Source organism: Callithrix jacchus, chromosome 5, assembly GCF_049354715.1.
Source record: "Callithrix jacchus isolate 240 chromosome 5, calJac240_pri, whole genome shotgun sequence".
Taxonomy (NCBI): Eukaryota; Metazoa; Chordata; class Mammalia; order Primates; family Cebidae; genus Callithrix; species Callithrix jacchus.
In genome coordinates this window covers 52,246,485-52,317,148 of record NC_133506.1, presented here as the reverse complement: position 1 = coordinate 52,317,148, position 70,664 = coordinate 52,246,485, and the positions used below count along the sequence as shown (strand labels likewise).

The following is a 70,664-nucleotide window of genomic DNA, read 5'->3' as shown; positions in this document are numbered from 1 at the left end:
AAATTGGTGAGGACATGTTACCGACCCAAATGCCAGAGGGCTGATGCAGCATCTCTACGCTAGGACACGGGGCTTCATGGAAACTGCCGACAAAGCCTCAGCTCCTACTCTCTGCCCTTGTGGTCCTGATGCAGAGATGAATGGGAAATAAAGCATTTGCACTCAAGCCTCAGCTGATTCCTGCAGCAGCTCCACCCAAAGTAGCTTTCTGTTTTCGGCGACATCTGTCATATTCACACCATGCCTGTCACAGGAGCAATTGCTGCATCCGTTCACTGAGAGACCTGACATCTCATTTTCATGCCCAGGGTTTGTAGGATTGGTAGCACTGCCTGTCTACCTAGTCTATCCCCAGGCTTGTCCACATCTTTTAAGAACTGTCTTAAAGCCCGGTGTGGTGGCTTACACCTGTAATCCCAGCACTTCAGGAGGCCGAGGCAGGTAGATCACCTGACATCAGGAGTTAGAGACCAGTCTGGCCAACATGGTGAAACCCCATCTCTACTAAAAACACAAAAATTAGCCAGGCATGGTGGTGTGCACCTGTAATCCCAGCTACTCTGGAGGCTGAGGCAGGAGAATCAATTGAACACTGGAGGTGGAGGTTGCAGTGAGCCGAGATCATGTCACTGCACCCCAGCCTGAGAGACTGAGACTCTCTCTCAAAAAAAAAAGAAAAAGAATCAAGGCTGGGCGCGGTGGCTCACGCCTATAATCCCAGCACTTTGGGAGTCTGAGGCAGGGGGATCACGAGGTCAAGAGATCGAGACCATCCTGGTCAACAAGGTGAAACCCTGTCTCTACTAAAAATACAAAAATTAGCTGGACATGGTGGTGAATGCCTGTAGTCCCAACTACTCGGGAGGCTGAGGCAGGAGAATTGCTTGAACCCAGAAGGCAGAGGTTGCAGTGAGCCGAGATCGTGCCATTGCACTCCAGTCTGGGTAACAACAGTGAAACTCTGTCTCAAAAAAAAAAAAAAAAAAAAAAATCAAACACGTAAAATACAATTATAATAGTGTGAAGTGCTGCAGAGGGAGCTGTTGCAATGAGAGCCAAGCCGGCAGGGCTAGGCTCCTGGTAGAGGAAACAGCAGGTGCAGAGAGACCAGAGTAGCTGGAGCAAAGAGAATAACGGGAAGCCCAGGGCTGAGTGGAGCCAGAGAGGTCTGCAGGAGCCAGGGCACCAGCAGCTGTGAAGGTGCTCAGGGTGACATGTAAGGCAGTGGTCCTTAGCTGGGGAGGGGAGAGGAGTGGGAGAAAGGTACTCCCCACCCCAGGTGCCATTTGGCAATGTTTTCAAACATTTTTGGTTGTCCCAACACAGTGGGGGGAACAGGCAGGAGAAGGGCAGGAGGTGGTGCTCCTGGCATGGAGTGGGCAGAGGCCAGGGATGCTGCTGAACAGGCAGTGGTGCACAGGCAGGCCTCCCACAATAGTTACTCAGCTGCAAATGTCACCAGCACTGAGGCTGAGAAAGCTGGTTCTCAGGGAATAAGGCTCTGTGGGGAGATAAGGAGAGCATAGACAGTGATATGACAGAGCCTCGTTTTGAAAATTCCTTCTAGCAAGGTGGAGGTTGTGGTGAGCCGAGATCGAGCCATTGCACTTCAGCCTGGGCAACAAGAGAGAAACTCTGTCTCAAAAAGTAAAATAGCCAGGCACGGCTCATGCCTGTAATCCCAGCACTTTGGGAGGCCAAGGCAGGCGGATCACCTGAGGTCAGGAGTTCAAGACCAGCCTGACACACATGGCGAAACCCCATCTCTACTAAAAATTCAAAATTAGCCAGATATGGTGGCACATGCCTGTAATCCCAGCTACTCAGGAGGCTGAGGCAGGAGAATCACTTGAAACCGGGAGCCAGAGGTTTCGGTGAGCCGAGATTGTGCCATTGCACTCCAGCCTGGGCAACAAGTGCAAAACTCCATCAGAAGGAAGGAAGGAAGGAAGGAAGGAAGGAAGGAAGGAAGGAAGGAAGGAAGGAAGGAAGGAAGGAAAAAAGGAAGGAAGGAAGGAAAAAAGGAAGGAAGGAAGGAAGGAAAATTCCCTCTGGCAGCGGTGTAGAAAATGGAAGGGTCTAATCATAATAATTGTTGTGATGATGATGAACGGCCGACTCTTATTGAGCACCTATTGCATGCTAGACACTGTACCGAACACGTTATGAGCACCCGATGCCCATGACATCCTAACTTTACAGATGAATAGAGTGAATGTGGGAGCGCAAGGTAAGTCATTCCCCTGAGATCACTCAGCTGGAGAGCCATGGGCTTGGGGCTGGAATCTGGGCATCTGGGCTTCAGAACCTCACGATGCTTCTTTAGAAAACCAACCTCTTCCAGCCAGGCACAGTGGCTCACGCCTGTGATCCCAGCACTTTGGGAGGCCAAGGCAGGTGGATCACCTGAGGTCAGGAGTTTGAGACCAGCCTGGCCAACATGGCAAAACCCTGTCTCTACTAAAAATACAAAAATTAGCCAGGCATGGTTGTGGGCACCTAGAATCGCAGCTACCGGGATGCCTGAGGCAAAAGAATCGCTTGAGCATGGGAGGCAGAGGCTGCTGTGAGCTGAGATCACGCCACTGCACTCCAGCCTGGGCGACAGAGTGAAATTCCATCTCTTAAAAAAAAAAGAAAAAAAAAGCAGCCTCTTCTACCCAGCAGTGTAGCAGGGCCAAGCTTGCAGTTGGTCAGGCCACAGCTCAGAGACACTTGCTGTATGCTTTTTGTGGGCCAAGGTGGCTGGTTGCTGTTCAGCATCAGGCGTGCCAGTCACAAACTGTTTGGACATTGAACTTCTCCCCTGCAAATGACATGAAGATGACATGACTAATCACACCTGCTACATGGAATTATTCTAGAAAGAAACCAGTTGGAAACCTACTCCTTGGTCAATTAGGGCTGCCCTTTAATCCTGCCCGCGTTGTCAAACATCCTGTATTAACAGCACATTTTCTACAAGCACAAAAGAGAAAAGTCATGTGATGGTGCCCAGAAAGGCCTCCTGGTTTCTGTGACAGGCGGCTTCCAGCCCCACAAGGGATGGGATGTCTCTTCCTGGCCTCCTTTGTTTCATTTCTGCAGAGGGAAAGACAGGGTCCCCAGCACCTCCCAAAGCCTGGAAGTCTCCCTGGATGGCAGCCCAGTGCGAAACACTTCTCTGGAGAGAGGTTAAGATGCTGAGGAACCTACGGGCCTTCTCTGGGATGGTATTAATTCAAAGAAAGGAGGACGAGAATTACTGGGGATGATGACTGCTGTCCCTTACCTCTCCTGTAGACAGCACTTGCATTTATCTTTGAGGAACCACATCTCCTTCACTTTCAGATAGGTACTTTCCTCCTTACCCACCCACTCAAGGGTCATGCGACCTCACGTGGCCAATCAGTACATTTTCTTCCAGGCTAGGGAATCCCTGATTGGTGCATGCACAGCACCTGCCCACTGGTGTTCAATTCTAGGCCCTCAGATAGAATTTTTTGGAGGACGGATATTTCTTTCCACTGAGATTCTGGACTTGGAGGGTCTACATTCGACCAGGAGTCACCTCAAAGAACAGCCAGCCTGAGAGTGACGCCAACAAAGAAAGTAGCACCCAGAAAGGGAAAGGCCACATCTTGGAAAAAAAAATCATGTAAGCCCCTAGATCCATCTGTGCCTGAAGCACATATATTCTTGGACTTTTCACACACACAAGCCAATCATTTCCACTTTTCACTCAATCTATTTTGAACTGGGGTTTCCAACACTTACAATCAAGGAGGTGTATCAGTGATCCCAACTCAGTTCCCCAGGTATCTGCTGTGCGCCTGCTCAGGCTTAATCCCTCTTATGCACTGTGCATCCTTAAAGTGAAGTAGACTACAGAGTCCTTAGCCATGAGGGAACAGTGGAACACAAAAGCCTGCGGGCATGGTGGCTCACACCTATAACCCCAGCACTTTGGGAGCCCGATGCCAGGGGATCACTTGAGGCCAGGAGTTCCAGATTAGCCTGGCCAACATGGCAAAACCCTGTGTCTACTAAAAATACAAAAAAAAAAAAAATTAGCCAGGTGTGGTGGTGGGCACCTGCAATCCCAGCTACTTGGGAGGCTGAGGAACAAGAATTGTTTGAATCCAGGAGACACAAGTTGCAATGATTGAAGACTGCACCATTGTACTCCAGCCCGGGTGAGAGTGAGACTCTGTCTCAAACAAACAAACAAACAAAGCCCTTTCTGTTGCAAGAAAAAAGATCAAAGGCAGAAGAGGAATTGGGCCGGGCACAATGGCTCACACCTGTAATCCCAGCACTTTGGGAGGCCAAGGCAGGTAGATCACGAGGTCAGGAGTTCAAGACCAGCCTGGCCAAGATGGTAAACCCCGTCTCTACTAAAAATACAAAAATTACCAGGCATGGTGGTGAGCACCTGTAATCCCAGCTACTTGGGAGAGTGAGGCAGAGAATTGCTTGAACCCAGAAGGCGGAGGTTGCAGTGAGCCAAGATCACACCACTGCACGCCAGCCTGAGTGACAGAGAGAGACTCCATCTCAAAAAAAAAAAGAAGAAGAAGAGGAATTATCCTAGACTCCTTGAGTTGAAAGTGACAGAAATCTAATTCATATGTGCCTAAGAAACAATGGATCTTTATAGCCTCCTTTAATAACAATGTCAGCTTCAGGAATGGCTGAATCCAGGTGCTTAAAGATGTCTTCAGGAATCTGCTCCCTCTATCCCTCTCTGTCTCACACACACATTCTCCTGATCCTGTGTGTACTCTCACTGTCTTGGCCTTGCTCACACTCTCTTGCGCTTTCTCTCTCTCTCTCTCCATCCTTCCATATATATATTTTATTGATTCTTGAGTACCCTCATGCATCACACAACACCGTTTCGGTCAACAACAAACCACATATGCAATGGTGGTCCCATATGATTATAATGGAGCTGAAAAATTCCTACTGACTAATGATGTCGTAGCTGTTGTAATGTCATGGTGCGATGCATTGCTCACGTGCTCACAGTGATGCTGGGGTAAAGAAACTTACAGCACTGCCAGCCATTTGTTTGTTTGAGACAGAGTCTCACACTGTTGCCCAGACTGAGTTATGTTTAGTTACACAAATAACTTTGTGTTAAAATTGCCTGTAGTAATGTGCTATACAAGTTTGCAGCCTGGGAGCCACAGGCTGTGCCATTAAGCCTGAGTGTGTAATAGGCTATATCATCTAGGTTTGTGTAAGTACAGTCTATAATGTTCACACAAGAAAATCACTGAAAAGGCCGGGTGTGGTGGCTCACATCTGGAATCCCAGCACTTTGGGAGGCTGAGGTGGGTGGATCACCCAAGGTCAGGAGTTTGAGACCAGCCTGGCTAACATGGTGAAACCTCATCTCTACAAAAATACAAAAATTGGTCCAGTATTGTGGGGCACACTCCTGTAGCCTCAGCTACTTGAGAGGCTGAGGTGGGAAAATCACTTGAATCTGGAGGCTAGAGGTTTGCAGTGAGCCAAGATCGTACCATTCAGACAAAGCAAGACTCTCTCTCAAAAAAAAAAATCACTTAATGATGCATTTCTCGGAATGTATCCCCATCGTTAAATGCATGAGTGTACATGTTTTTCACATATTCAGATCTCTGAAATTAGAATGTGACTTACAGCCAAAGACATGGTTTAACTGGTAGCCTTTTTTGCTTTCTTAACTGTACAAATCAGCATGCTCCAGAGAAACAGAACCAATAGAACACATATAAAAATGTAAGAGGAGATTTATTCTAGGAATAATTCTCAGAATTATGGAAGCCCAGAAGTCCCACAATCTGCCATCTGCCAGCAAGAGAGCCAGGAAAGCCTGTGGCGCCATTCAGTTCAAAAACCTGAGAACCAGGAGCTCTGATGTCCAAGGTCAGGAGAAGATGGGTGTCCCAGCTGCAGAAGACAGAACTCCCTCTCCCTCAACCTTTCTGTTCTATCTGGGGCCTCGACTGATGGGAAGATGCCTGGTCACACTGGTGAGGGCAGATCTCCTTCAGTCTGCTGACTCAAGTGCTAAGTTATTCTGGAAACACCCTCACGGACATTCCCAGAACTAATGTTTTACTGGCTATCTGGGCATCCCTTGGCCCAGTCAAGTTAACACATGAAATTAAGCATCACAGTTGCATCTAAAATAAGTAATCATATCTTACAATCAAAGGGACTTATATTTATTTCTCCAGCTGGCTGCTTCTCTCTCTCACACTTCCCCCCACCTCCTGCTTCTCTGGGTAGTGAAGGGAAAGGGAACATGGCCAGAGACAATGTTAATATTTCGGGGAGAGCTTATCTCCCCAGTGTCTGCCTATAATATGGCAAGGGAGAATTCTGATTGGCCCACACAGGCCATGTGACAATGACCACAGACTTGGGGAGGAGAGCGGCAGATTACCAGGCTGAGCCCACACTCCCACCTCACAGCCCCCAGTCTAAGCTTCCACAATTCATGGCCCTAGCAGAACCACTCAGAGCACAGGAGGGCCACTGAAGGGCTACGGGCAGGGAAAGGAGCTGGACAAACACCATCAACAAACATCTTCAGCCAAACCACCCTGATGATCCTGATAACTATTCAATGCTAATGGAAGTTGACAGCAGGAAAACATGAGTGAAATCAAAGGGATGGAAATAGAAAGCACCCTCGATGCCCGCTGATCAACGCCAATGCCATCAACTCTTCGGTGCATTTCAGTTTTCTGTGACCGCTCCTAAATGAAAAGCTAAGCTTGTTTTGCTTGCTCGCTCTCCAGATGAGCCCTACTTCCAAAGGAGCCCATTTACATTGGCTTGGGCTCTTCAGCCTAGCACGTGGCCTTCGCCCAGCCTGGCAGACTGAGACAAGAGGCAGACAGACGGCTCTGCCAGCCTGACCCGAACGCATGTGGCCTCCAGCCCAGGCTCCTTCTTGGCAGCCCCAGTCCTCAGCCCTCCACAATGTACTCATGGCGGGGAGGGGAGCAAGGGCCTCAGGTGCACCGCAGACAGCTCCACTCCTTGCCTTTGTCTTGCTTGGGTGGTTGTGAGTGGGTGCATTACTAGGGAACACATGCTTGTGTGTGCACCCCTGCAGGGGCATGCATGTGTGAGGGAGCGCATGCAAACATGTGAGCTTACGTGGGTGCAGGGCTGAACTCATGCCTGACCAGGGTTCCGGCTCATCCAGGGTTCCAGCTCACCCAGGGTTCCAGGTTCCTATTCTGCAATCGGCTGCCACACCCACCCCACCTGTAAAAACTGATGATATCTTTTTCCTTTCAAAACTTTCACCTCCCATCGCATGATCTCCACTCAGTCTCCCAACACCGAGGAGATAGCCTAGGAGAAAGTGGCACAGGTGTCATTATTCGTGTTTACAAGATAAAGAAATTAAGCCCCAGAGAGCTACGTGTAAAGCCTACGGTCTTACCATTCTGCTGTCACACAACCAGTCACTGCTGGAACCCACCACTCTCTCCTGCCTCCTGGGCCTGTGATCTTTTCACCAGAAAGGGAGTTCTCAGACTCATTCTTATTATGAAGCAACACATTCACTGATTCTTTCAACTAAACAAACACTTCCTGGGTACTTTCTGGGGCTCAAGACCGGGGCCAGGTGCTTCACATCCAATATCCTGAATCCTTCCAACAGCCCATGACTCCATTTTGCATAAAGGAAGCTCAGAGAGGTTAGGCCATGTGCTCCAGGTCACACAGCTGCTGTATCGGATGCTGTGTTTGCAGATCCCCCCTCCCAGACCAGGACGCTCCATTCCTGTGGCTGTTGGGAGTGAGATCTGGCAGCTCACAGCTGAGTAACTCCCCAGGAACTGCCCTCGGCCTCAGAGGGTTGCCTCATCTGATCTGGTGGCCCCTGCCCTGAGGGACAGCTTGCGTCCAATGACTGGTAGATAAGTCTTTGCCTTGCTTCATTGGGAACATGTCTCAAGGGCCTACCCAGCTCAGAGCTCCTATGGAGGGGGGATGAGACCTCAGCATGGTGGCCCAGCTGCTTACCCTCCCTCACAGGTGCAGCGTCTGAGAAAATGCCCCACCAAACTTCCTGCACATCTCTGATTCAAAGTTTATTTCCCAAGGACGCAAATGCAGACAGGTAGCAGGTGCAGGGCTGGGCACCCCGAGTATGGGCCTGAGGGTCTCCAGTGTCCTGGACTCCCCTACCCCTCTCTGTCATCCCACCCAGATGCCCACCTGAGGCCTGACCTCTCACCTAGTGTCCCAGCTAGTGGCCGTCTCCTGCCTCCTCCACAAGGGCTGGGAACAGCCTGACTGTTAGAGGAAGCTGTGGGCTGTCTTGGAATGTGGAGTTGCCTAAAATTCTGGCAGAAGAAGCCACTCATTTTCTTGGAATCTTGACTCACCAGTTTAATTTAACCCCCTGGGGGCGGTGCGGAAACTGCCTCTCTCTCCCTCCTCCCTCCTCCCTCCCCAGCCCCACCTTGAGCCCCTCCCTGAGCTCTCCAGGCACCAGCTGTGTCTCCAGGACTCCCCAGCTGGGTCCTGACATGTGCTATTCCCTCTGCCTGGAATTCTCTTCCATGCACTCAAGACAGGCAGCCGCAGCCTCATCCTCCAGGTCTCGGCTCAGGTGTCCCGACCTCCTCCCAAGAAACCTTCCTGATCCTCCCAGACAAGGTCAGCAGCACTGGGGCTTCTGCTCGCCTGACGTTCAATGACATTTCACCCAAAATCCCCGCAGGGCCTGTCTCCCATGGTGGACGTCCAACTCCATAAAGCCAGGGCTCTTGTCTCTTCACTGTGGTGCCCTCATGCCTAGCTCTGCAGCTAGTAGGTGCTCAATAAACACTTCCTGCCTTCATGAATGCAGGACACCAACCTCTCTGGCCTTCTTTGACATTTGGGAGCTGCTCATGGAAAAGAGGTGTTGGGGAGGGGGGAACCCTCCCAAGAAGTCAAGCATTTGCTTTGGAAAGAGTCTGCCTGAGGTTTTGTGCAGCCTGGAGCAAGTCCTTCAACCACAGCAGCTCCATTTCCTCATCTGTAAAAGGAAAAGTGGGACCCAGACCCCAGAGGGCTGTGCAGAGACTAAACCAGGTAAGAAGCCCAGCCCAAGTCTTTGATTCAAGTTCAGTTTTTTGTCTGTTTGTCTGGTTTTTTTTTTTTTTTTTTTTTTTTTGAGCTGGGGTCTCACTATTTTGCCCAGGATGGAATACAGTGATTATTCACAGGCGCGATCCCGCCACTGATCAGCACAGGAGTTCTGACCTGCACTGTTTCCAACTTGGGACGATTTACCTGCTCCCGGGAGGTCACCATATTTGATGGTAAATTCAGTGTAGACACCAGATCAGCATAGCACACTTCAGCCCAGAACTCTTGGCTTCAAATGATCCTCCTGCCTCAGCCTCCCACGTAGCTGGGATTACAGGCATGCATCACCACACCCAGCTCAAATTTCATTTTAAAGTAAATCTTAAAACTATTTTTAAAATGTAACAAAAATTAAAACCCATGCATCCCCTCCCCCAGATTTAAAGCTGAAGATCACCAACGTGTTACCTGACAGAGAAAGAATGAATGGTATGGGGGTACCTGTTGAGACACTGCCTCTGGCCAAATTTGGCTTTGTTTCATTTCCCATGGTAGAACGACCTAAGACACTCTTTTATTTTCTTAGAGACAGGGTCTCACTATATTGCCCAGGTTGCTGTGGTTATTCACAGGCACGATGGCAGTGCACTGCAGCCTTGGACTCCTAGGCTTAAGCGATCCTCCTGCCTCAGCCTCCCAGTAGCTGGGGTTACAGGCATGCACCATGGTACCCAGCTGTCAGCCTAAGGCACTGTTAAAACTGCCAGTGCTGGCCAGGTGCAGTGGTTCACACCTGTAATCCCAGCACTTTGGGAGGCCGAGGCAGGCAGATCACTTGAGGTCAGGACTTTGAGACCAGCCTGGCCAACGTGGTGAAACCCCAACTAAAATACAAAAATGAGCCAGGCATGGTAGCCTGTAATCCCACCTACTTGGGAGGCTGAGGCAGGAGAATTGCTTGAACTCAGGAGGCGAAGGTTACAGTGAGCCGAAATCGCACCACCGCACTCCAGCCTGGGCAACACAGCGAGACTCAGTCTCAAAAAAAAAAAATTGCCAGTGCTCTGTCTCACAGGGCAATTAAAGCTGAGTCTCTTGGGAGTGAGACATTGGAACTACTTTACATTCCCAAGGTTGGAGGTCAGCAAACATTTAATTAATCTATCATCTATAATCTACCTATTACATCTATCGAGGTGGGTGTCTTGCTGCATTGCCCAGGCTGTTCTCAAACTCCTGGGCTCAAGTTACTCTTCTGCCTCAGCCTCCCAAAGTGCTGAGAGTACAGGCATACTCTCTGTAAAGGACCAGACACTAAATATCCCAGGAGTGAACCGTCCCGTCTCCAGTGCGGCTCATCGGCTCACCCCACGCTGCATGAAAGCAGCCATAGACAGAAGGTAAATGAGTGCCCACAGCCGTGTTCCAATAAGACTTTATTTACAAAAACAGACTGCAGCTGGATCTTGTAGTTTGCCAATCCCGGCCCTAGGTGAGTTCAGGCTGAGAACTACTATTCTAAGGCAAGCTTAAAAAAAAAAAATACCCGTTACTCCTTGTGTGACTCAGATTCCCTCCCTTGTTTCCATCATTAAAAGAAATTCGGAAATAAATGAGATGCTAAGGTTTGAGCAAGTCATGTCTCAATAGAGTGATAACATGTCTCAGTTTGCATGGAACGGTCCCTGTTTATACCTGTTTTTCCCGCATAATTAATAAAAGGGCCCCATTTCTCTCTCAAGAACTCTTGGTGACGATGATAAATAGTTGATCCTGCTATCTTCAAAACCCCTATTTCAATGTTTGTGCTACCAAAATGACCTTATCTTAATTTTTGATCAATTAAATGAAATTATCAATAATAGCAATAGGAACTTATAAAATAAATCAATATGAATTACTTTTTTTTTTTTTTTTTTTTGAGTTGGAGTTTCTCTCTGTTGCCAGGCTGGAGTACAGTGGTGCAATCTCGGCTCACTGCAACTTCCCCCTCCAGGGTTCAAGCAATTCTCCTGCCTCAGCCTCCCAAGTAGCTGGGACTACAGGCTCATGCCACCACACCCAGCTGATTTTTATATTTTTAGTAGAGACAGGGTTTCACCATGTTGGCCAGGATGGTCTCGATCTCTTGACCTCGTGATCTGCCCGCCTCAGCCTCCCAAAGTGCTGGGATTACAGGCAGAAGCCACCGCACCTGACTAATCAATATAAATTACTAAAAAATCAGAAAAGACCTCAGTCGTGCAGGCAGAGAGGAAATGCTCGATGAAAGTGAGGCAAGTGGCCGGGCGTGGTGGCTCATGCCTGTAATCTAAGCACTTTGGAGGCCAAGGTGGGCGGATCACCTGAGGTCGGGAGTTCAAGACCAGCCTGACCAACATGGTGAAGCCCTGTCTCACAAAAAAATATAAAATAAAATAAAAAAGAAAGTGAGGCAAGTGAGTTGAACAGCTGTTTACACCGGCTCTTCAGGTATTTGAAGATGATGGTATTCGAGACTGCTGACCCTCGGGGATTTCTGTTCGTGGAGGAGAGAAGATGCAGCACTGAGGCACGAACCCTGCCTGGCTCAGCAAGGCTGAGAAGAGAGGCCATCAGTGAGGAGCATGAGCCAAGCGTGGGCTCGTGCACCCACTTCAGAAGCAGAGCCAACTGGCTCCATCCTCTGCCAGCTGAGAGGGCAGTCGGGACCCAGGCCAGCTTTTGGATGGAGCCTCCAGACAGGACCCTGGCTCCTGGGGCACGAGGAGGCTGCAGCTGCCAGGGTCACTTGGCAGAGACCCTGGGCCAACTGCTGCCCCGGGGAGGCCTCTTCCTCCAAGCTGCTCAAGATCAGCACAGCGGAGTCCAGGCAGGCACAGCCTGGTTGAGAGTTATTATGTCATGATACAGAAGAACACTTCAGTTGGTAGAGAAGGAGACACCTTTGCAACACTTAAACACCTAGGGGTTCTCTGAGCAGAGAGAAGACTGTATTCCAAAAGCCAGAGACAGGAAGGAGGAGGACTCCGCCGGTGGAGAACTGAGGAGCCAGCAGGAGGCTGGGGTCGGCCTCTGAGGCTGGTCTCTTGTGTGTCTCTGGAGCTCTCCTCAGCTCTCTGCATTCTCCCTGTATCCTCTGAGCTCCTTTTTCCCTTTTTTTTTTTTTTTTTTCTGTAGAGATGGGCTTTCACTATGTTGCCAGGCTGGTCTTGAACTCTTGACCTCATGATCCGCCTGCCTTGGCCTCCCAAAGTGCTGGGATTACAGGCATGAGCCACTGCACCTGGCCTTTTTTTTTTTTTTTTTTTTGAAGGGAGTCTCACTTCATCTTTTAAAGTGGAGTAAAATATCACAATCATAGCGACTGTAGCCTCAAACTCCTGGGCTCAAGCAATCAGCCTCAGCATCCCGAGGAGCAAGGATTATAGGCACACACCATCACACCAGCTTATTTTTTTGTTTTTTGAGATGGAGTCTCGAACTGTCACTTGGTCTGGAGTGCAATGGCGTGATCTCAGCTCGCTGCAACCTCTGCCTCCTAGGTTCACGCAATTCTCCTTACTCAGCCTCCCAAGTAGCTGGGATCACAGGTGTCCACCACCACACCCGGCTAATTTTTTGTATTTTTAGTTGAAATGGGGTTTCCCTATGTTGGCCAGGCTGGTCTAGAACTCCTGGCTTCAAGTGATCCTCCCACCTCAGCCTCTCCAAGTGCTGGGATTACAGACATTAGCCACTATAGGCAGCAGATTCTCTGGAAGGGGTTTGAAGCAAGATGGACCTCTGGGCCCCCACTGGCCCAACCTGAGCTTGTTTTTCCATTGGGTGATCTTGGTTATTTGTTCGAATTTAAAGGTGAGACTCTCAAATGCTAATTGGAAGCTCTGGCAGGGGCCTCAGGGTAGGAGCTGAAGGGATCAAAGCATTTCACTGCAAATGGAATGAGGGGTGGTCCCCAGCACTTTTTTCTTGGGTCTCCTAGTTTCTTCTGAATAGCATTGCTAGATTTTACTAATAAAAATTTGTAATTTGTGGGACATATTTATACCAAAAAAAGTATCTGTTGCTTATCTGAAATCCCGTGTAACCATGCATTCTGGATTTTATCCAGCAACCCTACCTGAAAAGAATCCTCCAGCCTCTGGCCCCGGGCCGCCAGCATTCTGGAAGCTGAGCCGGGAAGATGCCAGCATTTTGCTGCTTTATAAGCAGACACTGCCCTGTTTTCAGTGTATGACCTGCAGCCACAGTCAGGCTGGAATCTCCAAATCCGGGTCACCCTGGTTCCAGCCTTCAGAGGAAACCCTAGTTGGTCTTTTCCCAGGATGGAAAAAGGTAAATAAATGCCTAGCTGCCCAAAGTGAGGGGGAAGATCTGGGAGTCTCACTGCCCCTTTGAAAGGCCTTTAGGCTGGACAAGATGGCTAACGCCTGTAATTCCAGCACTTTGGGAGGCCAAGGCAAGCAGATTACTTGAGGTCAGGAGTTTGAGACCAGCCTGGCCAACATGGTAAAATTCTGTCTCTACTAAAAATTACAAAAATTAGCTGGGCATGGTGGCACACGCCTGTAATCCCAGCTACTCAAGAGGCTGCAGCAGGAGAATCTCTTGAATCAGAGAGGCAGAGGTTGCAGTGAGCTGAGATCACGCCACTGCACTCCAGCCTGGGTGACAGAATGAAACCCGGTCTCAAAAAATAAATAAATAAATAAATAAATAGGCCGGATATGGTGGCTCACACCTGTAATCTCAGCACTTTGGGAGGCCAAAGCGGGTGGATCACCTGAGGTCAGGAATTCAAGACCAGCCTGGCCAACATGGTGAAACCCCGTCTTTAAAAAAAAAAAAAAGAAGAAGAAAAGAAAAAGAAAAAAATTTAATTATAAATAAATAAATAAACCTGTTGTCATCTGTCTATCGGCTTTCCTGCCTCCAAACCTTCTGACATCTCTGATGAGCTGTCCTCTGCCCTTCCGGTACCTGCCCTGGTGAATGTACGTGTTTTCATTGCTTTCCTGCCTCGTTAGTTGCAATGCCCAGGCAGGTTTAATCTACCTTGTTGAACCAGAGGTTCCTGCCTATCTCCATCCAGGGACTTCACTTCATCCCTCTCTACTGCTTCTGCTCCAGTCACACACAAGCCGTGAGCTCACAGGACAAGCCAGCTGAGCCCTGGTCCCATAGTCAACTGACCCAGTGTCTCCACATTCAGATTCCAGATTTCCAAAACAGAGGCTCATCTCGGTGTCCCCTGGATCAGGATTCTGCACCTGAGCCAGGAAGCCGTGGAGAGGCAGCGTCACCTGGCAATAAGAGCCCCCACCTACAGAAAGGAGGGTAGGTCTCAGAGAAGAAAGTATGGGCTGGGCAGACACCCTGAAAGATGTCTAATCCAAAGTCAGGAATTTTTGGAACATTGTTGACTGTGAAGAGGTCCCTCAAACATCTCTCTCCAACTCTCCACACTTTGGCCCTATTCTCACCTCCTCCCACGCCCATCAGTGTCTTGTCAATTCCCGTTGCACATAGAGAAACATAACTGAATCGCTACTTTCTACACCTATCTAATCACCAGCTCTGCCACTCCTGCCTCCCAAGCACAAATGGTTTTCAGTGTCCACGTCATGACCTTGCCTGGGCCACCGTCACCTCCTCACTGCAATAGTCTCCTAACTGGTTTTCCTTCGCTGATCTTGTTTTCCCACAATCCAGTCTAAAAAGGCAGCCTGAGTAGTGTTCTTAAAACACAGGTCTGATCATTTGCTTCATATCCCTTCCTCAGCTCCCTGCTGCCTATAGGAAATTGAACCAGCTCCTCAACTGGCCTTCAACATCATCATCTTCCCCCCATGGCGCCCGCTCCTAGCACTCCACCTTCAGAAGACAGAATTATTCAAAATCTCCCCAACCTTCCACCGACACACAGTTTCCCACTCTGCTTATAAAATCCACTCTACTGAGACATCCTCTTCCTCCACATCATCCCTTAAAACTCATCGCCAGGCCGATCATGGTAACTCACACCTGTAATCTCAGTGCTTTGGGAGGCTGAGGCAGGTGGATCATTTGAGGTTAGGAGCTCAAGACCAGCCTGGCCAACATGGTGAAATTCCATCTCTACTAAAAATACAAAAATTCGGCCGGTGTGGTGGCTCACACCTGTAATCCCAGCACTTTGGGAAGGTGAGGCAGGCAGATCACCTGTGGTCAGTATTTCAAGACCAGCCTGGCCAACATGGTGAAACCCATCTCTACTAAAAACACAAAAATGAGCTGGGCAAGGTGGTACACGCCTGTCATCCCAGCTACTCTGGAGGCTGAAACAAGAGAATTGCTTAAACTCGTTGAACCAGGGAGGCAAAGGTTACAGTGAGGTTGCAGAGGTTACAGTCACACCACTGCACTCCAGCCTGGGTGACAGAGCAAGACTCTGTCAAAAAAAAAAAAAAGAGCGATGAACAGAAACACAAACAGGCAGCTCACCAAAATAAAAACAAATGCATGAAAAAATTCTCAACCTCATAATCAGTGTTCATGTAAACAAGGAGAGATGCCATTTCTACCCATCAGATTCACAAATATCAAAAAGGTTTGATAACGCAGCATTTATAAAGAGATGAGGAAAGGTCATATTCATGAGATTTGTTGCAATAAAAATCAATACAATTTCTCAGGAGGACAATTTGGCAATAATTGTAATCGTTTTAAATGCATATGCCCTTTATTCCAGAACTCCTACTACCATAAGATATGCATGTTTATGTAACAGAAGGGACATCTATTCTTCCACACACGCAGAAAGATGAGTGAAGGGTAGGTTCTTCGTGGCATAGTTTGTATGAGCAAAAGAAAAATAATGTTTATGTTAAACAGTCAATAAATTATGCTCTATACGCACAGTAGAATAGCACGTGGCCGTGGAAGTAACAGAGCTATAACTGCTATTGTTTTAAGGAAAGAAAACAGGCAAACTGCAAAGAGGTGTGCAAAGTATGCGCCCTTTTGTAGAAAAAAAGGTCTGTATTATGCGCTTACATTTGTGCCACTTTCTGGAAGGAAAGCGTTAACAGTTAACAGTGGCTGCCTCCAGGGCAGGGATGGGGTCAGAAGGACAACAAAGCTTACTTGCCAGCAATTATTTCTCTATCTCTTTAGATATAACTGTTGGAATATTTTTACCATGCTAAGTTTTTTTAATCTAGAGATTTTTAAAAGTAAAAATAACTGGCGGGGTACAGTGGCTCACACCTGTAGTTTCAGCACTTTGGGAGGCCAAGGAGGGCGGATCACGAGGTCAAGAGATCGAGACCATCCTGGTCAACAAGGTGAAACCCCATCTCTACTAAAAATACAAAAATTAGCTGGGCATGGTGGTGCGTGCCTGTAATCCCAGCTACTCGGGAGGCTGAGGCAGGAGAAAAGCTTGAACCCAGGAGGCATGGTGGTGTGTGCCTGTAATCCCGGCTACTCGGGAGACTGAGGCAGGAGAATCGCTTGAACTCACCATTGCAGTGAGCCAAAACCGCGCCAATGCACTCCAGCCTAGGCAGCAAGAGCAGAAACATCATCTCAAAAAAAAAATGAAATAACAAAATTAAAAATAACAATTCAGGCTGGGCGCAGTGGCTTCCACCTGTAATCCCAGCACTTTGGGAGGCCAAGGCGGACAGATCACCTGAAGTCAGGAGTTCCAGACCAGCTTGACCAACATGGAGAAACCTCATCTCTACTAAAAACACAAAATTAGTCCTGTGTGGTGGTGCATGCCTGTCATCCCAGCTACTCAAGAGGCTGTGGCAGGGGAATCGCTTGAACCCAGGAGGCAGAGGTGGAGATAAGCTGAGATTGTGCCATTGCACTTCAGCCTGGGCAAAGAGCGAAACTCCACCTCAGTAAATAAATAAATAACAATCTAGAGTGGAGTCCCCAGCTCCAACTGATATATCCCTGAAAGGCAGAAACACATTCTGACTCTCTATGGGCCACCTGTCCCATTCCATGAGGAGCAAGAGTTTCTGCACAAATGACCCTTGCCCTAGCCAAAAGTCCTCCCTCGACACCTACGCGCTCTCTCAGTGCCCTGGTCTCTGCATGCCTCGGGAACTTGGAGCCAGGAGCTGAAATGTCACCTCCAATGGCTGGCACCAAGTGCATCTCAGCCCGCCACCAGGAGTTCTCTCGCAGTTCCTACCTGGTTCCCTTCCCCGCCTCCTCCCCATTTCTTGCTGGGGACTGAAGCCAGCCCTGGAGTGGGGTGTGAGCTGACCCAGAGGTCCCGCTGCTCTTCTGCCGCTTCGACACAATGCGTATTTGGAATAGAAACATAGCTTGATTTGACAAACACCTACCAAGGATAGTTCACGTCTCCAAATGTTTCTTGGGCACCCACAACACATCAGGCTCTGCTCTAAGCACTGCAGTGAAATGCCTCCACACTCAGGAGCAACTGGCTTCGGGTGGTGAGTTTGGTCTCATGGGTTTAGGGGGACAGGAGAATTAAGTGAGAAAATGCATGTAGGGGCTTAGCGCCATGCCTATACACAGTGAGCCCCCAGCAAAGCGACTGCAGTCACCACCATCACCACCAACCTCCTCCTCTTCCTCCCCTGGCATCCTCCTCTCCTCCAGGCAGGAAATGTATCAGCCCTTTCCCAGGGCCCATGGTCACAGCTGAGGGCAGGGAACAGCTCCATGTCCTGAAGAACACCTGACATGCTGTTGAGTCCCATGCATCGGAAAACCTGAGCAGGGACATTTTTGACTTTTTTTTTTTTTTTTTTTTTGAGACGGAGTCTTGCTCTGTCACCCAGGCTGGAGTGCAGTGGCACAATCTCGGCTCACTGCAACCTCTGCCTCCCAGGTTCAAGCAATTCTCCTGCCTCAGCCTCCTGAGTAGCTGGGATTACAGGCATGGGCCACCACACCCAGCTAATTTTTGTAATTTTAGTAGACACGGGGTGTCACCATGTTAGCCAAGCTGGTCTCGAACTCCTGACCTCAGGTGATCCACCCGCCTCAGCCTCCTAAAGTGCTGGAATTACAGGTGTGAGCCACCGCACCTGGCCCATGAATATTTTAAGTAGTATTCCAATGGCTATTTTAACTTTTATTCCAACAGTCCTATATTTCTTTTAAGGCGAGTTAGAAATAAAGTGCAACCAGCACACCTAAACTGTCATTTCATGGACATTATTAATATGGACAGGGCAAGTACATGTGAGCTTTAGTACTCTTCTCAACCACAGATGAGACATCCCTTCTGGTGTAAGTTTGATGTAGTTTAAATGCCTAGCCTGAGCAACATAGTCAGACCCCATCTCCACAAAAGATTTTCTAAAATTAGCCAGGTGTGGTATCACACTTCTGTGGTCCCAGCTAGTCTGGAGGATGAGGCGGGAGAATAACTTGAACCCAGGAGGTAGAAGTTACAGTAAGAGATCACACCACTGCGCTCCAGCCTGGATGACCAAGCAAGACCCTGTCTCAATGGCTTTCTGAGAACTCTTCCCTCCTAACAAAGGGCCCAGTGCCCCGGGGTGGAGGGAGCACCATCTTTTGCCTGACTCAGCCCTCATGAGACACCCAACTCTGCTGCTTACTGGCCAGTGCCCCTGGTGATGGCTGTGAAGCCCTGGCCTCCATCCTGCAATGGAGAAGCTTTCAGGGTTACTAGGGAGCCCTCCCACCGAGCGCACACAGAGAGGGAAAGCAGACGCCTCTCCTTGCCCATGGTTAACGGTGCACAGTGTCGGTCCTGCACCTGCACCTCCAGCCGCCTCGTTCTCAGAAGCCTGACCTGGGGCCCCAGATGTCTATGATGGGAAGGAGACGCTGTACAAAAGGAAGACATGCTCCCAAAACTCAGGACATGCACGTTCCCCCGATGCCTTGGAGGAAGCAGGTCTGGGTGAGCCTTGGCTCTGCCCTCAGGCGGGTACCTCAGACTGACCAGCAGCCGGGCTCCTGGTACATCCTGTCAGGAGGCACACGCTGCCTGGGTCCCTTTTCTCCGACCTTAGCACCGCTCACGGTCATAGCATTGGCCAGGTGTCTCCACTGTAAAGTCCTACTGTGCTTCAAAGTAGGAAGGTACTTTGAGACCACGAAACCATCCCGTTGCTCTCCAACTTCACATCGCTCTATTAGTTTCCTTTTTAAAACTTATTTATTTTTAATTTTTGTTGAGCAACAGAGTCTCATTATGTGGCCCAGGCTACTCTCAAACTCCTGGACTCATGTGATCCACCTGCCTCAGCCTTCCAAATCACTGGGATCACAGGCGTGAGCCACCGCTTCCGGCCACAGCCACTCTGTTCATTTTCTTTGGCTGCCCTAGCAAATTAGCACAAGCTGGGTGATTTAAAACAACAAGAAATTTATTCTTGCACAGCTCTGGCAGTCAGAATCTAAAATCAAGGTTTCATCTGCTGAAACCTTCAGCAGAGCTGTGCTCCCCTCCAAAGGCTCGAGGGGAAAATCAGCTCCTCGCCTCTCCCAGCTCCCAGTGGCCTCAGGTGTTCATGGTTTGTGGCTGTATCGTGCCCATGTCTTCCTCTGTGGTCCCATGATGCTCCTCATCATGTGTCTGTCTCTTCTGTCTCTTACAAGGGCTCATGTCAGCCGGGAATGGTGGATCCCAGTAACTTGGGAGGCCGAGACGGGAGGATCACTTGAGCCAAGGAGTTTGAGACCAGTCTGGTCAATATAGCAAGACCCCATCTCTACAAAAAAAATGTTTTAAATTAGGCATGATGGTGTGTGTCACTGGTCTCAGCTACTCAGGAGGCTGAGGCAAGGGGATCACGGGAGCCCAGGAGTTCAAAGCTGGCAGCTGCTGTGAGCTCTGATCATGCCACTGCACTCCAGACTGGGCAACAGAGTGAGAGGCTGTCTCTAAATAGTAAAAATCACATGCGTCAGACCAAGTGTAGTGGCTCACACTTGTAATCCCAGCACTTTGGGAAGCTGAGGCGGGCAGATGGCTTGAGCTCGGGAGTTCAAGACCAGCCAGGGCAACATGGCAAAACCCCCCTCTATTAAAAATATAAAAAATTACCCAGGCATGGTGGTATGTGCCTATAGTCCCACCTACTCAGGAGGCTGAGGTGGGAGGATTGCTTGAGCCCAGGAGGCGTAGGTTGCAGCAAGCTGAGATTGCACCATTGAACTCCAGTCTGGGCAACAGAGCAAGACCCCATCTCAAAAAGAAAAAAGAATAGTTGTCATTGGATTTAAGGCCAGCAGTTATCCAGGATGATCTTATCTCAAAATCCCTAACTTAAACACATTTACAAAGATCATTTTTCCAAATAGGGCCTGTTTTCGCAAGAGCCTTATTAAGTCATGGACATTTATGTCCATTCGACCCCTGAGGCCCACTAATTGTGGCATTCCTTGATAATTTCTGCCAGAACTCATCGTTATGATGATTTGCAGAGTGCCAAAGATTGCTTTTAATTCCATCTCACCTTCCCAGCTGCTCATTACCATCTACTGTCCCTTCTTACATTTTTAAATTGATTTACACCAGTGGGCTTTCTTTTTCTTTTTTATTTCTTGACTTGCCATCTCACTATGTTGCCCCTCTTGGGCTCAGTAATCTTCCCGCATCAGCCACCCAAAGTGCTATAGGCAAGAGCTACCACACCCAGCCCTTCTCTCTCTCTCTTTCTCTTTGTCTTCCTTTCTTCCTTCTTCCTTTATTTTTCTTTCCCTTTCTCTCTCTCTTTCTCTTTATTTGAGACCGGATCTCAGATGGGCACAGTGAGCGAAATCCCATCTCTACTAAAAATACAAAACATTAACCAGCATGGTGACTGCAGTCCCAGCTACTGGGGAAGCTGAGGCACGAGAATCACTTGAACCTGGCTCAGGGACAGAGGTTGCATATTGAGCCAAGATTGCACCACTGCACTCCAGCCTGGGCAACAGAGCAAGACTCAGTCTCAAAAAAAAAAAGAAGGGCCGGGCGTGGTGGCTCACGCCTATAATCCCAGCACTTTGGGAGACTGAGGCAGGTTGATCACGAGGTTGGGAGTTCAAGACCAGTCTGACCAACATGGTGAAACTCTGTCTCTACTAAAAATACAAAAATTAGTCAGGTGTTGTGGTGCACACCTGTAATGCCAGCTACTCAGAAGACTGAGGCAGGAGAACCGCTTGAACCCAGGAGGCAGAGGTTGCAATGAGTAAGCCAAGATTGAGCCACTGCACTCCACCCTGGGCAACAGCGCAAGACTCCATCTCCAAAATAAAAAACTCTTGGTGAATGACAGACTGCAAATAAACAGAGCTGAGCCCCCAGCCCTGATAGATGACCAAGTGCTAGACACGGGTGCTTGTGAGGTAGGGACACAATCATCCTCAGGGACCCAATATTCCTGAAACCTCATCTCTGAATTTCACCTCCAGGTAGATGGAATTTATTGAGCATCTACTGTGTACCTTCGAGCTACCACCTCCATCCCCGACCCTGTCCACTCCTCACTGATTCATCAAATGGGCTCTTACCTGGTCTCTACCCACCCTCTGCCTGAAGCAGTGATCTGAAAACAAAACCCCACAACTCCCCAGTAGCTTCCCAGGGTTCTTGGAACTAAGTCCAAACCTCACACCTCAGCCTGCACAAGGCTGCCCAACCAAGGCCCGCCTGCTGTCCAGCCTCATCCCCACCACTGGCTCATTGTGCTGCCAGCCCAGTGGCCCAGGCCTTCCGTCGGCTTCTGACACAGGCCAGGGTCCGTTCCCATCATACCTTTGCATATGCTGTTCCCTCTGCCAGGAATGCTTTTCCAACACCCTTCCTGTGGCAGGTCTGTGTCATCCTTCAAGTGCCTGCTCTAACGATGCCTCTTCCAGGCAGCCCAGAAGGCCTGGTCAATAGTACCCATCCCCCACCAGCATTCTATTTCCTTCCCAGAACTGTTGGGGTGCCTTAAATCTCTAGGCAGGGTTTTCATTTCTTATGCGAATGAATCTGCCCCACCCGGATGGCCCAAGGAGTTTCCAGCTTTTCCCAGCAGAGGCTGAAGGATGAGACCCTCCAGTCCCAGCCTGGGATGCACACAGTTCATCCACAGCAGGAGGGCTTCCTGAGCAGGGAGGCTTGGCAGTCGGTATTCCAACAGAAGTGACGTGAGGAGGGGCTGGCTGGGATCCCAGCTGCCACCTACCATTTGATGATCCCGTCTGGGAAAGGAGAGCATGATGGTGCTTTCTGGGGAGGAGTCCCTGGCAAGGATTCATGGCAGTAGGGCCAAAGGCAAAGGGCCACAAAGGGCACCACTAATGTTCCACTGCTAGTGGCCACCGTTACCTCTGGACCAGGTCTATTCTGTTCATCACCACGTGCTATCAATGAGCCAGCACATAGTAAAGGATCAATAAATACCTTACACATGAAGGGCTGGTAAGGTGGAGGACGCAGAAACTTACTAAAAGGTGATTTCACACCTCCAGGATCAGTCAGGCTGCCCCTGTGTGCTTTGTCGTGAGTGGAGCAAGCGTGAAGCCTCGTCACAGGGCACACTGGCAAGTGGGAGGGAGGGGCTGATGTGGGCAAAAAACGTTTCACCTGGCTGGGCGCAGTGGCTCACCCCTGTAATCCCAGCACTTTGGGAGGCTGAGGCAGGTGGATCACTTAAGATCAGCCTGACTAACATGATGTATGCACAGCTGGCTTCCCCTTGGATGTCTAACAGGCAGCTTAGATTTAATTTATCCAGAGTGGGGCATGTTCTCTTCTTTCATAAACAGCCCTTTTGTTGTTGTTGTTTGCTTTTCGAGTTTTGTCTTTAAGACAGACTCTCTCTGTTGCCCAGGCTGGAGTGTAGTGGCTCAATCACTGCTCACTGCAGCCTCGACTTCCTGGGCTCAAGTGATCATCCCACCTGAGCCTCCCAAGTAGCTGAGAGTACAGGCGCACACCACCATACCTGGCTAACTTCTATATTATTTGTAGAGCCTATGTTGCCTAGGCTGGTCTTGAACTCCTGGGCTCAAACTCCAGCCTCAGCTTCCCAAAGTCCTAGGATTATAGGTGTGAGCCACCATGCTCAGTCTTAAAAAGCCCTTCTGGCTGGGTGTGGTGGCTTATGCCTGTAATCCAAGCACTTTGGAGGCCAAGGTGGGTGGATCACATGAGGTCAGAAGTTCAAGACCAGCCTGACCAACATGATGAAACCCCCCTTTTTAAAAAAAAAAGCCCTTCTGATACCCAGTCAGCCTGCCAGATGCCTGGAGCAAAAACCTTGAAGCCAACCTGGACCCTTCTTGTTCTCTCATTCCTATTTATCAGCAAATCCTCTTGGCTTTACCTACAAAATATATCCCAACTATGACCAGATTTCAGCTTCTCCTCTACTCTTGCATTAGCACAAGTGCATTCATTTCCTGGGGTTGCTGCAACAAATTATCACAAAATTGATGGCTTAATACAACAGAACCCTTTCCTCCCAGGCTTTTGGAGGTGAGGGGTCTGAAATAAAGGTGTGCACAGGGCCGCCTCCCCACTGAAGGCTCCGCGGGAGGACCCCTCCGGGCCTCTTCTGGCTTTTGGTGGTTCCTGGGGTTCTGGGCATCACGGCCACCTCTGTCTCTGTCTTCACATTCCCTCTCTGTGTGGAGCTTTCTGTGGCTTCCCCTTTTTATGAGGATATCAGTTACTTAGGGTGGGATATCAGTTGCTTAGGGTGGGTCCTAAATGAATAATTCCATCTCAAGATCTTCAGTTACATCTGCAAAAACTCTAAGATGAAACAAGGTCACATTCTGAGATCCCAGGTGGACATGAATTTGGGAGAAAAACTACTGAACCCAGCACACCAGCTCACCACATCTTCTTTTTGACGATTTCTCCAGCCTCCAACTGTCCTGAGTTTCTGACCTTGACCCCTACAGTCAGTGTACAAGACAGTGATCCGTAGCCAGTGATCCCGGTGAAAATGTCAGGTATCACCCCTGCTGTGGCAACCCTCATCTGGAGCAAAAAGCAGACAATCTTCCAAGGGCCCGCAAGGTCCCACAGCCCTCCCGTCCCTGCTTTGCAGCCTCAGCTGTCCCAGCTGTTCCTCCGATTTGCTGGGCAGAGCCCCCTCTCCAGCCCATTGCACTTTGCACCCTCTTCCTAGACTTCTGTTTCTTCTACACTTGCTCCCTCCCCTCCCCTCCATGCAACTTTCCAAAGTGCCCAAAATGCCCATTCCTGCCCTTTAATTTTTTCTCCAAAGCACTGCTCACCCCGGGAACACTCAGTGCATTGTACACATCAAGTGAGCTGTCTAGGTCCTCACCAGGATGAACTGCATGAGGGCAAATCTCCTTCTGTGGTGTCCTCAGCACCCTCCCAGAACAGCGTCTGGCACACAACAGAGGTTGCAGTGAGCTGAGACTGCACCACTGCACTCCAGCCTCGGTGACAGAACGAGACTCTGTCTCAAAAAAAATAAAAATAATAAATGTAAATAAATAAGAAAGCCAGTCATGTATCTCCCTGCTTGTAACTCTGCAGCGGCTTCCTATAACACCAAGAGTAGAATTTCAGTCCCTTTCTAGGGCCCGGAAACCTCCAACTCTCCCCAGCCCCATCCCAGCCTACTCGCAGCCTCCAGGCCTTCTGGTCCCTGAACTTGTCCTTGATAGCCCTTCTGTCGCCAGCTCTGCACCAGGGACTCTGCTCAGCCACCAGCCCAGGTGTTGCCTCCTGAAGAGGGCTCCCTGAACACCCATGGAAAGCAGCACCTCAGCCAGGCGCTGGCTCACGCCTGTAATCCCAACATCCCAAAACTCATCAGAACCCGAGGACACCTTGGGAGGCTGAGGCAGGCAGATCACTTGAGCCTAGGAGGTTAAGACCAGCCTCGGCAACCCAGCAAGAGCCCGTCTCAACAAAAAAATTAAAAATTAGGCATGGTGATGCACATGTGTGGTCCCAATTACTCAGGAGGCTGAGGTGCGGGGATCACTGGAGCCTGGGTGGTCAAGGCTGCAGTGAACTATGATTGAGCCACTGCACTGTACTCTTGTCTGGGTAATAGACTCTGTCTCAAAAAAAGAAAGCAAGCAGCTCCTCTAGCAGACCCATTCATGCATACCAGGCACGAACAGGGCCCCAGAATGAGGGTGACACAGTGGGGTTCACCACACTGTGAAATGCAATTTTGCTCTTAGGGGGTCTACCCATAAGGTACTGGCATATACCAAGTGCTCAAGAATGGAGGCTCTTCCATTCAAGGGCACCAGAGCTTATGGCTGGCATCATAGCATGTGGCTGGCATTGAGCTCACTGTTTAAGCACAGCCCCTGGGAGTAGCCAGGTCTACTCTTGAAGCTGACTCTGCCCTACACCAGCTGGGTGAGCTTCAACAACTCACTGATCTCTGGCCAAGCGTCCAGTGCCTCATCTGTAAAATGGGCTGAAATAGGGTTACTGGGGGAATTAGATGACATAATGCAGGTATGTTTTCTGTTCTTCTGTGGATTCTCTTGTAATAGCACTGGTTGTTATTTTTTAGTGTTTTGACCCTATCTTGTTTCTCTATGTTTGAAAGCAGGTTTCTTTTTTTTTTTGAGACGGAGTTTTGCTCTTGTTACCCAGACTGGAGTGCAATGGCACGATCTCGGCTCACCGCAACCTCCGCCTTCTGGGTTCAAGCAATTCTCCTGCCTCAGCCTCCCAAGTAGCTGGGACTACAGGTGCGCACCACCATGCCCAGCTAATTTTTTTTGTATTCTTAGTAGAGACGGGGTTTCACCTTGTTGACCAGGATGGTCTCGATCTCTTGACCTCATGATCCACCCGCCTCGGCCTCCCAAGGTGCTGGGATTATAGGCGTGAGCCACTGCGCCTGGCCGAAAGCAGGTTTCATTTTGACCACACACAGTTAAAACCCTTCAAACTGGACAAAATGATATAAAGTGAGTCGTCCAGTCATGGTGGTTCCTGTGTTTAATCCCAGCACTTTGGGAGGCCAGGGTGGGAGGATTGCTTGAATCCAAGAGTTTGAGACCAGCCTGGGCAACATAGTGGGACCCCATCTCAAAATCTATTAAAAAATTTTTTGATTTAATTTTAAAAAGTAAAAGAGACAAAGTGAAGGTCAGCCTCCCTGGCACCCCTTACCCTCCACCCCCAGTCTCAGTCCCACAGTCCCCTCCCCAGAGGAAGTCTCTTCATGGGTGCTTGTCTAACCTCCTAAAGATATTCTGAGTAGAAACAGGCACGTTACCTGCAGTACTTTTGTCAAAAATAAAGAGAGTGGCCGGGAGCGGTGGCTCACTCCTGTAATCCCAGCACTTTGGGAGGCGGAGGCGGGAGGATTGCCTCTTGCTCAGGAGTTCAAGACCAGCCTGGCCAACATGATGAAACCCTGTCTCTACTAAAAATATAAAAATAACCCAGGCGTGATGGTACTTACCTGTAATCCCAGCAACTCAGGAGGCTGAAGCATGAGAAGCGCTTGAACCCAGGAGGCAGAGGTTGCAGTGAGCTGAGATTGCACTACTGCACTCCAGCCTGGGTGACAGAGTGAGACTGTCTTGAGAAAAAAAAAAATTAACATTTTAAAAAGTAAAAAAATTAAAAAGATATTGTGACACCTGGAATCATTCTGCCATCAGCTAGAATCAATTAGCAGTAACAAATAAAGAAAGCTATAATTAAAGAGGAGTTGAGAAAATTCTGCCTTCCTGAAAATTTTCCTAAATAGTTGATGAATTTTTTTGTCTTGTGGGAGGACATCACTCATGGACATTAGCAGTAGAATAGTGTCTGCTTGCAGGAAATTAGTATTCCTAGGCCAAAGAAGAAAAGAAACAGGAGAGAATGAAGCCCCCCATGTGCAGGTGGGTGCTGTGGGGTAGGGGCAGTTCCCTCCAAGTGGACTAAGAACAGGGATGGAAAGGGCCTCTGGGCCAGGGGTTGTCACACCTTTCGCCTCACAAGGCCCTTCCCTTTCTCCTTCTATTTCCCATTTGGAAAAGTAAAGGGAAGAAATAAAGGAACTCCTGCAAGTTTACAAACATTAGCCAGATGTGGTGGAAGGTGCCTGTAATCCCAGCTACCCGGGAGACTGAGGCAGGAGAATCAATCGCTTAAACCCAGAGGCAGAGGTTGCAGTGAGCCAACATCATACCACTGCATTCTAACCTGGGTGACAGAGCGAGATTACATCTCAAAACAAACAAACAAAAATTAGCTGGGCATGGCAGTGCACAACTGTAATCCCAGCTACTTGGGTGGCTAAGGCAGAAGAATCACTTGAACCTGGGAGGTAGTGGTTGTAATGAGCTGAGATTGTGCCACTGCACTCCAGCCTTGGGTGACAGAGTGAGACTCTGTCTCAACAACAACAAAAAAGCCTCCAGATTTTTTTCTATATTTGTGACAGCATTTCTCAACCTCTGGACCGGTGACATTTGGGGTTGGATAATTCTTTGTGGGGCAATGTCTTCTGCATGGGTGGATGAGTAGCATCTCCCCGTTACACAATAGTTGCAGCCCCCAAGCCCCACACCCCAACACACAATATTATGGCATTGCCAAATGTCATCTAGGGGAAATCCTACCCTCTCTCAGAGCCCTCAGGCTCAAAGGTTGACTTCCTACTGGTTCATGAAATAGGAACCACTGGACCAACCTGTGGATAAACTGCCCCACCCCCAACCCCCACCCTTCTCCCAAGGAGAGATGAAAGAGAAAGAGGTGAATGAGGACTGGGGCCTGTGAACAGAATAATGACACAGTCACTTGCTGCCATTATCGCCATCTTCATTTTAGAAGAAATCCATCGGCCCCACCCAATCTTCCTGCAAAGCATTTGACCCAGGAGGCTGGCTGGCCATTCTGACTGAAGTAACATATATTGGCCAGCTCTCCCTCTGTCATCACCAAGTCCCAGGAGAGCTGATGAGTTCCAGAAGCTACTATATATAGTTTACAACTGCTTGAAAAGTGCTCGAGGTGTCTCCCATCCACCTGGCAGCCAAGTCCCAACAGGTTCATCAGCAAAACACACCAGCATCCCGCTCCCCAACTCCCCTCTGCCACTCCAGCAGTATCACGAGGTCAGGAGTTTAAGACCAGCCTAGCCAACATAGTGAAACCCCGTCTCCTCGGATCACTGCTGCAGCCTCGTAACTGGCCTCCCTGCCTCCACACTAACCTGTTTCTCACACAGCAGCGGGAATTGTCTGTTTAAAAGTCAATGTAGACTTCATTTTTTTCCTTGCTTAAAACCAAACTGCAATTGGAATAAAATCCAAGCTTCATTCGTTGACTCTGAGCACATCATGTCTCCTGGGCTTCCCCACCTCTCATGCTTTGCTGTCACTCTGGCCTTGTCTCTATTCCTGAGCTCCTTCCCACCTGGGCCACTTGGGGCTGACTCACTCCCATTATTCAGGGCTCAAAGAAATGGCCCCTTAGCCTGGCACAGTGGCTTACGCCTGTAATCCCAGCACTTTGGAAGGCCAAGGTGGGTGGATCACCTGAGGTCGGGAGTTCGAGACCAGCCTGACCAACATGGAGAAAGCCCATCTCTGCTAATACAAAATTATCAGGGCCTGGTAGCACATGCCTGTAATTCCAGCTACTCAGGAGGCCGAGGCGGGAGAATCACTTGAACCCAGGAGGCAGAGGTTTCAGTGAGCCGAGATCACACCATTGCACTCCAGCCTGGGCAACAAGAGTGAAACTCCATCTCAAAAAAAGAAAGAAAAGAAAAAAGAAATGCCCCCTCTTTTGAGAAGCCTTCACAGACCACTCTCGCTAAGGGACTCCCTGCCATCTCTTCCACCACTGTCTCTCCATCCCAAGTCCTCATTTTACTTGCATCGTGGTGCTAAGCGTGCTAGAAACTTCCCTCCTGCCTGATGTCTTCAGCTTCAGGTCTGGGGAGCTTCTTGGATGCTTATCTGCTATTCCACTGACCAGCCTAGAAGCCTGGGTGACTTAAAACAAGCCCTCACCAGGTGATTATTAATGAAATACTCAGTGAATGCTCAGGAGGTAAGTCCCAAATTTGAAACCTTAGCACCTACAGGATCCTTCAATTGGGCATCGATTTGCCTTGTAAAAGATTCTGTAAGTTCTAAGAGTTTCCTGTAAAATAATGGCCTCCAACCATGTCATTGCAAGGCTGAGGGAGGGAGGGGGAACTCACAGGCTGAAGCTGACCCCGGTGCATTAGAGTAAACCGCAGCTACTGGTAGAGAGGATGCTGGTGAGGTATCCTAACTCGGGACAGATGCTGAAAAAGGTGGGCAGGGCACTAGCACTAAATAAGAGCAAGGCCAGCTCCCACCCCAATTGCCAGTTTCCTGAGACATTTAAGGCACAAAAATTTCCGACACCCTGCAAATCCTTCTGGCAAGGGAGGGGTTAATCATGCTAGCAGCTGCTATGTGCAGGGCATCCACCAGAGGTTGGCCAGATGCAGCATGCTCTGTGGTCACTACTGTCTCATGTCTTCCCAACATACTTACAGGGCATAACTAAGATCCTCAAGTCGAGGCAATTGGCTCAGAGAGGTGAAAAAAACTTGCCTAAGGTCACACAGCCAGGAAGTGATGGCCAGCTTCGCTGCCTGGAGAGGAAGGTGAGCGCTCAACCTCATCCCTCAAACTCAGCCGCGTCTGACTTGGGAATGGTCAAGATCCTAAGTCCCTTTGCAGCTCTAAGCTTTTGTACTCACACCTAAAATGGGACTAGCATTTCCTATGATGCTCGAATTTCATGTATTCTTGCAATCATTTTATTAATTACTTAGCAACTGCTCTATGCCAAGTAGTGCTTCAGGCCAGGGGTCAGAAAACTTGATCTGCCACCTGTCTGTGGATGAGACTGTGTGAGTTATTTTCACAGCATGCTCTGCCGAGATTCAGATATCCCCCTCTCCCTGCCAAAAATGTTTTTAACCTGTGGTCTCACCATGGGGCAGGTTTTTTATTGTCTCATTAACCAGTAGTAACTTAGAGCAGGGGTTGGCAAACCTCAGCTCACAAGCTGAGAATGGTTTTTACTTTTTTCTTTTTTTTTTTTAAATTCAGTCCCCATAGAGACTGCCAAAAATTGCCAATGCCGACTATATTTCAAGTCGTCATGGCGGGGTATTGGGGGGAAAGTTTTCAGTTAGCAGTAATTGCACCTTCAATAAACCTCATTGGCTATGATACTGCCATGCACAAAGCTATTTTATTCCTTTTTTAAAAGTCAGGGTCTCGCTCTGTCGCTCAGGCTGGAGTACAGTGGTGTGATCATAGCTTACTCCAGCCTCGCACTCCTGAGCACAAGTGAGCCCCCTCCTCAGCCTCCAAAGTAGCTGAGACTATAGGCATGTACCACCATACCCAGCTTATTTTGTTTATTTTTTGTAGATGAGGTCTCACTGTGTTGTCCAGGCTGGTCTTGACCTCCTGGGCTCAAATGATCGTCCTACCTTGGCCTCCCAACGTGCTTGGATTTAAAGGCATAATACAATTTTTAATGGTTGAAAAAACATTGAAAAAGTATTTTGATAGGTGAAAATTATATGAAATTTAATTCTTAGCATCTGTGGAGAAAGTTTTATCAGACACAGCCATGAACATTTTTTTGACATGGTCTAAGGTTGTACTAGACCACCAAGTCTCTAAAAGCCTCAAATATATATATGTTGTGTTCTTTTTGTTTTTTTTTTTGAAACAGAGTCTTGGCCAGGCACAGTGGCTCATGCCTGTAATCCCAGCACTTTGTGAGGCTGAGGTGGGTGGATCACAAGGTCCAGAGATGAAGGCCCTTCTGGCCAACGTGGTAAATCCCCATCTCTACTAAAAATAAAAAATTAGCTGGGTGTGGTGGTGCACACCACAGTCCCAGCTACTTGGGAGGCTGAGGCAGGAGAATTGCTCGAACCCGAAGGCAGAGGTTGCAGTGAGCCAAGATCACTGCAGAGTAAGACTCTGTCTCAGGGGGAAAAACGAAAGTTGATTCTCATCAACCTCAACCTGGCTAGGAATGAGAAGAGGCTGATTCCCAGGATCCAGAACCACATCAAAATCCCCACGGTAACAAGATGAATTTCAGACTGTGGAGAAAGGAAGATGATAATCCAACTACTCCTTTTCAATTTCCCCATCCCCAACCCCAAGCTGCACGTGTGGAAAAAAAAGCAGGAGGTAAAAATGGCAACCACAGAACATTCGACTCCACCATCCTACTCTGAGGTATTTCCCTAGAAGAAAGGAAAGAATGCTGGGTGTGGTGGCTCACGCCTATAATCCCAATCCTTTGGGAGGCTGAGTCAGAAGGATCCCTTGAGACCAGAAGTTCAAGACCAGCTGAGGCAACATAATGAGACCCTTTCTCTATAAAAATAAACATTCCGGCCAGGCGCGGTGGCTTAAGCCTGTAATCCCAGCACTTTGGGAGGCCGAGGCGGGTGGATCACGAGGTCAAGAGATCGAGACCATCCTGGTCAACATGGTGAAACCCCATCTCTACTAAAAATACAAAAAATTAGCTGGGCATAGTGGCACGTGCCTGTAATACCAGCTACTCAGGATGCTGAGGCAGGAGAATTGCCTGAACCCAGGAGGCGGAGGTTGCGGTGAGCCGAGATCGTGCCATTGCACTCCAGTCTGGGTAACGAGAGTGAAACTCCATCTAAATAAATAAATAAATAAAATTTTAAAAATAAAAATTCCAGGCATGGTGGGGCACACCTGTAGTCCCAGCTACTCAGGAGCTGAGGTGGGAAGACTGCTTGAGCCCAGGAGGGAGAGGCTACAGTGAGCCATCATCACATCACTGGATTCCAGCCTGGGTGGCAGAGGGAGGCCCTGTCTCAAAAAGGGGGGGAAAAAAAGGCAGGGTGTAGTGGCTTACCTGTAATCTCAGCACTTGGGAGGCCGAGGCAGGTGGATCATTGAGGTCAGGAGTTCTAGACCAGCCTGGCCAACCTGGTAAAACCCCATCTCTACTAAAAATACAAAAAGTAGCTGGGCATGATGGTGGGCACCTGTAATCCCAGCTACTCAGGAGGTTGAGACAGGAGAATCACTTGGACCTAGGAGGTGGAGGTTGCAGTGAGCCAAGATTGTACCACTACACTCCAGCTTGGGTGACAGAGACACAAAAAAAAAGAAAAAAAGAAAGCAAGCACATGTCTACACAGAGAGGCACACAGGAATTCTCAGCAGCTGTATTTGTAAAAGACAATTGGAGACAACCCAAATGTCTATCAACTGGGGATTAGATAAACAAAGTGTGGCATAGCTGTACAACGGGGCAGTGCTCGCCAATACAAAGAACAAACTTCAGATGCAAGCAACAGCATGGAGAGGCTCCACTGCCCTGTGCTGAGTGAAAGCAGCCAGACAGAATAAAAAGAATGCATACTGCACGCTTCTATTTATGTACATTCTGGAAATGCAAACGAATCTAACGTGGCAGGAAGCAGGTTAGGAGTTGGCTCGGGGTAGAGTTGTGAGGAGGGGTGGAAGGGAAGGCTGATACAAGAACACAAGGGAACCAGGTTTGGGGGCAATGGGTATGTCCATTATGTTAACTGTGCTGATGGTTTCACAGAACACTAAATTGTGGCTGGGCGTGATTGCTCACACCTGTAATCCCAGCACTTGGGGAGGCCAGGGTGGGAGGATCCCTTGAGCTCAAGAGTTTGAGACCAACCTGGGCAAAACAGGGAGATAACACCTCTACAAAAAAAAATCAACTAGCCAGGTGTAGTCTCAGGAGGCTGAAGCAGGAGGATTACTTGAGCCCGAGAGGTCAAGACTGCAGTGAGCTGTGACCACATCACAAAATGCCATTCTGAGTGCTGCAGTGAGACTCCGTCTCAAAACAAGACAAAATGTATACTTTTTTTTTTAAAGACAGAGTCTCGCTCTGTCACCCAGGCTGGCATGCAGTGGTGCGATCTCAGCTCACTGCAACATCCGCCTCTCAGGTTCCAGTGCCTCAGCCTCCTGAGTAGCTGGGATTACAGGCGCTCACCACCACATCCAGCTAATGTTTGTATTATTAGTAGAGACGGGGTTTCACCATCTTGGCCAGGCTGTTCTTGAACTCCTGACCTCGTTATCTACCCACCTCAGCCTTCCAAAGTGCTGAGATTACAGAGGTGAGCCACTGCACCCAGCCTTTTTTGAGACGAAGTCTTGCTCTGTTGCCCAGGCTAGAGTGCAGTGGTGCGATCTTGGGTCACCACAACCCCTGCCTCCTGGATTTAAGCGATTCCCCTTCCTCAGCCTCCTGAGAAGCTGGAATTACAGGCACGCACCACCACACCCGGATAATTTTGTATTTTTAGTAGATACGGGATTTCACCATGTTGGCCAGGCTAGTCTCGAACTATTGACCTCAGGTGATCTACCCGCCTTGGCCTCCCAAAGCGCTGGGATTATAGGCATGAGCTGCTGTGCCTGGCCTCTTTTTTAAATTTTTTATTTTTAGAGATAGTCTTGCTCTGTTGCCCAGGCTAGAGTACAGTGGGGTGATCATAACTCACTGCAGCCTCCAACTCCTGGGCTGAAGTGATCCTTCCACTTCAGCTCCTGAGTAGCTGGGGCTACAGTAGTCATGCCCCATCACACACAACTAATTATTTCTTCTTTTTTTTGAGACATGGTCTTGCTCTGTCGCCCAGACTGGAGTCTAGTGACATGATCTCAGCTCACTGCAATCTCCACCTCCTGGGTTCAAGCAATCCTCCTGCCTCAGTCTCCTGAGTAGCTGGGATTACAGGCGTTCACCACCACACCCAGCTCATTTTTCTATTTTTGGTAGAGATGGGGTTTCCCCATGTTGCTTGGGCTGGTGTTCAACCCTGGGCTCAGGTGACCCCCTCACCTCAGCCCCCCAAGTGCTGGGATAACAGGCGTGAGCCACTGCACTCAGCCTGGCTAATTTTTTAAAAAATATTTTTCTTTTAGCACACTGGTTAGGTGGACAAAGAAAACAAACAAATAAATAAAAATACCTTTTTCTTAGAGACTGGTCTTGTGTAGAAAGAGTGGATGGATGAGCAAGGGACTGACAATGGGCCAACTGGAAGGAAGAATGTCCACGGAGGGTGCAGTTAATAAGCACGACAAATGAAAGCATCTCCTCTGTACTGTCCGTATCATTGTGTCATGTATACAGTGCACATCACATAAATAACATCTCTCAGTGTATGTATATATAGTATATGACATATACAGTACATATCACTATGTATACAATACACATCACTACAGATCAGGTTTACAACATAACCCACTAAAGTGCCACAATGCCTAGCAGATAGTAAACCCTTAATAAATCAAACCTATTATTACTACGTTTCTTGGGGGGTTTTATTAAGAGTCTTGTTCTTTTGCTCAGGCTGGAGGGCAGTGGTGCGATCTCGATTCACTGCAACCTCCACCTTCCGGATTCAAGTGATTCTCCTGCTTCAGCCTCCCAACTAGCTGGGACTGACTACAGGGACCTGCCTCCACACTCGGCTAATTTTTTGTATTTCAGTAGAGACACAGTGTCTACACATTGCCCAGGCTGGTCTTGAACTCCCAAGCTCAGGCAATCTGCTCGCCTCTGCCTCCCAAAGTGCTAGAATTACAGGTGTAAGCCACCGCGCCTGCCATTACCAACTTTTTTAAAGCTCATAAAATGATTTTTAAAAATACATTAAGTAAAAAAGCATAGTGTAGGCCAGACACGGTGTCTCATGCCTTTAATCCCAGCACTTTGGGAGGCTATGAGCTCAGGAGTTCAAGAACAGCCTGGGCAACATCTCTACAAAAAATAAAGCAGTTAGCACCTGCCCAAGTCCCAGCTTCTGAGTCCCAGATTCTCAGGAGGCTGAGGTCCGAGGATCATTTGAGCCTTGTAGGCAGAGGTTGTAGTGAGCAGACTGCACCACTGCATGCCAGTCTGGGCAACAGAGCAAGACCCTGTCTCAAAAAAAAAAAAAAAAGTGTAAAATGAATACAATACGCTACCATTTGTGAAAAAAAAGAAAAGAAAAACATGTTGTTACCTTTCCCTAAAATGTCTCTGAGAAGACTCAAGGAACCAAAAACAGTGGTTGCCTCTGGAGAACAAGCTAGGACATAGGGGCAGTGGCCAGAGGAAGACTTCTCACTGCTTCCTTGTGAGTTTAAAGCCCTGAGAACACATCTACAATTTTTACTTTTTATTTATTTTAGAGACAGGGTCAATCTCTGTCACATAAGCTGGAATGCAGTGGCATGATCATAACCCACTATAACTTCAAACGCCCAGGCTCAAGCCATCCTCCCACCTCAGCCTCCGAAGTAGCTGGCACTATAGGCAAGTACCACCATACCTAGCTAATTTTTTTATTTTTTGTAAAGACGGGGTCTTGTTATGTTGCCCTGGCTGGTCTCAAACTCCTAGGCTCAAGCAAGGAGACTTCAACTCCACCTCAGCCTCCCAAAGTGCTGGGATTACAGGTGTAAGCCGCCATGTCCAGCCAGTAATACCTACAATTTTTTTTCCAAAAAATAAAAACAAAACTGTTGACATGTAGTAAATTCTCTGTCGATGGAAGCTATTATGGTATGATGATAATGATGACGACTTATCACTATTGTTACCTCAAATCCTCATCTTCCCTAAGGAAGCAGGTTCCTTAACGACCACGAGCCACATGGAGTGTGAATCTTGATGTGCAGGACCTAGTCTAACAGCTGATCCCCATGTCACAGTGGCCACAAACATCCCATCACATCAAATACTGAGGGAAAGATTTGTCCCTGGGAGAGAACTATCAAAGACAGCACAGGAAGATGGCAAGAAATAGCTCTCCTTCCTTCCCCCTGCAGCCAGAGGTACCAGGACATGGAATACCCACTTCCTCCTTTTAGCATCTTTCTTTTTTTGTTTTTAGATGGAGTTTCACTTGTCACCCAGGCTGGAGTGCAGTGGCGCAATCTCCACTCACCGCAAACTCAGCCTCCCGGATTCAAGCGATTCTCCTGCCTCAGCCTCCCAAGTAGCCGGGATTACAGGTGTGCACCACCATGCCTGGCTAATTTTCTTATTTTTAGTAGAGATGGGGTTTTAGCATGTTGGCCAGGCATGTCTTGAACTCCTGACCTCAGGTGATCTGTCCGCCTTGGCCTCCCAAAGTGCTGGGATTACCGGCGTGAGCCGCTGAGCCCGGCCTCTTATTATCTTCTCATATGAACGCAAGTCTTACTGGATAAAACCTATGCTACTCCAGTATGACCTAGTCTTAATTACCTTCACCAATCCTATTTCCAAATAAGGTCACACTCTGAGGTACTGGGAATTAGGATTTGAACAAATCTTTTGGGGACACCATTCAACCCACAGCAACTATGGAGTCCCAAGTGCTTTCCAGCCTCAACAAGGGCCAGATGCCAACGTGTCCTCTTCAACTTACCCACGTTCACATTCTCTTTGGGAGGGTCACTCCTGAAGGCCAAGTGCTTCCTGGAATGTTGAGAAGCCACAGTAACACTTCATATGTCTTACACACGTGCACGTGCACACACACACACACACACACACACACACAGATTTGACCTTGTAAACATTCCTTGGACAGGACCCTGGAATTATGCCTTTCAATTCTTTGTTTTCCACACTTTCCTTCTACCCATTTCTCCCATCTAGATGTTATCCAAAAGAAGCCAAGAAATTACAGTGTTTATGTCTGTGCCAAAAATAATTGAGCATTCCATGAAACTATGGGCTCTAATGTAAGAGTTGTTTTTTTAAAAGCCTAAGGTCAAGTTTGTTTCTGCAGAAGATCATGTTCCATGCTACTAGTGCACAGCGACTTTCAAGCTATGATCTGCGTTGCATCAATATGGACCTTGGGCATGATGGCAGTCTGTATTGGCAAATCTGGGAGGGGTTCGGTTTTGATGGCTCCAGGCGTCATCAAGCCTCCCAGGGTGGTGACCTGCAGATTTCAGAAAAGCAAATGAGAACTGTCAACTAGAAGAGAAACCCAAAGTATACTGAGATCTAAAAAAAGGTAAGTCAACAATTACCATTATCAGCTAGGCACAGTGGCTCACACCTGTAATTCCAACACTTCGGGAGGCCAAGGAGGGCAGACCACCTGAGGTCAGGAGTTTGAGACTGGCCTGACCAATATGGTGAAACCCTGTCTCTACTAAAAATACAAAAATTAGCTGGGCATGGCAGCCCATGTCTGTAATCCCAGCTATTTGGGAGGCTGAGGTATGAGAATCACTTGAACCCGGGAGGCGGAGGTTGCAGTGAGCTCAGATTGTGCCATTGCACTCCAGCTTGGGCAACAAAGGTGAAACTTTTTCTTGGAAAGAAAAAAAAAACAAACATTACTACTATCATCCAAGAAGAGCAAGATCTACTCCTGGGATGAGCATATCCAAGCATCGCAGCATTAAAATGCCAAGAGCAAGCCTTCCTTTTATCTCCAACCAAGGGGAAAACTCATACTGCCCATTGAGTTCAACTGGCCAGGGAAGACTTTGTTAAGGGTCCCGGCTACACTCCATCATCACCTGTCAAACTCGAGAAAAAGAATCTCAGGGCTGTCCTTCCCCTTTGTGGCAGTAGCAGCTACTTCCAAGGTCTTTACCTACTTGTTAAGGAAGGCAAATTAGGCTGGGCACAGTGGCTCACGCCTATAATCCCAGCACTTTGGGAGGCTGAGGCGGGTGGATCACAAGGTCAAGAAATCGAGACCATCCTGGTCAACATGGTGAAACCCCGTCTCTACTAAAAATATAAAAATTAGCTGGGCATAGTGGCACACGCCTGTAGTCCCAGCTACTCGGGAGGCTGAGGCAGGAGAATTGCTTGAACCCAGGAGGTGGAGGTTGCGGTGAGCCGAGATCACGCCATTGCACTCCAGTCTGGGTAACAAGAGCGAAACTCCATCTCAAAAAAAAAAAAAAAAAGGAAGGCAAATTAAACTGTCACTTCATGATACCCCCCCTACCAACCTGCAAAGAAAAAAACTGAAAAATACTCAGAAGTCGTCAGAAGTAACAGCAACCTCCTTAGTAACACACAGCAACTAACATTTCCCCAGAAACTTAGATGGGCTCCAGAAACCCAACCACTGCCAAGTCATCAGAAGTTTCTCTTTGTTTCTCACCCACCCATGACCCTACCTTGTTTTGTCTTTTAACATTCAAATATAGGAACCTTAGGTCTCAGAGCTTACCCTGACACTAGACCCCAAGAAATAAAAGAATGACGGCCATTATATGGAATCATTTCAAATGAGAAACAGACCAGTCATCCTTTTTCTAACCCACAACTTAAATTGTGCACACATGGAAGATAAGACAATCAAGAACTGCTATTGAAAACACCCATGCCTGTAATCCCAGCGGATCACAAGGCGGAGAGATTGAGACCATCTTGGCCAACATGGTGAAACCCCATCTTTAAAAAAAAAAAAAAAGAAAGAAAGAAAAGAAAACACCCTTACCAGGTGTGGTGGCTCATTCCTGTAATCTCAGCACTTTTGGGAGGCTGAAGCAGGTAGATCACCTGAGGTCAGGAGTTCAAGACCAGCCTGGCCAACATGGTAAAACCCCATCTCTACTAAAAATACAAAAATTAGCTGGGCATGGCAACTCACACCTGTGGCAGCTGAGGCAGGAAAATCACTTGAACCCAGGAGGCGGAGGTTGCAGTGAGGTGGAGATTGCACCACTCCAGCCTGCGTAACAGAGCAAGACTCCCTATCAAAACAAAACCCAAAAAAAAAAAAAAAAGGAGAAAAAAACACCCTCTCTGCCCCATAGGTGCCCTATCTGCAGGACCCGAGGGCACCTTCCAAGTGCCAGGTATCCAGATAGCCAAGTATCCGGTCAACACATGGGTAATCCTGCCGACAGTCTCTCCCATCAGTGGAATTCTAGGCAGCAAATACCTTCAGACACCTGATGGGGTTTCTTTCAGTGCAACCAGGAAAAAGGAAAAAAAGGGAAGCATTTCTTCTTCTGTCAGAGGGCCAAGACATCAGTGGTACCATGTGCCTTCAGCCAGTGTGCCACAGAAGCACAGGGCAGTGGGAAAGGGAAGGTGGTCCTCGATAACATGGGGCTTGAAACAAAACCCACCCTGGGCCACGAGAAGCGAGGGTGTGCCAACCTAATGCCAAAGAGCACAGAACCCTTCTTTTACAAGTAAGCAAGAGCATCAGGGAAAATCCGCAAGGGAGCTAATGTTAATAGGATCCTCTTGAGGGGAACTGATTTTTGGCCACAGCATCAGCTCAGGTGTTGGGAAGAAAAACTCATCACGGTGCACCAGACCCAAGGAGCTGAGTGCAGTCCCAAGACTCCCAGTGGGGATGAGGAGAAAGAAGAACCATGAAAGTAAGAAGCACTGCTTGTGACTCACTTCAGTCCTTGGTTGACTTTGGAGCATTTCCAGAACGTTGTCTGCGTTGCAACTCAGCACAGCTCCTACAAAAGCCAGACTCTAGTCCAAAAGCAAGTTCAGATACTGATAACACAACAGCCCTTTTTCCTTCAGCCCTTTGCCCCCATAACTTCCTCTGAACACTCAACATTTCAAGCCTTGATTGGGAAATAACCGTCAACCTAAGATCTCTTTTCACTGCTCTAAAGCAAAGCAATTGTGATCTTGTCATGTCAACCAGATAAATCCAACTTAATGGGAATGTTTAGTGGCCAAGGATGAGGTGCCAAGAGCAAAGTATTGGGTTGGCAGAGTTTAAGCTACTTAATAACATCCAATGCCAACGTTAAGTCAGGAATCCCTGGGCATTTGGTAGAGAATTATGAATTAAGGATTATAAAACTGGCATTGAAGCAAGGGGCTTAGCCAGTGGGGAAAATCCTACTGCTCCCACTTCGCTTTGAAGCCAGGCCACACATGGCAAACTATAAACACATCACTTCCTGGAGGAGATGCCAGGCCGCTTCAACTTGAGATCAAGTACCCCAGTGTGCATCATAAACATCCAGCAAGAAAACCTCTGCCAGACTCCTCAGCACAAAGACCCAATCTCCGATTTACCCTGCAGGCAGATGAAACCAAGAGGATGGCTTGGGTGGATGAGCACGCCTTCGTTTCCAAAGAGAATTGAGGTGAATTGAAAACACTGACATGCTACACTTCCACTGCTGGCACTGGACTGAATGCCAAACCCTCCTAAGAAACTCCTGCCCAGAGAACACACATAATCACTTGACTTCCATTCTTGACCCTCATACAGTATGCGGACCACGGTATGCCAGTGTGCCTGTTCTCAACAGAGTAACCTTCCATGAGATACTGTTCCCAAACACTGGCCCTCAAGTCAACAAATTGTCCCTCACACATTTCCCCAATATCTCTGGGATGGGGATGATGATTCTATCTGCAGCTGAGACGCACTGATGACAGCGTGTACGACCTGGCGTAGCTGAACAGTCTCACTCCGAAGAGAAAATGAAATATCAATTTCTTCCCCAACAGCACTCAAAACGTGCCTGCTCAGGCTATTAACTAAGCCACAGTCAAGCCGTAAATCAGCTCTGCCCTAATTCCATTCACCTTAGAGACTTAAAAAAAAAACACAAGCTATAACCAGACTTTCACAGATTCTAATGAGAATACTTTTATTGTACACATATCATACACACAATTATTTGGGGAACATTTACAGGCCGAGTTCAGTTCCGAATCTCGTTTCATCCACACACACCGTACTGCACACTCACCTTAGGAGCAGCCCAACAGGAATGAGACACAAAGTTATTGCTTTCTGATCAGAGAGCTTCAATTAAATACTCTTCCAAGCCAAGAACAGAGCCCAGCATCCTCTTAATTCTCAATACCCTGTATATATATATATATATGAATAAAACCTTACGGTGCTTTAGAGATTACCCCATCACCATTCAAAGTTAATATTAAAATTGGATCCCATGTCTCAAAAAAGTTGTAAGAAGTGCACCAGTATTTACAGACCCCATTAAATTATGCATAAATAAAATCTGTACACTCAACACACTTTTTCTTAAAATACAGAACCTCCACGGGACTTGGGGGGACAGGCAGCAACAAATTGCTTCGTGCCTACCCTTTTCAAGTTTACTGGAAACATCTGAAATAAATATGCAAATAAAGCTTCAGTACCTTAAAGGAACATGTCGTTTCAAAGAGCCTCCCATTTGAAGAGTTAACCTTCAAAGTTTTTTTTTTTTTTTTTAAAGGACAGGGAAGAAAGTCATCAGCAGGGTTGGTTTCTACAAGTTTCCTAAAACCCGAAGGCCCCCTTTGAACACGGGGTTTAGAGTGTGTCAAATACCACCTATTAATTAGTTGCTAAGCAGGTAGACCCTCTGCCTCCTACCAGAGGACTTGATCTCCAAAGAAGCTAGATACACACTTTTCTTTTTTTCAAGGTAAATATTTAGCAGACACAAAAACCAGCCATTACCTTAAAAAAAAGGTATTGTTGATCTGTTGATCTACAGCACATCAATTTGACATTTCAATGGCTAAGTGTGTGGGTCTGTTAGCCCAGGCAATGTATTTAAAAGATTCTAAAACTTGTAGCACCACTTTCAGAGAAGGAAAGAATGGGGTTCAAAAAAAATAAAAGCTTAATGAATAAAGAGCCAGTACTTGTCACCTTCTGATAATAGGTCCAAAGTTAGGAGATAGCTCAGCGCTAGAGAAAGAACTAAGAAATCCAGGAGCAGGGGTGATCGCTGCCGATCCGGAACCAGTGGAGGCCCTTTAAATAGCAGGGTAGGTAACAAACTCTTCCCCCAGGCCAAGAGGGTTCTCAGTCTGTGCTGTGGAGAAGGATTCTTGCAGTCCTGTTCCTTCCCGACTCTCCGAAGCTTTGTTCGTCCCAATTTTATTTCCTGTGCTTCTCCATTTTCTCCAGGGTTTTGTTAGAATCAGCTGGACTCTGGTCTCCCGGGTTCATGTAGGATTTGTCTATGACAACCAGGGCTTCTTTGATGTAGTTCTGCAGGGCAGACACCGCGGCACAGATGGCCTGGCTGCCAAACCCGTGGGTAATCAGGCTGAAATGAGACAAGCAGTTCTGTATGTTCGTCTCCAAGACTGGGGCGGAGGACCTGCTGGTCCCATTGGGTGTCTGGTCTCGGTTGAGAAGTTCCGTGAATTCTTTACACACTTGCCTGTGAAGACAGTCAATTGACTCCATGAGTTCCATCAAGCTCCTTACAGGTCAACGGCATAGAACCAACTACTCGTGAGGAAGACGCCTGGGAGGCAGGCAGAACTGCTTCAACCAAGGAAGGAGACCTGTAATTCTAATAGCCAACTGCTGCACTTAGGCTCTGCGTTAGGCTGTTTTAAAGCACTATCGTATTTAATCCTCACTGCAATTAGAAAACACGATTAACCTGTTAACTGGCCAAGGTCATCAGGACTGGTAAAAGTGGTGGGGTCTGGATTCCAACCTGTGAGCTTAAGGGACAGTTTACCTTGGTACAAGCTGGTTCCAATAAACAAATTCCATGAGGAACCCAGAGAATGAAGCAACCCCCTGAAACTCTCCCTCTTGACACAGCCTGGTGCATTGCGCTTCTTCTACCCCATTTCCTGGCTTGACTAGTTCTGCTCCATTTACCATGATTTTAAAATCAACTCACTGTTGGTTTCTATGAGAAAATCCACAGCTGCATTAAGTCCTTTTTGAGACAGTTAATTTGCCCGCATCTCCTACAAATCCACCCTCATCTTCACATTTTAAAGACAAAAGTCTTGCTATCAGGAGGTAGAAGGCACACAATCTCTCTTTACGGGATGTGACAGAACAAATCGGGCTTTCAACACATTTTTGAAAGATATGCAAACACAATCATGAAAGGGCAGCTCAACTATTTTGAGCTAAAGAACTAAGCAATTCCAAAGTCCTCATGGCTGAGTCATGCACTCTTCTAAATCACACAAAAAGTTAATGTATTTGACTTTGTAAAAGAAGCTTCCTTGCCATTTTCTTTTGCTACGCCCCAATTTATTTCAAGAATATTTCTTTGTTGAGCCATCGGGACTGCGGAGGGGGAATCCTCTGAACCTCAAGGTCTGGAGCATTGAGTCATCATCAAATTCAAGTTCAGATACTTACTGGGCCGCCAGGAGCATGTTCTTCCTAGTCGCCATTTCATTTCGTCCTCCCAGATGAGGCCTGGTTAAATATTCTGCCACTGGTTTACTAGGAAATTCGGCTTCACAGACGTAGGCAAAGTCCCTAGCCAAATGAACGGCTTCCCCTAGAATAATCAGCAAGAGGTTTTTAGGATGGCTGTGATCAATGAGGCCAAACTGGCCTTTTCCTGTCTTTTTTTTTTTTTTTTTTTTTTTTAAAGTCTCGCTCTGTCACCCAGGCTGGAGTGCAGTGGCACAATCTCACTGCAACCTTCACCACCAGGATTCAAGCAATTCTCCTGCCTCAGCCTCCCGAATAGCTGGGATTATAGGCATGCACCACCATGCCCAGCTAATTCTTGTGTTTTTAGTAGATACAGGGTTTTGCCATATTGGCCAGGCCAGTCTTGAACTCCTGGTCTCAAGAGATGACTCACACTAGCAATTACAGGCATGAGCCACTGCACACGCTCCCCTTTACCTCTCTTTCTAGCATTCATTGTCTATCAGTCACATTGCAGGCAAGAATGAAACCATATACAGGGCAGACAACTCATCTCGGAAGCAGAACTTTCTAGGGATTCTCAGTAGGTTCTCCACCCCTAGAACAGAGGGTGGAGAGCACACCATGTGAGCAACAAAGACCCTGAAACTTTTTTTTTTGGAGACGGAGTTTTTGCTCTTGTTACCCAGGCTGAAGTGCTATAGTGTGATCTCGGCTCACCGCAACCTCCGCCTCCTGGGTTCAGGCAATTAATTCTTGTGCCTCAGCCTCCCGAGTAGCTGGGATTACAGGCACGCGCCACTATGCCCAGCTAATTTTTTGTATTTTTAGTAGAGACAGAATTTCATCATGTTGACCTGGATGGTCTCGATCTTTTGACCTCGTGATCCACCAGCCTCGGCCTCCCAAAGTGCTGGGATTACAGGCTTTAGCCACGGCACCCAGCCAAGACCCTGAAACTTTAAACTGCACAGTCAAGTCAGCCCTCTGTATCTGTGCGTTCCGAATCTGTATTCATCCAACCTCAGATTGAAAATATTTGGGGGGGAAAAATGAATGGTAGGGTCTGTACTGAACATATACAGACTTTTGTGATTATTCCCTGAGCGATACAATATAGCAACTATTTACATAGGATTTACACAGTATTAGGCATTAGGAGTAAGTGATGCAGAGATGATTTAAACTACAGCAAAGGACGTACGTAGATTATATGCAAACGTGACATTTTAAACCTCCTCAGGTTTTGCTGTGGGTCCTGCAACCAATGCCCCATGGATGCGGAGATGAGTAAACTTGAAAAATGTTGACCAGTCCACTGCTCAACAGATAATCAAACATATCCACGTTTTCTCTTTATATTAAGTAGCATCGTTTGAGGGAAGTAGGAAAATGTAAGGGCTATAAACATGTTTGACCGAAGCAAACTGGTCACTTCTCTACAAAACAGAGACAACTATCTGACACCTTACTTTCTCCTTACCTTCTTTTTAATAGTGCCCTCTTAAGAGAAGGGGGCGGGATCTCCAGAATGTTTCTTTTAAAAATGACAGAAGGGGTGTGTTTCCTAACTACCAACTTGGAGCACCCTTCCCCTGTCTGAGTCAGTGGAAGAGCAGAGGGAAACAACCAGCGGAGTTTTCTCCCACCTTGGAGGTGCCCTTCCCCGGCTCCAGGGTGCAGGACCGGCAAGCTTTGCAAAAACCCAGATGGTAGAGGGGCCCCCCGGGTTGACTGAAGCAGCCTTGGAGAGCTATTATTCTGGAACACACTTTCTTATTCAATCACCCTGCCTGGCTACCAAGAAACCCCAGCAGAACCATGATTCTCCAGGCAGGCCAGCTGTTCTGACAGGCAGCTCCTTTCTCCTGCCCTGACCCCCAAAGGCACTCGTAAAAGGTAGAGCAGGGACTCTGCCAAGTCTCTTTGAGCATGGCAATCACGCCATCAGAGCAAGGAAATTAAGTCTTCAAAAGAGGGTACTGCTATGGGAAGCCCGCTTCTCCTTGGCCTCGCCTGCCCATACATAGTGAGCGCCCTAAGCCTTTCTCAGTGCCCAACTCTTCCTGGGAGCAGTAACAACATGCTTTGTTTTGTTTTTAAAAATTTATTTTACTTTCCCTTCAGCTCCTTTTAAAGGTTGTATTGCATTCTTGGCTACTGTCCAGGCTGGAGCAAAAGGGCCCCCCATTCAAGAAACTGAAATGCCATGTCCTACTATCTCAGGATTGGGGAGAGGAACTTGTGTATGGGCCAGGGGTTCCATTACTTTTTTCTTTGGATGGGAGTAAAGAAAAGAATTGTGAATCTGGCCAGTCGTATTGTATACAAGAGGTTTTCTTCACTGACCACAATCCCCAGCTACAAAATAACCACAGCCACAAAAACCAGAAGCGGTCCTTCTGCTCACCAATAAGTAACCAGATTTTATTCAAAGTGTACCAAATGATCAACTGTTATCTTTCAAAAACGGGTTCATTAACAGGACATGCTGACACCCCTAGGGTGTGCTTTCTTAGGTTAGGAAAACTAACCAGTTTCTCTCCAACATTGATTCTCTGGGGAACACAGAAGAGCCTACCTGAGCAGCCAGATATTTAAATGTTAACTTTTTCAGTAAGATTACTGTAATTCATTGCAATAAACTTAGAAGACAATTCCAATTGCTTTCATCTCTACTCACAACCAAGTTTTAAGAGTTGTTTTCCAGCTTTTCTACAAGAGGTATTAAAGACACAGGCACAAATTAAAAACATTACAAACTCAAAACAAAACCCCACTGACCTTCTACTAAGGATGTCAGGAGAGTCACATGGGCGGCTTTCCGTCTCCCGGCCGGAAGATTCAGCCCAATCTTGTCCAACTTCTCCCGCAAAGACCGGCCCCCGTTTTTCGATTTGGCTCTAAGAAAAAGAAAAATTGGCTACTCTCAAAAAAACCACACTTTAAAAATTAATTCTAAAATCCTAAAGTGCTGCTGTCAAAGCTGAAATCTGCCAGACTGTCTACATCACGTGAACCTTAATGAAAAGTGATAGCAGGATACTCTTTTAATTAATCCCCGTAAGATACAAAATCAATCTTTCCTAGCATCAAACTTTGTATCATAAACATTTCAAATTGTACAGGGGCAGATACATTTTCACTTATGAAACCGCAGCATCCTCACAAAAACTCCCTGGGGAACAAACCCACGGTGCTCCCCACCTTCCCTCAATACAGATGCTATCACTTCATACGTGGGGATCAAATTCTAACCAGATGAGAATTTGTGAGTGCTGTTTTATCACTTCCTCCTCCATTTGGCACTTTCTAAAACAGAAGAAATATACTAAAAACTCTAAGCCAATTAGAATTCAGTGTTAGGCATAAAGTCACATAAATGTTAAAAATACCTCCTGGACCTCTGATACATGTCACCTTCAACAACCCAACCCACCATGCCCGGAATTGTTCCCCAAGTACCTTCTGAGAACACCTCCCAGTAATGAGGCATTTAAGCATTCGGGCGGGGACAATCGCCTCTGCACTTCAGCCACTGTCACTTTGTATTTAGAAGTAGAGCTGAGGAGAGACAATCTTCCAGGGACTGAGCAGAAGACCTCAGTGGGGTTCATTACAGCCCCAACCAGCTCCTTCTGACAGGGGAGGTTCAGAGGGTTCTTGGTCATGGAAATGGGACCTGTGAATGAAGGTCAGAGCTGGCAGTTACAAGAGCTGTCTCTGAGCAAGAGAGACCTTTTCAAAAACACTAACCAAAGCTGAATAGACAACCATTGTTGCACACCCTGATCAACTGCAGGCACACTGTTTTTGTTTGAAACAGTCTCTCTTCTCCGTCACTCAGGCTGGAGTGCGGTGGTGCTATCTCAGCTCACTGCAGCATCTGCCTGCGGGCTCAAGTGATTCTCCTGCCTCAGCCTCCCAAATAGCTGGGATTACAGGCACCCACCACTATGCCCAGCTAGTTTTTGTATTTTTACTAGAGACAGGGTTTCACCATGTTGGCCAGGCTGCTCTCAAACTCCTGACTTCAAGTGATCTGCCTGCCTTGGCCTCCCAAAGTGTTAGTATTACAGGTGTGAGCCACCATGCCAAGCCATGGCTTTTTAAAATGACTTCCTAAAAAAGCCCCCCTACTTCAGAGACAAATCCAATCTGAAATTCACAACTTAACACCTTGGGAAGTTAATTAGTCAAGATCCCAAGCTTCCAGGGTTTTTCTTTCCTTTTTTTTTCCCTAGCCCCTGCTGAAATCTATTTAAATTAGAACATTTGTTTTCAGAAGACTGCTTCAATACTAAAAAAAAGGGTGAGATTTTCCCCACTCAAGAACAACCAAATCATAGGACTCATACAGATTCTTGGCCAAAACTTTGCAATGCAACCGATCACAGTAAATTTAATCATACAAACGAACACTTTCTAAGTTTACCAAAAATTTTTAGTCTTTTCCGAGTTTTTCTTTAAAATTTTTTCCACCTAATCTATATTTAAGCAGTTCAAGTAACAGACTGTAACTACCTTCAATTTAGGACCAGTCCATTTCCCAAAACAGTAAAAATGGTAATCCTGTCAGTAAGTAACTTAATTTCATAAACCACTCACTCACCAAGTAATCCAATTTTCCAAATCCCTTTCTCCCCCATCCTGAAAACCCTCATTCTGACAGCTCACTCACGCTAAGCTCTGTTCTTTTAGAGCTATTTATTTGGTAGGCCAAATAGCTTCAGAACTTTTCTTGCAGGTCAGAATTAAGGATGTCTTCCATACACGTGTTTGAAATCAAAAATAAAATCACAACTTAACCATTACAATTGTTATAGAACCAACCATTCAACCAAGGTGTGACTGTGATTTTTGTTGTTGTTGTTGCTTTTCAAATTAAATCAGTGTTCACTCACTCTGGAAGACTTTCTCTCACACTGTGAAATACACACTGGAATTCAAGAAGTAATATTTTTCCAAGAAAAAAACTAGGCAGTAACAAATCCGGAAATTAAGAGAAACCTAAGAGGCTGGAGGGAAATCCCCTCTTCTTACTCCTGAAATTTAGCCTCCAAGAATCCCCTCCAGTCCCTTCTACCACTAATGTCCCACGTTGGCCACCAAATACCCCCAAACTTGCCAGTCAATTTCTCAAGCCCCGACCGTGGGACCAGAGGAAGACGATGCCATCTGGCTACTTACCTTTGCGAATGACTGACTGATCGTGCAACAGCAGGTGCTGGTCGTCAACATTCTGGGGGAGAAAGGACAAAATTCCCTTTAAGTTCGGAGGAGCCTAGAGGGGTGCGGGGTGGGGGCAGATGGCCGTAGGGAGAACAGGTCCGGGGAGGAGCAGGCGGCGCTCACCTGCACCTCGTCCATCTGGTGGGCCATGTCGTGGAGCCCCAGGTTTTCGGCCAGGCCCGCGGCATCCAGGGCGTGCGCATGGGGCAGCAGCAGGTCGGAGCGGCGGTAGGCATCCCTGCGGGCGCTCACCGCACCCGCCTCCAGCCCGGAGAGGTGGGGCAGGAGGCCGGCCGGTCGCCCGTGGTGCGAGGGCAGCCCCGCTCCCTCCTGGCTCTGGCGGCCGGGCCAGGCCTGCTGCTGGCTGCCGGTGGGCGCCGGCTGGTGCAGGGGGTTGATGGCGGCGGCGTACGCTTCCCCCAGGTGCGAGTAGGGGTCGGCCGACTGCGAGTAGGCCAGCTGCTGGTAGGGAGGGGGAAAGTAGGGTGGCGGCTGGTATTCGGCGACTCCAGTGTGGGAGAGGGGCGGCGCGGGGCTGTAGAGGTGCTGTCCCGCGGAGGAGAGGTGGGGTATTCGCGGGTTCCCATTGCTGCTCCCGTCGTGACGATCCTGGAGAAAAATAAAAATGAAAATAAAACAGGAGACCTCGTTAGTCCGAAACCCCGCTACTGCGAACTGGCGGGCGTCGCTTGGCTGCGCTGTGCGCCCCAGGGGACCAACGCCACCCGGCCCCGCGAAGGTTGCCCAGGGTCAGAAGGTAGCCGGGGGCAATGCGCCCCGAGGATTTCGTTGTAAGCAGGGTGCGCGGAGGGAGGAGAGGTAATGAAACACCTGGGGAAACGAGTTCTCAAAGCCGGGCGGCAAAGGTCTGGGCGCTGCTCGGAAGCCCGAGGCGCTCGGATACCCCAAGCCCGAACCCTGGGTCTCTGGACAGAAAAGGTCAGGGACTGAGCGCTGGTGGCTGGACGCCCGCTGCAAAGCGCTCTCCCTGAGCCCGCCCATAGCGCAGGAGCTGCCGGAGGTGGCGGCGCGGCGGACGCGGAGGTAGCGCGCCGCGCTGGAAGTGCGCACCTCCCCCGCCCCAGGGACCCTCCCTTCCACGCCCTCCGGACAAAGACCTCCGGGCGGGCGGCGCTCGCAGTCAGGGCCCGCCACCCCGCGCCGCCCTGGGGAGTGGAGAGGGAGCGTGCGCGCAGAGCGACCCTTCCTGCCGGCAGGGCCCAGCCGAGGGGAGTAAGAAGTGGGGCGCCCTGCATGGTCACGGGCAGTGTTCTCGCACATCGGGGTGCAGAGGGGGCATGAAGGACCCTGGAAATTGGGCAGCCTTGCCCGCGCACGTCCCCTAGCCCCTGGGCGGCCCCACTTAGTTTCTAAAGGATGCGTCCCCATCTGCCCAGGGGTCTCGGGGAGCCGGGAACCTGCAGGAACATGGCGCTGTCGCCTCCTGGCGGAAGCGCCCGGGCCTGCGGGCTGGGGCAGCCCCTCCAGGCCCCGGAGGCGCCGTGAACTCCCGCAAGTCCGTGGCCCGGGCTCCGCGCTCCCAAGCTCCGGAGCTCGCCTCGCGCCGCCTGCGTCTTCTTCCTCTTCCCGCTCGCCGCCTCTCCCTCCCACTCTCCGAAACTCTAGCTCAACCTGTCCGACAGGCTGGAGCACTCGCGAGCGCTTACGGCCGCAGCTGGCCTAGGGCCCCCCCACAAACTCCCCAGCCCCCACTTCTTTTGAAAGCCAAACTTCGGTTGTTTTCGTGCTTCCCCGAGGAGTTAGCGGGGCAGGTGACCAGCCGGCCTTGGAGGAGTGTCCGCCAAGGTGTCGCTGGCCGGTAGCCTCATCTGACCCCTTTGGACAGAGGCTTCGTGCGTAAAAGCCACGTCTGAGGGTTGCAGACAGGGCGCTTTTCCGAGAAAACGGGAAGCAGGGCTGTTTGCTGCTTAAGAAAGCGCCAGGTAAGCTGTGTGGGTGGGATCTGCCATTCTCTTTCCAGGCCTAGTTCCCGAGGGGAGGCCACTTCGGAAAAGGCCCTACACAGGACAGGGGCCCCGCAGAAATGGACTAAGAAGGGGTCCAGAGAAGTGGATCCTGTCCAACCGAGAGGCCAGGGCTCCTGTGCCCTCGTCCCCGGCCTCGGTCCAGCGGCCCCCCTGCCTCCCCGACTGTCCTCGGCGGGGCGGGGCTGCACCCCTGCGCCCCAGCTCACCTCACAGTCCTCTTCGTACTTGACATTATCTGTTATTTTCCACAACATGGCGTCCGACGTCCCCCAAAACAGTCGCCAGTTAAATCCAGGCTCCCCCCAGCCCCCGAGCGGTAAATCCAAAATCGGGGTCACGGTGGCCAGGCGTCTGCCGCCGCCCCCGCCGCGCGCGGGCCTTGCTGTCCGGGTCACTGGACGCGCATCGGCGGCTCTGCCAGCGTAGATGCTACTGGCGCCGCGGGTGTAGAGACCGCTGCCGTGGACCGGGAAAACCGCGCCCGAATCTTCTGTCCCGGCAATAGCCAGGGGACCGGAGCGCCTTAATGAGTAGGAAATTATCATAACTCCTCCCCGGGGGCTGGCGCGGAGGCCCCGGCGCCGGGCGGAGCTGCCCCCAGCCAGTCCCAGCCTAGCTCCGCCCCGCACCCGGGGCCTGGCGCGGCGCCGAGCCCCACGCGGCGAGGGGCAAGGAGCGGAGTCAGTGGGCGGTGCCTCGTTGACAGCCGAAGACTTGCGAGGCCTGGGTGCCCCCACGCGCCTTCCTTCAGTCACCTCCACGGTACGCACACCTGAGATTGGCAGAGCTGGGGGGATGCAAATACTGAAACCCACCCCTCTTTCGCCTAAACTGCCTTGAACCCCGTCTTCCAAGACAGTCGCCTGGACTTAAGAAACTGCCCATTTGGGGAGCGACTCAACAACCGAGATTTCTCTCCTAAAAACACATCCTATCCCACCTACCCCACCGAGACTTAAGGCTTGAGCTGGGATCATGCAGCTGGAGCCCCAACCCGCCACGAGTCTCCCGGTTCCCTCCTTTGGCACAGCGCGGTCCTGGCTCCCGGCCGGGAGGAAGAAGAAAGGGACTCCTCGGGAGTCTGCCCCAAGGGCCGCAGAGGCAGCAGACGGTTCTATCAACCCAGGAGTCGCCGACAGCGGCGTCTTGTCGCTGTCTCCCGAAGCGGCATCTCCGGCGGCTGGTTGAGGCCGGGCGGGGGTGGGGGGTAGACTGCGCTCCCTGGACCAGCCCAGCGGCCCTGCCCTGCCCTGCCCCGCGGAGCACCGGCTTGGCAGCTGCCTCGGGCGTGCCGGTCATTCAGAAGCCTCTACTTACCCCGGGAAAGAACTGCCGGGCAGGAATAAAACCCTAGTGCCACGGGTAAGGTGGGGGTGAGGAGGTGCAGGAAGTGGGGAGAGAGCACTCAGAGAGCCCTCGACTGGAGAGGTAGACACCCAGATTCCACAGGTGGAGGCAGAAAACGAAACTTCCTTCCACACAAACGCTGCTTCCCTCTCCCCTTCATTACTTGCCACCCATACTTGAAAGAAAAGTGCAACACTAATTTTTAAAATTTAGACTAACGAAGTTCTCTGGCCCAGTTATTATGCAGCAACTCACTTCCATTGTAAGGGGAACATCGCTAATTCTCGAGGACATATTTTGTTGTGACGCCCAAAATCCAGCTCCCTGGGCTGGATTTAAACATTCCGAGGGTGTTAGAGGAGGAAACTATTTCGATTTGATACTGAATACGATTTTGCAATCATCAATGCGTATCAGTACGGTGCCCGCACCTGGAGTGGGCTGACTCTCCCGTCCACAGAATGGTGGCAATCCACTGCCTCGCTGTTCCTTCTCGGGTTCGTTTGAACTTTAGCATTTACTTTCCCCCGGCCTTAGATAGCAGCCAAATGCGAGGTGATTTTCCGACCAGATGCGAGAACAAAATCGAAGTTGAAACCACTGAAACTCTTCGGCCACGCGTGTCTGCGGGGCTTTGCACTAAGGACAACAGTGCATAAAATACACACAGGATGATCCTGACACTTCGGTCCCAAAACTGGCGTCTGGGGTAAAATAGTTACCGCAGAAGCAGCGCTCCTGATATTAACGGCGGGAGAGGGAGACACCTGCCAGAACCGAAAGTCAAAACCAGACCCCCGGGCCCCGGTCCAAGAAGATGAGGTCCTAGGCTCGCCAGAGGAAGGCTGCGGCGCCTCCTTTGGGAGCCTGGGACTCCCTGACGGATGCCGCTGGGCTCTCCGGCATTCTAAGGCCTTCTAGCCCTCAGTTTTATTCTCTGACCTGGTCTGAGGTGAAGCTTGAACAAGTTGTCTCCTCTGTGCTGGCAACTTTACCCCTAGCACGCTGGGGCCTGGAATGGGCAAGAAGGGGCTCATCCTTCATCCCAGGCCCTGGCTCTTCTTTCCCGCAGCAACACTCGCCAAAGCCGCTCGAAGGAACTGAGATGCCTCCCCGTCAGCGAGCGTCTACGCAGGAGGCGAAGGGAGCTGATGGGCATCGAGGGCTCGCGCAGCGCCATTCCCTGGCTCCAAAGAACCCAGAGGATCCGAAACCGCTTGGCAAAGGCCATTCATTCCCAAGAAGCTTCCCTGATCCCGGGCGCTTCCCCAGTCTCCAATGGATAAGCGCGCTCGAATAGGAGCGCAACCTCCGCGCTCTCTGTACGGAAGGCGACTAGAACAAATCTGCAATCTTCTCGGCACGGAAGACCCTTCCCGAATACACAGACTCTCGGCTTCAGGACCGGCACCCAGCCACGCGCGCGCCCTTGTCAGGGTGGCGGAAGCCTCAACTCTTCTTTTCAATTTTTCTGCTCAACTGAGAGCAGAGAACCGATGACTCCAGCGTCCGACACAGCCTCCCTCCAATGTCCCCGCCCCTTATCCACGTTTAGACGCGGACCGCGTGGCCGCACTCAAGACAGCGGGCGTTGGCGCAAGGGGACCCCCTCGGGAACCCTGGAGGCCTCGCAGCCGCCTGGAGAGGGGGTTGGATTGTCGGGGCCTCCCCTCTATCGCCCCCTAGGTAGTCTAAACTCAGACTCTCTGGAAGCCCTAGACCCACGCCCTTAAGAAATCACGGAAAGAGGCGACCAGGCATCTGCAAAGACAGGAGCGCCCCGACAGCGCTCTGCTTCCAAAGAGGCGCGGGCCGGCTTTGGAAAACAGGGCTCCCAGCCCCAGGCCTGAGTCATCTGCCGCCCCTGCCCCCACCCCAGATCGAAGGCGGCGGCCAGGCGGGTAGAGCTGGATTCGGGCAGATCTGCGACTTCTCTTCCCACCCCAGGGAGGGGGCGCCCGAGCAGAAGGTGGAGGCGCCGGGACAGAAGGTGGAGGCCTCCGAGAGCCTTCGCAGACTCTGCGCCACGCGCCGGGCGTTTGTCCCGCCCCTCGGGACAACGTGAGCGCCGGTAGGGACCTCAGTAAATGGCACATCCGCCAGGAACAAGCAGGGTGGAAAGGCCGGGGCTTGCAGCAAATCCAGGAGGAGGGGGCATTCGCGCCCGCCACGCTCCCTTCCCGGCACTGGCACCCACTGGACCGACACGCGGCGTCAAAGGGCACCCAGAACTGTCCAAGTCCTGTAAGGGGCACGCCCTGGGGCACCACAGGCATCAAGTCGCAGCCACTCCAAAGTAATTACAAAAATGATCGTCGTAAACAACAGATTTTTTAATAGTGCGTAAAGCGGCCGCCGCAGGCAGACGTCTCTGGTCTCAGTCCGACCAGGCGCGGTTTACCTTCTTTGCGCTTCGCGTCAGGCCGCGTGCTCTTCCTTTAGAAGCTTTTGAGCTTTTACCCCTTCCTTGCAAACAACTCCTTTTTTTCAAACAGACAAAGTGAGGCGCGGAGCCGAGGGGCTCACAGGTTCCCAGGCTTCCGAGGAGGGCCCATGTCCACGTCAGTCCCGGAGCTCACTGGCACAGCGCTCGCCCAATGGAGAATTCGTGGACACAGTCTCTAACCTGACAGCCACCTGCCCCATTCTACAGCAGGCAAAAGTGAATTTTTAGTCGCCCAACTACCTGAAAGCCGCAAAGGTGCCTAGGGTTTAAGGCCACCTTCTTATCGGTTCTAGGGTACCCGTTAGAGACAGGCCTGAATCTCTCCTGCGTTGCCCCGGGAAACCCCCGCCCTCCGGAGGCCTCCAGCGCTTGGCCCCGGGATGGTAGACTCCTGTCACCTCTCCACTAACATCCCCGAGGCCATCCATGCGCACCCTAACTGCTCCAAGCGCAGGCCGGAGGACTAAGGCAGGAGCCTCGGGTCCCCGGAGGCCTTCTCCGCTCCGTGCCCGAGGTCACCATACACTTCCAGGCCGGCTGAGCCCGGAGGCATTAACTCTCAGATCTTGGTCGCCGCCAGGCGTGGAGCAGACCAATGTCGCCAGACGCTGCGCGAACTAGTCCTCCTGCGCCAGTACTGAGGGACAGGCAGCCGGAGCAGCGCCCAGGAGCCACCCTGCACGCCCCGGGCGCCCGTCTCACCCAGCGCCACCCTTCGCCCTTTGCAGAGTCCTCCCGCAGCCTCTACTGGCTGCCAGCCATAGGAGTCGCATCTGCCCTCCACCCAGACACCTCTTTTCTCACCCGTAGGAACTGGAAACTCATGATGTTCTTAAACCTTCTGTGAGTTGAGGCTTTTAAGAGTAGGAGCGTCGCAGAAAAAGAGTTCCCCAGGGGCCGAGTCGTGTGCGGTAAAAACATGCTTCCAGCGTTTATTTAATTAACGGGAGGGGGAGGGGAGGGGAGGGGAGGAGAGGGGGAGGGGGGAAATTCACAGCCAAAACGAGCTATCGCGATTGGAAGACAGACAGGAAAGATCTCGGTTACTCCTCCCCTGACCTCCTTCCCTTAGAAACGATAAACTCTCCATTTGAAAAGGGTGTACCCTAGGGTCTTCAATTATCTTTACATATGTATATGACAAGAGGTACGTAGGACTCCTTCCGTCAGAAATTATTTTAAATGTAGCCCACGTCTTACTGGTAAGGGATGTTTTTTATCCAAGGCCAGCACTACCAACATTTCTGGGAATTCTCATTCCTCGTGTCACATCACAGATTTCTGGGTTCCACTGAACTTGAACCGGGGGCAGTGAATTCTTGGGGTAGGGGAAGAAAGGGAGTGGGGTTTGAGATCTTCCTTAAGTGTCAGACAGATTTGTTTGCACATCACATGTTAATTTGCCTTAAGGAAAGGAGCAAAGTATATGGGAGCGGGGGAGGGAGGGAGGGAGGGAGGGAGGGAGGAAGGAAGGAAGGAAGGAAGGAAGGAAGGAGAAGCAAAAAGTAAATACAGAAGGAAGGGAGGAAGGAACAAGGGAAGGGAAGTAGGAAGGAGGGAAGGGAGAGAGGGAGAGAGGGAGGAAAGAAGCAAAAACTAAGAGCCGAGTAAAACACAATGAGAAGACTGTAAACAGAGATAAATGCTGATTGTTGACTGTACCATCAATATAAACATCATGGGACCCACTGGCCAGGCAGTAGAAATCAGACTCACACAAAAGCTGCTTCTCGTCTTCTGAGTTCTTGCTGGTTTTCACACAAAACCGGCCCAGGCAACGCAAACAGCTTCCTTCCAAGAGAGGTGAGTTGAAAATGTATCCAAGATTCCTCTACATACGCCTTAGAAGAGAGAAAATAGAAAAGAAGAAAGAAAAATGCAGCAAGCAGATTTCCACCCACCTCCTGGTAACCTCTCCCAGACTTTCCCAGTGCCCCAGTAGCCTTCAGAGGCAGTGTTTTGAATGCACAAAGAGGCTGGGTGTGGTGGCTCACACCTGTAATCCTAGCACTTTAGGAGGCCAAGGTGGGTGGATTACCTGATGTCGGGCGTTCAAGACCAGGCTGACCAACATGGTGAAACCCTGTCTCTAACAAAATACAAAAAATAAGCAGGGTACAATGGTGTGTGCCTGTAATCTCAGCTACTCTGGAGGCTGACGCAGGATAATCGCTTGAACCTAGGAGTCAGAGGTTGCAGTGAGCCAAGATCACACCATTACACTCCAGCCTGGGCGACAGAGGAAGACTTCGTCTCAAAAAAAAAAAAAAAAAAAAAAAATGCACAAAGAGATTTTTATGATAGAGAATCCATAGAATGAAATGTGGATTTTAAACCAGGCACGGTGGCTCACGCCTGTAATCCCAGCACTTTGGGAGGCCAAGGAGGGTGGATTACTTGAGGTCCAGGAGGTGAAGGTTGCAGTGAGCCAAGATCGTGCCATTGCACTCCAATCTGGGCAACAGCCAAACTCTGCCTCAAATAAATAAATAAATTAAATGTGCTTTTTTTTTTTGAGACGAATTTTACTCTTGTCACCTAGGCTAGATTGAGGTGGTGCAGTCTTCACTCACTGCAACCTCCGCTTCCCATGTTCAGGCAATTCTCATGCCTCAGCCTCCCAGGTAGCTGGGATTACAGGCACTCGCTACCACACCACACCCGGCTAATTTTTGTATTGTTAGTAGAGACAGGGTTTCACCATGTTGGCCAGGCTGGTCTCGAACTCCTGACCTCAAAGTGATTCACCCACCTTGGCTTCCCCAAGTGCTGGGATTACACCTTGTCCTGTCATGATACATGAGGATGAAAAATTGGCACGGGGACAAGGTTCCAACCTCCCCAGGGTCCCTTTCCTCTAGATGACACCCACTGGCAGGGTCTGCAAGGCAGCTGGAGCAGGACCCCATTGGGACAGGTCCTTCTCCTTTGCCCACTTTTTTAAGTCCCATGAGCCAGGCTGCAGTATCTTCATTTTCCCTCCCTCATCTTCCTCATGTGGCACACAAACGTGGGCTTCCCTAGACCCAGTGCCAAGCTCCTGAGTCCTGCATGTAAGGATTCATTTTAGTGGAGCTGAGGGCACAAAAACAACAGCAATGCGATAAAGGCCAAAATGTCACCATGGCAACCCAGGGATCCAGAGGGGACCCTAGCCAGCAAAAATCAACACCAAATTAAAACCAGAAACTCAAAGACAGAAAAAATATTATTCCTTTAGATCTACTCTATATACTCTGTAGTATAAAATAAATATCAATCTCCAAGCCCTTTTCAGTACCAGACACACCAACCAAAATATTTTAGAGACCTAATACATATACATATTTCTTCCCCTTCACTAAATAAAATCTATTTTTTTCTTTTCTGAGATGGAATCTTGCTCTGTTGCCTAGGCTGGAGTGGTGCACTAGCATGATCTCGGCTTCACTGCATCCTCCTCCTCACAGGTTCAAGAGATTCTCCTGTCTCAGCCTCCTGAGTAGCTGGGACTACAGGCACCCACCACCACGCCTAGCTAATTTTTGGAGTTTTTTTTTTTTTTTTTTTTGAGACAGAGTTTCGCTCTTGTTACCCAGACTGGAGTGCAATGGCACGATCTCGGCTCACCGCAACCTCCACCTTCTGGGTTCAAGCAATTCTCCTGCCTCAGCCTCCTGAGTAGCGGGGACTACAGGCACGCACCACAATGCCCAGCTAATTTTTGTATTTTTAGTAGAGACGGGGTTTCACAGTGTTAGCCAAGATGGTATCAATCTCCTAACCTTGTGATTCCCCCTTCCTCAGCCTCCCAAAGTGCTGGGACTGCAGGAGTGAGCCACTGCGCCCGGTAATAAAATCTTTTTTTCAATTATTTTTAGTTTTAGTTTTGAGACAGAGTTTCGCTCTTGTTGCCCAGGCTGGAGTGCAATGGCAAGATCTCAGCTCACTGCAACCTCTGCCTCCCGGGCTCAAACCATCCTCCAGCTTCAGCCTCCCGAGTAGCTGGGATTACAGGTGCCTGCCACCATGCCTGGCCAATTTTTTGTATTTTTAGTAGAGATGGGGTTTCACCATGTTGGCCAGGCTGGTCTTGAACTCCTGACCTCAAGTGATCCACTCACCTTGGTCTACTAAAGTGCTGGGATTACAGGTGTGAGCCACTGCACCCAGCCCACTGAAACCAGTAATTGGAAATGTTTTAAACCAGCGTTTCCTTTTCTTAAGAAACTAAGCTGGGTGCGATGGCTCATGCCCATAATCCCAGCACTTTGGGAGGCCGAGGTGGGTGGATCCCGAGGTCAAGAGATCGAGACCATCCTTGCCAACATGGTGAAACCCCATCTCTACTAAAAACACAAAATTAGCTGGGTGTGGTGATGCATGCCTATAATCCAAGCTACTCAGGAGGCTGAGACAGGAGATCGCTTGAACCTAGGAGGTGAAATTTGCAGTGACCTGGGCAACAAGAGCAAAACTCTGTCTCAAATTAAAAAAAAAAAAAAAAAATTCTGCACTTAGCCTGGGCAACATGGCAAAACCCCATTTCAACAAAAAAAAAATGCAAAAATGAGCTGGATGTGGTGGAATGTGCCTGCGGTCCCAGCTACTTGGGAGGCTGAGGTGGGAAGATCACTTGACCCCAGGAGGTTGAGGCTGCAGTGAGCCGTGACTGTGACACTGCACTCCAGCCTGGGTGACAGAGTGAGACCCTGTCTCAAAAAAAAAAAAGAAAAGAAAAGAAAAAAAGAATCCTACACTTAGCACAAAGCAGTGGCTCTCAAAGTAAGGTCTCAGACCAAGAGCATCCCGTGGGAACTTGTTAGAACTCCCAATTCTCAGGCCCCACCCCAGACCCCTTGGAATCAGATGGTCTGTGTGTGGGTGGAGCCCAGCAACCCTGCCTGGACCAGCTCTCCAGGTGATTTCAGAAAACACTGAGTCTGAGACCCACTGGCATAAATGATTCCTACGAAAACAAGGTTAACGTTATTTCTTCTCTTACTCATATGTAAGGCTTTGAAACTGTGTCCACTCAATCAATCCTGCATGTTCCAAAATCATAACTGGATAGATTAGGATTTTTTTTTTTTGAGTTGGAGTCTGTGCGCAAGCTGGAGTGCAGTGGTGCGATCTCGGCTCACAGCAACCTCCACCTCCCGGGTTTAAGCGATTCTCCCACCTCAGCCTCCCAAGTAGCTGGGACTACAGGCGTGTGCCACCACGTCCAGCTACTTTTTTTTTGTATTTTTTTTTTTTTTTAGTAGAGACAGGATTTCACTGTATTAGTCTCAATCTTCTAACCTCGTGATCTGCCTGCCTCAGCCTCCCAAAGTGCTGGGATTACAGGCATGAGCCACCATGCCCAGGCTGATTAGGGATTTCTTTATCCTTCACTGTGGTTCAAGTCTGTGAACCCTTTTTGGACTGAAGGATGTTCTTTAATCTTATCACAAAGTAGCCTTTTAAACAACCAGTTTACCCGACTCAATACCATTCATTTAGACCTTGACTTTGTTTTAAAGAAACAGTTTGCAGTTAGGTGTGGCGGCTCACACCTGTAATCCCAGCACTTGGGGAGGCCAAGGCGGGTGAATCACTTGAGGTCAGGAGTTCAAGACCAGTCTGGCCTATATGGTAAAATCCCATCTCCACTAAAAACACAAAACTTAGCCAGGTGTGGTGGCATGTGCCTATAGTCTCAGCTACTTGGGAGACGGGCAGGAAAGTTGCTTGAACCTGGAAAGCAGAGGTTGCAACGAGCCGAGATTGCACCACTGCACTTTAGCCTGAGCGAAAAAGCAAGATTCTGTCTCAAAAAAAAAAAAAGGCTGTTGTTTGTTTCACCACCCTGTATTGTTGTGCAATGGAAATAGTTATTTCCTTTTATTTTCCCCTCCCCCAGTTATTTCCAATCAGCTCAAAGTTCCAAGCCCTTCTTTGTCCCCTACCCTTGCTGTCCTAGGAGCTGACAATGGTGAGCAAACAGATTGGGCAAGAAGGGGTTTTATAAAAAAAAATAAAAGTGGGGGTGTGGGAAGAAAAAGAATAAAAAAAACAGCAGGGGCTTTATCTAGAGTCAGGCTATTTTTTTTTTTTTGGTGCCGTGACTCGGATTCAAACTGAGGTTGCTGCGGTCACAACTCAGAGTACTGACCCTATACTGTCGTGGCCATGCTTTTCTTTTTCTTTTTGGCTCATGACACAGCCTTTTTTTTTTTTTGAGATGGAGTTTCACTCTTGTTATCCAGATTGGAGTGCAATGGCGCGATCTCGGCTCACTGCAACCTCCGCCTCCTGGGTTCAGGCAATTCTTCTGCCTCAGCCTCCTGAGTAGCTGGGACTACAGGCACGTGCCACCATGCCCAGCTAATTTTTGTATTTTTAGTAGAGACGGGGTTTCACCATGTTGACCAGGATGGTCTCAATCTCTTGACCTCGTGATCCACCCGCCTCGGCCTCCCAAAGTGCTGGGATTATAGGCGTGAGCCACCACCTCGTGAGGCCTAGCCTTTTTTTTTTTTTTTAAATAGAGATGTCTCACTATGTGGCCCAGGCGGATCTCGAAATCCTGGGCTCAAGCAATGCTCCCACCTCAGCCTCCCAAAATTTTGTTGTTGTTGTTGTTGTTGTTGTTGTTGAGCTTTTATTAACTGTTTCCACTTTGGAGGCTACATTGATAAATGCATATGAAGACACACATTTTTCTTTGCCTCAGACGCTGCAAGGCACTGGCAGCTATAGCCTGCTTTAGCAGGAGGCCGCAGACAGAGAGCAAAGGTTGGGGCCATGTTTTATGGCACTCAACACTAGAAAATAGGGGACCCAACTGTCATTTTTAAATGTCATATTTTACTGAGAGTTGCCCAAGGAGGTGGGAGGCGGGTGGTGTCTGCCTTTCCCAGAATGTGCCACACTCTTGTCCCTGAAGCTCATGGTTAAGACCACAGTTTGGAAGCCAAGTCTAGTCCAAATCTTGACTCTTCCATATCTTTTTTTTTTAGACAGGGTTTTGCTCTTGTTGCCCAGGCTAGAGTGCAATGGCATGACTGCAACCTCCGCCTCCTGGGTTCAAGCAATTCTCCTGTCTCAGCCTCCCAAGTAGCTGGGATTACAGGGGTGAGCCACCGCACCTGGCCAATTTTGTATTTTTAGTAGAGATGGGGTTTCTCCATGTTGGTCGGGCTGGTCTTGAACTCCCAACCTCAAGTGATCCTCCCACTTTAGTCTCCCAAAGTGCTGGGATTACAGGTGGGAGCCACTGCACCCAGTGTGACTCTGTCATATCTTAATCAAAGTCCTTCAGCAACATATAGGCAACAATAGTCGGCCCAACATGGTGGCTCATGCCTGGAATCCCAGCGCTTTAGGAGGCCGAGGTGGACAGATCACCTGAGATCAGGAACTCGAGACCAGCCTGGCCACACGGAGAAATTTCTCTAATGAAAAATACAAAAATTAGCAGAGCGTGGTGGCACATGACTGTAGTCCCAGCTATTCAGGAACTGAGAGAGGAGAATCGCTTGAACCCGGGAGGCGGAGGGTGCAAGGACCCAAGATTGTGCCATTGCATTCATCTGGGTGACAGAGCCAGACTCTGTCTCAAAAAACAAAACAGTACAATAGTGCATATCTCATAGGGTTGAGGATTAAAGGAGAAAACGTAGGTAGGGTGTTTAGACAATAATAGCAAAAATAAGTCTTTCATAGTAATTGTTGCTATTGTCATTGAGATTCTCTTCATTCTCATGGCATGGGGGCTCCCTGATCCTGACTGAGTGCTATTTCTCAGGCTGACCATTCCCCCACACTTCCATGACTCCAGGGTAAGATGCCCCAGCCCTACAGTCAACCACCTCCCTGTACCCCTCATCAGCTAGGTCCACCTCCTAGGTTCATCTGCCAGGTCAGTAGTCCTCAGGTGAATCAGCAAATGAAAGGAGCTTAAAACATTCATTCAACTGTCCAGACCTCTGCTAGGCTGTCAACCAGCAAGAAACCTGCCCTCTTTTTTTTTTTTGAGACAGAGTTTCGCTCTTGTTACCCAGGCTAGAGTGCAATGGCGCGATCTCGGCTCCTGGATTCAGGCAATTCTCCTGCCTCAGCTTCCTGAGTAGCTGGGATTACAGGCACACGCCACCGTGCCGAGCTAATTTTTTGTATTTTTAGTAGAGACGGGGTTTCACCATGTTGGCCAGGATGGTCTCGATCTGTTGACCTTGTGATCCACCCACCTCGGCCTCCCAAAGTGCTGGGATTACAGGCTTGAGCCACTGCGCCTGGCCCTCTTTTTTTATTTTTTGAGATGGAGTCTCCCTTTGTTGCCCAGGCTGGAGTACAGTGGCTTGATCTAAGCTCACTGCAGCCTCGGCCTCCTGAGTTCAAGCAATTCTCCTGCCTCAGCCTCCTGAGTAGCTGGGACTACAGGCTCATACCGATACACCTGGTTAATTTTTTTTTATTTTTAGTACAGACAGCGTTTCACTACGTTGGCCAGACTGGTCTCAAACTCCTGACCTCGTGATCCGCCCGCCTCACCCTCCCAAAGTGCTGGGATTATAGGCATGAGCCACTGTGCCCCGTTGGAAACCTGCCCTCTTTCAGCTTCTAGTCCAGGAAGGGATGCACTCATCCATTCATCGGTTTTTTTCAGGGCCCACTTTGTGACAGGCTCTGTTGTGGGTGCTGGGATACAGAACATGAACAAAACTGATGACATCCCCAGACTCATGAAGCTTATATTGACCTAGAGGAGGTAAGCGGTAAGGAAATTGTTAGAGGTCAGTCACAGTGGCTCACGCCTGTAATCCCAGCACTTTGGGAGGCCAAGGCGGATGTATCACCTGAGGTCAGGAGTTCCAGACCAGCCTGGCCAACATGGTGAAACCCCATCTCTACTAAAAATACCAAAAAAAAAAATTAGCCAGGAATGGCAGCAGATGCCTGTAATTCCAGCTACTCAGGAGGCTGAAGCAGGAGAATCGCTTGAACCTGGAGGCAGAGGTTGCAGTGAGTCAGGGTCGCACCATGTACTCCAGCCTGGACAAGAGTGAAACTCCATCTAAAAAAAAAAGAAAACTGTTATAACAGGTGGGAAAAAAGAGGAAGGAAGGAAGGAAGGAAAGAAGGAACAGCAAGAGGGGAGAAATGCTGAGAGGACACAGGCTTCAGCAGAGGCTAGGGGGCCCTGTGGCTGTGCATGTCTATACACAGCCGGGGAGGGCTGACTTAGCCTAGGGGTTCCCAACAGCTCAGATGCACTGTCAGGCTCAGCTGAACAGCTGACTTTGGAACTGGGGAAGATGGAAGAAGGAGACCCTAATATGAAGCCAAGAGGCAGGAAGGGGAAGGGTGTGGCAGGTCCCGGTGGACCCAGGGACAGAGAGCTTATCTCCTGAAAGGAGCTCCATTGTCCGAAGGAACTGGGAGCTGAGATGCAGATGTTACTCCACCATGTTAGCTCCAGAGTATTGGCTCAGAGTAGATGTTTAGGAAAGAAAGTGCTGTTCCACCCTTAGATAATCTCACTGGGTGGTGAGTGGATTTCCTCACTGACTCAGCAGGCAGTTTACCAGCCCCTCTCCTGTGCCAGGGATCAGTGGCAAAAGAGAGGTCAAGTCCCTGCCCTCAAGAAGCACTGGGAAGACCATACGCAGTATATACAGAAAACCCTCGGGCCGGACAGTGTTGGGAAGAAAGGCCAAGGGCTGGGAAACCGTGGGGAGAGGGGGCATTACAAAGAGGTGTTCAGGTAAAGGAGCCAATCTTTAGTGGAGACTTGAATGATGAGACTGTTCAAAAGACAAGCACAGCCAGGTGCGGTGGCTCACGCCTGTAATCCCACACTTTGGGAGGCCAAGGAGGGTGGGTCATGAGGTCAGGAGTCTGAGACCAGTCTGGCCAAAATAGTGAAACTCCGTATCTACTAAAAATACAAAAAAGTAGCCAGGTGTGGTGGTGTGCACCTGTAATCCCAGCTACTCAGGAGGCTGAGGCAGGAGAATCTCGTGAACCTGGGAGGCAAAGGTTGCAGTGATTGCACTCCAGCCTGGATGGAGTGGGATTTGACCTGCCCGGTTTCTGACCTAAGCCGGTTGACCCCTCTTAGGCAACCTGGTGGTCTCCCACTCCCGGGAGGTCACCATATTGATGCCGAACTTAGTGCGGACACCCAATTGGCATAGCCCACTGCAGCCCAGGACTCCTGGGCTCAAGTGATCCTCCAGCCTCAGCTTCCTGTGCTGATCAATAGTGGAACTGAGCCTGTGAATAGCCACTGCTCTTCAGCTTGGGCAACATAGCACGACCCTGTCTCTAAAAAAAATAATAAAATAGGATAACTGCCATTAGGACGTTAGGATTTTTTTTTTGTTGTTATGTTATTATTATTATTTTTCAAAAATGAGGTTGGGCTATGTTGCCGAGGCTGGTTTTGAATTCCTGCCCCTGAAGCAATTCTCCCACTTCGGCTGCCCAAAGTGCCAGGATTATAGGCAGGAACCACTGAGGCTGGCCTTCTTTTGTTTTGTCAGGCTTTTCTCATGCCTCAGGGCTAACAGGCCTAACAGGCCTACCGTATGTTCCTTACCAGCCCTCTGCATGTATTAATTCATTTAATATGAGCCCTGTGAGGTAGGAAGGATTATATGTTTATTTTGCATTGGGCCGGGCGCGGTGGCTCATGTCTGTAATCCCAGCACTTTGGGAGGCCGAGGCAGATGGATCACAAGGTCAAGAAATCGAGACCATTCTGGTCAACATGGTGAAACTCTGTCTCTACTAAAAATACAAAAATTAGCCGGGCATGGTGGCGCATGCCTGGAATCCCAGCTACTCGGGAGGCTGAGGCAGGAGAATCGCTTGAACCCAGGAGGTGGAGGTTGTGGTGAGCCGAGATCGTGCCACTGCACTCCAGCTTGGGCAACAAGAGAGAAACTCCTTCTCAAAAAATAATAATAATAATAATATTTTGCATTGGAAGGAAGCAGGGAACATAGTGGTTTAATAACTCACCCTTCAGGGCCAGGCAGGTGGCAAAAATGCGTGAACACTAGTCGCTGAGCACACACCCTAAAAGCTGAGTCAAATTGTCTTTTAAAGTAACCTGTGACACAAACACATCCACAGGCTATTTAGGGCCTGGGGCTGCCAGGGCAAGGCTGTAGGAAACTACAGTCTCTAAAGGACCCCACTCCCTCATCTTCCCTACAGCAGTGCAGGGAAAGGGCTAAATCCAGATGTTGTAAGGAGGAGACTTACTTTACCAGTCCTTCATTTTGCCAACAAAATAATCCACTCCAAAAGAAAGTGCTCACTGGATATGCATATTCTTGGATATTTGTTGGTCATTTGCATGCCTTCTTTTCTTCACTTTATGTGAATTGCCCCTTTTTCTGCTGCGTCATCTTTACTTCAGTTATTTCCCCCAACTGCTTTATTCATTCTTTTTTTTCAAGATGGAGTCTCCCTCTGTCCCTCAGGCTGGAGTGCAGTGGCACAGTCTTGATTCCCTGCAACCTCCACCTCCCAGGTTCAAGCCATTCTCCTGCCTCAGCCTCTCGAATAGCTGGGATTACAGGTGCCTGCCACCATGCCAAGCTAATTTTTGTATTTTTAGTAGAGACTGGGTTTTACCATGTTGACAGGGCTGGTCTCGAACTCCTGACCTCAGGTAATATACCCACCTTGCCCTCTCAGAGTGCTGGGGTTACAGGTGTGAGCCACTGCACCCAGCCTTCTCCAACTACTGTAATTAATTATTGATGTTGAGATCTTCAATGCATCTAGTATGGGTAGCAGAAATGAGTAGGGGGAATAAATTTATGGTCTAAAGTAGACTAATTTTTATTCTTCCCATATAATAGTCAATTGCCTTCACTGCACAGATGGGGCAGATGGAAATGTCACTTTTTTTTTTTTTTTTTTTTTTGAGATGGAGTCTCAGTATCACCCAGGCTGGAGTGCAATGGAGCAATCTCGGCTCACTGCAATCTCTGTCTCCTGGTTTCAAGCAATTCTCCTACCTCAGCCTCCCAAGTAGTTTGGATTACCGGTGCCCATCACCCCACCTGGCTAATTTTTGTATTTTTAGTAAAGACAGGGTTTTGCCATGTTGGTCAGGCTGACCTCGAACTCCTGACTGGTGATCTGCCCACCTCAGCCTTGGGATTACAGGCGTGAGCCATGGCACCTGGCCTCAGAATGTCACCTTTAATTATATAATGAGCTGACCTCTTTCCATGTGCCTTCTTCTGGACACTCTTACCTGTTTAGTTGATTATATTCCTATGATTCTGTTCCATTGAGTCTATTTCTATGTCAATGCCATACTGTTCTGATTTTTGTAGCTTTCAGCTGTGTTTTAATTTCTGCCTCATCTCCCTGGTTCAAGTCTTACAGAAAAGTTATAGAATGTGTCCTGTTCTTCCCCACCTCCCAACACACATGCAATCTTGCTCTAATTTGGTGTGGAATTACTCAGAATGGGTAGATATAAAGACCGGATATCTTTCTATTAATGGGGCTGAGATTAGGTCTCTTTTCTGTCTAGCAAGGGCAAGCCCCGGGCAGAACTCTCATATTAAAGCAGTAGCTCAACCAAGGGGATTTAGCGCCCCCAACCCCCGAGGGGACATTCAGCAAGGTTTGGGGGTATTTTTGGTTGTCATGACTAGGGAGGGTGCTCCTGGCATCTAGTGGGTAGAGGCCAGGGATGCTGCTCCACATCCTACAGGCACAGTCCCCGAAACAAAGTATTATCTGGTCCGAAATGTCAACAGAGCTGAGGTTGAGAAACCCTGGATTATCAAATCCAAATCCAAACAAGTGGCCCAGAGCAGGCCCACAAGGCCATAGAGTTCTCAAATGACTCACCTGTGCCTCTGTCCTAGGGCTTCTGACTTCTTTCAATGAAGGCAGCACAGGGCAGAGTCATGGGAGTGCCCAGGTTCCCCGCCCTGAGTGAGGCTGCCTCCCACATGAAGGGGAAGGCCTCTTGGCTGCACACTGGGGCATTCAGCTTAACCCATAATGAGCATTAGTGAAAGACTCCGCTGGGGCCCACTGGGTCTGGAACAGGTACCACCAGGAGGGCAGGAATGCAAATGCCCAGCCCTGCATAGCAAGAATCCCACCTGACCTGGGCCCTAAGCATGAGGTCATCTGAGCTTCACTACACCCTGAGAAATGGGTCCTTTGAATATTCCCATTTGCAGCTGAAGAAACTGAGGCTGAGAGAGGTTCGAAGGGAACTTTCAAATTTGATCAGTGTCAGAGCCAGCAGGCCCCTGAATGGGACTGGGACCAAGGCAGCCAGCTCTACATGAGGCTGTCCAAGTGCACCAGGGTTCCAGGTCCAACCCACCTTCATCCCTCACTGGAAGCGACCTAACCTCTCTGTGCCTCAGTTTTCACACATTTAAAATGAAAATGATAGGGCCGGGTGCAGTGGCTCAAGCCTGTAATCCCAGCACTTTGGGAGGCTGAGGCGGCTGGATCACGAGATCGAGACCATCCTGGTCAACATGGTGAAAGCCCGTCTCTACTAAAAAATACAAAAAATTAGCCGGGCATGGTGGCGCATGCCTGTCATCCCAGCTACTCAGGAGGCTGAAGCAGGAGAATTGCCTGAACCCAGGAGGTGGAGGTTGCGGTGAGCCGAGATTGCGCCATTGCACTCCCGCCTGGGTAACAAGAGCAAAACTCCGTCTCAAAAAAAAAAAAAGAAAATGATAGTCTCAACTTCTTGGGATTTGGAGGAGAGAGAAGTGAAAAGCAATGTCTGCGGAGCATGTTGGGGGCTTGGAAAGCCGGACCCTTCATCTTCACAAGGGCCTCATTCAGGCTGTGCCCAGGGTCTGCATGTGTCTGTGGCATGGGCACCTGGGAAGGCCTAAGTGGTCCCCTCAGGCCAGGTGTTGAGTCACATGCATCATCTTTCAGATTGGCCACCCAGGCCTGCCCAGGTCCCTCTATGCTGGCATTCCCTACCTCTGCCCCTGCTGTCAGTCTGGCACTCATGCCTTCATTCCACAGATATTTAGGCCCTGTGCTGGGGAGCTGAGAGTCAACCAAAGAGGCCAAAATCTGGCTGGTGTGGTCGCTCATGACTGAAATCCCAACACTTTGGAAGGCAGAGGCAGGAGGATCGCTTGAGCCCAGGAATTCCAGACTAGCCCAGGAACATAAGAAGACCCAGTCTTTACAAATAATTCAAACATTAGCGGGGCTTAACGGCATATACCTGTGCTCCCAGCTTCCCAGGAGGCTGAGGCGGGTGAATGACTTGAACCTGGGAGGTCAAGGCTGCAGTGAGCCGTGATCACGCCACTGCACTCCAGCCTGGGTTATAGAGCAAGACCCTGTCTCAAAAAAAAAAAAAAAAAGAAAAGAAAAGAGGCCCAAAGAGGCCCCAAATCCCCATCTTCAGGGGGCTTCCCAACAGCAGTGGAAGATACACCTTCATGCTTGGTGGGCAATTCCATAACCAGCCCAGCATTTACAGAGGTGAGACAGAGAAACAGGAGGATGCCATGGGAGGCTACAGGGTGGTCTGCTCCAGTCCAGGGCTGAGACAGCTTTGCAGCAATCCTGAGGGTTTTGAAGGATGGAGAAGATCCTTAGAGGCAGCCCTGGGAGGGGAAAGGGTAGCAAGGCCCCAGGGCATCTGGAGCCCAGCCAGAATTGGAGCACCAAGGGTGGGGTCAGGAGCTGGTTCTTTCAGGCAACAAACATCTATCCTCTTATCTACCTTGCTCAACAAAGCATTTGGACCACAGCGAATGTTTAGTAAATAAGATGCTTTTCTTCAGCTGCTTGGGCGGTGAAGAAGACTTTCTTGTTTCTGCAACAGATACACTCTGAGCACCTCCGGGATGCCAGACCTGGCCTGGGGACCCTGGGAAAGAAAAGCAACGAAGTCCCTGCTTTCACAAAGCTTAGCATGGTCCTGGAGGATAAACCACCATACTTAGGACACTGTTAGCACCACTGGGAAGGAAAGAGAAGGGGTGTGGCGTCTTAGAGGTCTCAGCAAGTCCTCTGGCAGTGACTCCCCACGCACACTTGAGGAACCCCAGAGGGAGATGCCTGGAGACCTGTCCCTTAGGGCCAGGCAGGCAGCTCAAGCCAGGATCTCACACCAGGTGCTAAACCACTTGCTTTAAGATTAAACTATTACCCTGCTTGATGGAGATACACTTTAAAATAGCCTGTGGCCCAAGCAAAAGCCACCCCATAGGCTGTGTAGAACCTAAGGGCCGAGAGTAGTTGAGAACTTCAATCGGTATAGATCCATCCCCGACAGTGTCTATAAGACTTACAAAATCGTACAGGTACATGCTGTAGGGTAAATACAAGAAGGAAAGGTGTGGTTTCCAAGAGTTTGTAGCTAATGCCATGTTTAGGTTCTCAGATGCTCTGACCAATTGAATTAGACCCCTGCGGACAGAGACGAGGTGAGTCTGTGTCCCGGCAGTTTCACCTGCAATGAATGTTCCAGTTGGTACACCAGAACAAGCAGGAAATCCCGAGCGTCTTTCTCCACAGAAATAACCAGGAATAAGAAGCCTGTAGCCCTTGAGTCCTTTTCCTGTATACTGTTTTTAAGTACATATTTCTGCACACAGCTTTTTTTTTTTTTTCTTGAGACAAAGCCTCGCTCTGTCGCCCAGGCTGGAATGCAGTGGCACGATATTGGCTCACTGCAATCTCCGCCTTCCAGGTTCAAGCAGTTCTCCTCCCTCAGCCTCCTGAGTAGCTATGATTACAGACATGCACCACCACACCCAGCTAATTTTTGTATTTTTAGTAGAGATGGGGTTTCGCCATGTTGGTCAGGCTGGTCTTGAACTCCCGACCTCAGGTGATCAGCCCACCTTGGCTCCCGAAGTGCTGGGATTACAGGCGTGAGCCACTGCGCTCGGCCTAATTTCTGTATTTTTCATAGAGATGGGGTTTTGCCATGTGGGCCAGGCTGGTCTCAAACTCCTGGCCTCAAGTGATCTGCCCACCTCCGCCTCCCAAAGTGCTGGGATTACAGGTGTGAGCCACTGCTCTGAGCCTTTTTATTATTATATTTAAATGGTGCTCTACATGTTTAGAGAAACTTCTCTAGTAACAAACTATAGAAATTATCCCTGAAAGTATAGTTTCAGGAATAATAGGGGTCTCACTCTGTGACCCAGTTTCAATCACTCAAACAGGGCTCACTGCAGCCTCCACTTCCTGGGCTTAAGCAATCCTCCTACCTCAGCCTGCTGAGTAGTTGGGACCACAGGTGCATGCCAGCTTGCCCAGATAATTTTTGTATTTTTCGTAGAGACGGGGCGTGGGGGCGGGGGGTGTCTCACCATGCTACCCAGGCTGGTCTCAAACTCCTGGCCTTAAGTGATCTGCCCGCCTCGGCCTCCCAGTGTTGGTATCACGGGCATGAGCCACTGTGTTCAGTCCGTTCTCATTAGGTCTTGTATCAAGTATTGCCATAGAATTTGCTTT

At 49.2% G+C, this 70,664-nt stretch overlaps 1 protein-coding gene, 1 long non-coding RNA gene and 1 other non-coding gene across 5 annotated transcripts in view; all 3 read right to left on the bottom strand.

Moving 5' to 3' along the window:
* Nucleotides 1–8,324, bottom strand: part of LOC118154065 (uncharacterized) — a 14,426-nt gene extending 6,102 nt beyond the window's left edge. Inside the window, exon 1 of the long non-coding RNA XR_004743998.2 lies at nt 8,234–8,324. This is a non-coding gene — a long non-coding RNA (uncharacterized LOC118154065). The remainder of the gene's footprint in view (nt 1–8,233) is intronic.
* A 21,778-nt stretch (nt 8,325–30,102) lies between these two features.
* Nucleotides 30,103–30,244, bottom strand: LOC118154158 (U4 spliceosomal RNA). The gene has a single exon (XR_004744056.1). It is a non-coding gene; the product is annotated as a U4 spliceosomal RNA (small nuclear RNA).
* Nucleotides 30,245–40,641: 10,397 nt separating this feature from the next.
* On the bottom strand, nt 40,642–55,110 carry TFAP2C (transcription factor AP-2 gamma). Of its 3 annotated transcripts, none has more exons than XM_078375494.1 (7): nt 54,996–55,110; nt 48,534–49,019; nt 48,369–48,420; nt 46,644–46,860; nt 45,963–46,081; nt 43,155–43,299; nt 40,642–42,201 (listed from the first exon to the last, which is right to left on the bottom strand). In XM_078375494.1, the coding sequence occupies exons 1-7, from the start codon at nt 55,014–55,016 to the stop codon at nt 41,913–41,915; spliced, it is 1,329 nt and encodes a 442-aa protein (XP_078231620.1). In that variant the 5' UTR covers nt 55,017–55,110; the 3' UTR covers nt 40,642–41,912. The 3 variants fall into 3 exon arrangements, with proteins under 3 accessions (XP_078231620.1, XP_002747749.3, XP_078231619.1); XM_002747703.5 differs by lacking the exon at nt 54,996–55,110 and adding an exon at nt 50,605–50,898; XM_078375493.1 differs by lacking the exon at nt 54,996–55,110 and adding an exon at nt 50,605–50,898 and having other exon boundaries at nt 40,642–42,084.
* Between the last annotated feature and the right edge of the window lie 15,554 nt (nt 55,111–70,664).

Bases quoted from the DNA above. Each gene is read 5' to 3' on its own strand.
- TFAP2C (XM_002747703.5), bottom strand. From the start codon at position 50,652: ATGTTGTGGAAAATAACAGATAATGTCAAGTACGAAGAGGACTGTGAG. The intron at 49,020-50,604 runs GTGAGCTGGGGC...ATTTTTCTCCAG, and splicing joins AGTACGAAGAGGACTGTGAG to GATCGTCACGACGGGAGCAG. The intron at 48,421-48,533 runs GTGAGCGCCGCC...TTTCTCCCCCAG, and splicing joins ACCAGATGGACGAGGTGCAG to AATGTTGACGACCAGCACCT.